Below are 72,089 nucleotides of genomic sequence, written 5' to 3'. Positions count from 1 at the left end.
AGGCCCAAAAATGATGACCTACTACACATTTCATTCTGAAAAAAGCATTCTGATAAATGCAGTTTATCTGATGTAATGCTGAATATTGTTTTAGCAGGTTGTGACTTGGGTTGCCTTTATTTTATTTTATTTTATTTTCATTGTCCATTTCAAAGTTGAAATATCCCTACAGTCTGAAGAAATGTGCAGCTATTTGGGAACAGGAAGGACAAATCCCAAACAGGAAGCAGTTTGATTCATTATTATTTATCTAAAAGTCAATAAGGCTTCTCTTTTTTATTTCTGAGATTTGAAATAAACTAATTTAATGCCTATAGCAAGAAGCAAGCATCCATCTGCCATATATTATCAAAAATGTACAGTTATTAAGGAATGAGCAAAGAATGGTTAAAATAGAAATCCGAGTGATCTGGACCACATGGCTATTCAGAGGAGGAGGAGGACTGATATATGTGATTCTTGGCAGTACGCAGGATTATTCATATATTTCAATGTTTATATTTTTCTCAGTGAAGTCATACTGGAGAGACAAGATCGAACATATGTTCACATTTGGCCATAAAAAAGGGATAGCTTCTATGAAACTGACCACTGAAGTTTACTTCATGAGATGCCTCCTAACATTTCACTTCCTTGGGCTATTTCATGCCTCAGAATTGTTTCCTGAACAAAATTCATTCCATAGTTAAAGGTGGTTCCCTTGCTGTGCTGTACATTTACTATTTTTGCAACAGTCTGCCTTGCATTGTCTTCCATTTTCACCACCCCGTTGTGCCGACTTTTAACATACGTTCCTCGTAGTCAATCTTTCCAGAAAGCAATCCATGCCAGAAAGATGAGCTTCTGGCAATAAGGACATCTTCTAAACTCTTCTTTAGCAGATATTAATAGTTGGACAGATTCATTATAAGTTCTAATTTGTATCTACAGGTAGTCCTCAACTTACAATAGTTCATTTAGTGACTGTCAACCTTATGATGGTACTGAAAAAAGTGACTTTATTTTAATTTTATTTATTTAGTTTGGCGAACATGTACAAAATAACAGGTATAAGTATAAACATGGACATGAACAAGGAAATGAGTACAAATAAATGGGACAGTAGGACAGGGACGGTAGGCACGCTGGTGCACTTATGCATGCCCCCTTTACGGATCTCTTAGGAATGGGGTAAGGTCCATGATAGACAATTTAAGGTTGGATCTGTGGGGTGTTAGAGGATGTAATAATGGAGTCAGGTAGAGCATTCCAGGCATTGATCACTCTGTTTCTGAAGTTGTGTTTTCCACAATCAAGTTTGGAGCGGTTTACCTTGAGTTTTCATCTATTGTTTGCTGTTGCATTATTGAGGTTGAAGTTGAAGTAGTCATTGACAGGTAGGACGTTATAGCAGACAATTTTATGTACTATGTTTAGGTCAGACTGTAGGCAGCATAGTTCCAGGTTTTTCCAAGCCCAAAATTTCAAGCCTATTGGCATAAGGAATTCTATTGTGAGCAGAGAAGTGGAGTACTCTTCTCGTGATACTCGTGAAGTACTTCTGGACCCTGTTCAATTGTATTAATGTATTAATGTCCAATATATAGACCGATATATAATGTCCAACTTACGAATGTTTTTCACATTTACCACCATTGCACCATCCTCATGGTCATGTGATCAAAATTCAGACACCTGGCAACAGACTCTGATTCATGACGGTTGCAGTGTCCTGGGGTCATGTGATCACCTTTTACGACCTTCTGACAAGCAAAGTATAAGTATAATCTATAAGTATAATCTTTATTGTCGTACTTAAATACAACAAAATTGGTTTTAACCTCACTGGTGCAAAATTATAACAGAAACAAAAAAAGAAAGAAAAATAAAAAAAAACTAGTGTGTGCATTGAGTGATTGTGGTTGTATTTAAAAGTCTCACAGCCCAAGGATAGAAACTATCTTTAAACCTGTTTGTTCGGCTGGCTATACTTTGATGTCTTCTGCCTGACAAAGAGACACTGACCAGGGTGTGAATCATCTCTGAGTATCTTCCTTACTCTGCTAAAGCAGCGAGATCTGGCAATGTCATCCAGTGGTGTCAAAGGGCAACCAATGGTTTCTTGTGCCGAATTGATCACGCTCTGTAGTGCCTTCACACGGCTTCACTCTGCCATTCAGAGGATCTCTTTGTGTTCTTTTGCCGAGCCTCTTTGGGTAGCAAGGCTTCACCGTCGAGTCTGGGACGGTGGATCAGGGCCTCTATTAAACTGTCTTATGAACTTCAGTCCTTGCAGGTACCTCTGAACATTACAGCCCACTCTACATGGAGTGCTGCGACCACTTGGTCTACTCAAGCTACATCAGAAGAAGTTTGCCGGGCAGCCACAGGGATGTCTCCCACGGTCTTCATACATCATTACAAGTTAGATAGGTATGCGTCAGCTGACACAACCTTTGGGCGCAGAGTGCTGCAACAAGTACTTGTGCCTTGATGGACTTTCTTTATCATTCCCACCCTAGTGGACAGCCGGTTCTTTGGTACGTCCCATTCAGTGGGGAAGTCAGTGGGGAAGCCAGATTCACTCAATACCCGTTAGCATAACAGCAGCAATGATTCACTGTAATCACTGTGGCAAGAAAGGTGGTAAAATGAGATGAAACTCACTTAACAAATGTCTCACTTAGCAACAGAAATTTTGGGCTCTATTGTGGTCGTAAGTCGAGGACTACCTGTATTGTTCTCTTCTGTTCAGATGCCTAAAAACTTTATGTAAAATCTTAAATGAAGGATTTTTTTCCCCCATTAGTGTTCATTCTATTCTGAGACAGTTCAGTTATACATTTGGCCCTGGTGCGTATTATGATTTCAACCAGTTGGTCATCCACTGCCCATTTCTTAGTTTACACTATACTTTAAAATAGGCACACATGCACAGCCAGGCATTCTTAAGAAAAGACAGAGTGTCTTATAGAAAACAGTAGAAGGCTTTGTGAGGGTCTGACATACTAGTGAATTTCAAATTTTATAGCTTTTGCTTGTTTGTTTTTACAGCATTCTACTGTTTCAGAAATACCCATAAATTGCCCTATATTATTGTGCCAGCAATGAGCTTCTCTCACACACATTTCATAGACATTGCTTGCCGTTTTCCCTCTGGCCTGTGGCTTATTCTGACCACAAAACAGAAAAAGACACATCTCCAAACATGCAAGCATAATCTATACTGGATGTTTTAGAAATGTTTGTTTTTATGAGATTATAGAGTGGTGGAGATATTTCAGACAGAAACGGGAGACTAGTTATCATATAGAAGTGGACTGGAAAAACTGGATCTGCTGCTATAATGACGAAGCCATACTGATTTTCTCATTGATTATTTTTCTTCTGATCTTATTATCCTTTTTTATTTTCAACGCAAACTTTGTCATTCTTAACAACTGAAGTCCAAAAATTAGGCAAACAAGGCCTACTCCTAAAATCACATTTTTGTGCTCATGAACACAAACTCATTACAAATATTGCAAACTTAAACAATTTTCTCAGATACAATCCACATAAATCCTACTATATAAGAGTTGCTCATTGAATTCAAATGAAGATAGTTTTCTTCCTATTTAAATTACATTTTAATTAATCATATTCTCTCTCTCTCTCTCTCTCTCTCTCTCTCTCTCTCACTCACTCAATCACACACACACACACTCACTCACTCACTCACTCACTCACTCACTCTCACTCAAATAGAAATCCAGCTTTATTTTAGTTTTGTGAAATCTATAGTTCCGTATTTTGGAATATCTGTTCTTTGAAGTCATTCAGGATTTTTTTTAAAGTGTAGTTTTAAATTCATGCAATTAACATAACCGATGTAATTAACTAGTGAATTCTAGTTCCACTTTAGCCATAAAAGTCAGCTAAGTGACTTAGAGTCAGTCATTCTCTTTCAGCCCAACCTACCTCACAGGGTTGTTGTTCTGGGGAAAATAGGATGTGTTGGATATGTTCACCACCTTGAATTATTTGTAAAAATAAAGTTGGACTACAAATAAAGTTAAAATAAAAAAATAAAAAAAGTTTTCCCCTCAGAATGAAGAAAGCAAGTTATCCATTCCATTGTTACTCAGCTTCTCTTCTGACCGTTTATTCTTTCTGTTCTGATCTGATCTGTATTTTTATGAGAACCTTAAAAAGGAAAAGGTAAAGGTTCCCCTTGCACATATGTGCTAGTTGTTCCCAACTCTAGGAGTTGGTGCTCATCTCTGTTACAAAGCCGAAGAGCCAGTGCTGTCCGAAGACATATCCGTGGTCATGTGGCTGGCATGACTAAACACCGAAGACACACGGAATACTGTTACTTTCCCACCAAAGGTGGTCCCTATTTTTCCTACTTGCATTTTTACATGCTTTTGAACTGCTAGGCTAGGAGAAGCTGGGACAAGTAATGGGAGCTCACTGCGTTACACGGTAGTAGGGATTTGAACTGCTGAACTTCTGACCTTTCTGATTGATAAGCTCATTGTGTTAGCCACTGAGCCACCACATCCCTTTTATAAGAACCTTGGGCATTTGGAAAAGCCTATAAAAGTTTGAAAAGAGCAGATTTTAATAAAAATATTCATCATCTGGAAATTCATACATCAATCTAGGCTTTCTGTTGGACTGAATTTTCCATACATCAGTTGCAAAAGCACAGCATAACGGGGAAAAAGACACAACAAGGAGAGCTAAGTAGTGTTTCATAAAGGGAGAATAAATTCTCTCAATTTTCTCCACGCCATGCATAATTTTATTCACATTGATTCAATCCTATTTTCCAAGTGTAAGAATGCAAGACATCCTAGTCCCAGGGTAAGTAGTATATTATACAGTATACTACATAAAACCTTTTTAATAATAATTGCATCTGAAGGTTATTTGCAATCAAATGTTAGAATTTGAAATATGTAAGTTATTTATTTAAGCCATGCCCTGATACAGTTGCAACCGTACACTTATTTTCATAAGAATATGCCCCACTGAACATAATGTATTTTGCTTTTAAATACACAAAAGTCAGTATGAAAGATGTAACCCCATTTAAATGAAGGTAGGCCAGACAAAGAAATTCAAATTCAAACTGCATGAAATAAGAAATGTATAATTTGCTCTTTGAACTGCTTTAATAGCATAAATTACAATTTTTCCCCAAAATATAATCATATGCCTGGTGTGGAAAAAAAAACCATGAGTGTCCAAAGGAATATACCGGTATTCCTGGAAAAATGACCAAACTCAGTAAATGATGAGGAAAAAAAAATCAGCTGAACACAAACTGAAGCAATGGTTAAAATTTTACTTTCAATAATATTAAGAGGTCTTATTAAACTATTTAAGACAAGGGCTATGGAAATGAGTGAGGTCATTGGATGAGGTCATTATTCTTTCACGTTTCAGTCAGAGGCTCCTTTTAGTAGTAGATTCTGAAGATGATCACATATTGTAATTCTGGATTGATTTAACCTGACTAACCTAACCACTTTGCTAGTTGAACTATAATGCTAGCATGGTCCCGTTCTGTAGAGGTCAGCAGTCCAATTCTGTATGTGCTGTTTGGTGTGTGTGTGTGGGGGGGGGGGAATATAATAAATTAGAACATGTAAAAGGGCCCTATCTTTGTCAGAGCACAAAATTCCATCTAGGTCAGTGGTCTGAGGGCTGAATGCATCACATACAGGCCACGCCCCCTGGCTCCTCAAAGGCAAAAAAAACCCCACATCACGATACATCATGATATGTCATGTGACACGATCGAGTTTGACACCTGTGATCCAGGTCAAAGCATTTGCAACTTTAAGATTTGCAAACTTCAACTCCCAGAATTCCCCAGCAGCTTAAAGTTGCCAAGATTGAACACCCCTGATCTAGGTAGAGAAAATCCTTCAGGTTTCCAAAGCCTTGGGATTCTAAAAATTAAAACAAAAGATCAAAATAGAATCATAATCCAACTGGGAGTAACATGAAGAACTTGTCTGTGGATTTTTTCATGGAAACCTGAAAGGATAGAAATTCACGTTCTCTCAAAGCTTTCTTCATTCGTCCACATTAAACGTTTGGTGGCTTTAATATCAAATAATGACTTCCAGTTGAAATACACATGATTCCACCATCAAATATATAGTCGTTAAATAAAGCAAAGAATAAAGGGGCAACAACATCAAGAGCACAAGATTAAATGAAATTCAAAAATTAGAATCGCAGACATTCTCCCTTTCAATGCCTCAGCAGTACTCATCCACTGTCTGCTGAATGCTCAGTTTGTTTGCCTCTTGATGACCTTGGTTATTTAAATCAATTCAATGTGCCTAAAATTATAAAACATGAGAGCTGTGACATCCAGTTCAGTGGGAGCCACATGTCTGCAGTTCAAGGGTACTTTCTTTGTTGTTAAACCTTTTAGCACATGAATTTTCCAAATTAGAGAGAGCAGGAACCAATGAAACCACAAGAACCTACATAAACCTATTCTGAGTTTTCCAGAACTGTCTTTAATTCAATATTATATAAAGAAATGGTAGGCTTACAGAGTTTCAGGGCTGCAGTACAAACAAATAAACAAAAAAGAAACCTACTCAACTGTCCTACTTTTTCATGCTCAAACCATTAAGCGGCTTAGTGAAAATATTTCACTAAGCATCTACATGGAAGGGGTGGAAAATAATACAAGGCACACAAATGCTAATATACAGCTATATTGAGCCTTGCTGCTAATGTGCTGCCTTTTGGAACCAAATCAAAATAAACTTTGCAGCAGTTTTGCCTGCTGTGCTTGATTTTCTCCAGGGCTGAAAATATCGGCTTTTTTAAAGTTATGGTTTGATCCTTCTTTGCCTGATTTAAATCAAACATTCCGATATTTAAGGATCCTAAAAGACATTGAAGCTTAACTTGAGGGAGCTTCGATTACATGGGTTTAATTATCTGCACTGTCTTTGTCTAGCATGAAACTAAAGTCTTCAGTGGCTTTGTCTAGTCTGAACCAAACACTTCTTTACTGAGAAGTGCAGTAAAAATGAAACAAATCTTTACAGGGAGATCAGAGACAGATCTAAACCAGTAAAGTAATTTTTTTACATATATATATATATATCTACCTTAGTTAAAGGTAAAATAAATAAGCCTCCTGAAGATTTATACTCCTAGCAATAGCAGTTAGCAATAGCAGTTAGACTTATATACCACTTCATAGGGTTTTCAGCCCTCTCTAAGCGGTTTACAGAGTCAGCATATCGCCCCCACAGTCTGGGTCCTCATTTTACCCACCTCAGAAGGATGGAAGGCTGAGTCAACCTTGAGCCGGTGAGATTTGAACTACCGAACTGCAGCTAGCAGTCAGCTGAAGTGGCCTGCAGTACTGCACTCTAACCACTGCGCCACCCCGGCTCTTTCAATTTACTCCTAATTTAGTAAAGTAGTCAACAATGGGGGAAAGAGTGAGGAAGTGAGTGACAGTTCAGTCTAATGGTTAAGGAACCAAGTTAGAAAGCCGGAGATTGTGAGTTCAAATCCTGCTGTAGTCATGAATCTCAGCCGGGTGACTTTGGGCCAGTCACTGTCTCTCAGCCCAACCCACTCCACAGGGTTGCTGTTGTGGGGATAATAGGAGGCAAAAGTTATCTTGGATATGTTCAAGAAATTGAGTTGTTTGTAAAAAGAGCAAAGACAGAATACAATTAAATAAATAAACAAATCCACTTAGTGGTGCCACTGCATCATCAACCTGCCCTTGTAACTTCCAGGCTTAGAAAACACATGCAGAAATATTTAGGGTGAAAGAAAGAGGTCATCCCCTGATTGTAAAAAAATTGATTTCCCTTTGCATTCTGAGAAGTTTTAGGAACTTCTTTTGGATTCTTGTCCACTCAACACTGAACGTTGGCTAAGCTACTTGAAATGTCTGATCACCGATGAAATCCATCCATCCATCCACCCATTTTATAATTTTCCTTTGGAGCAAGAGATCACAGAAGATATTTTACTACCAAGACGTTCTTGTTTAAGCAGTCCAAGATCTTCCTAGCTTGATAAAGGGCTAGCTCAGTTCCTATGCAGTACATCTGCAGTAATGGTTCAAGCCAAACAATGACATCAAGCAGAACTAGATGATGTTTTATGGAGATGAACTCTTGACTTTGTAGCCACAAGTGGATGCAGCACTCCAGCTGTAGTATTAATTATATCAAGGCACATTTACAGCAGAGTAGCCCAGTTTAGCAGCTCTTTATCTAAGTGATAAGGAGTCCCCCAGAGCTTCAGCTGGAGCCATTCCTCACTGCTATTACTTGATAGCACAATTTATTCCAGATCCTCATCTACACCCATTATATTCTCCCCACCTTTGCAGACAGAAATTAGGAAAGGTCCTTTTTGTTACTTAGCTACGGCTTATCTGACTGTTATCTAGTCCATAGCTCTTCTTCCTGTTTCTAAAGGTCATTCCCTCATACCATTACAGAAGTACAAGGAAGGAAGGAAGGAAGGAAGGAAGGAAGGAAGGAAGGAAGGAAGGAAGGAAGGAAGGAAGGAAGGAAGGAAGGAAGGAAGCTCCCCCGGCCTCCTTCAAGACAGAATCCATTAAAATTGTTCTGTAGGCACAAAACAAATTCATAATATATTGGAAGGCAAGACATGCATTGTTACAGGAAAGGATCAGTTTTATTCATGAAAAGGAACCAACCCAGAGAATAAGGAATATTCTATGATTGTATGTCTTCAAGGAGCAATAAGTCAAGACTGTAATCAATATTGGTGTCTCCAATACAAATGTAACTTATGTGAGCTGTCATCTCTCTCCTAATGGAATTAATACATTTGTAAGTGCTCATATTCAGCTAAATTGCACCACTACTGTGGTAGCTTTGTCATGCAAAAATGTGTTGTAAACTGAAAATAGAAATCCTATCTTATTGTTAGTATTTCTTACTAAGGATAATTGCTGAATAGATGAATAAGATCCTGTATTGCTAAATTAAAAGTTTGTTTACATATATTTGTTTACAATGATTTGCATCCCTTTTTGGCTATTAATAAAGTCACTGGTAGAAGCTACAACAATAAAATAAAACATTAAACCAACATTGAAGTGGCAGGCAGTATGAGGTTTATGAGATTTATTGGACTTATATGGAAAATATTTAATATTTTAAAATGTTTCTTTCTTAAAATTCAAAAAATGTCCTTTAAACGAAACCTTTTAAAGGCAAAGCAAAATTTATACACAATGCATTTAGTGGTCAGAATCAGTTCAAAGGCAAAACTTTGGTCTGAATTTATTTGGATGCATGAATAAAATAGATTTTCTGAACTGATGTGTATATCAGAATCAAACTGGACCTGACATATATACTTATATCCCCCATGATAGTGGAAGTGGACAATCCTATTTTAATCACAAATCACTTTGATGGTCATAACTTTTGGGTAATTGGTAAAGTTCTGGAATTTATTTTTCATCAACCTCTTGGACGATGGATTCTTCATGATGCTTAGATGTTTCTTGCTCTGAAATTCAAGCTAAAAGACCACTGTTTGCAATCTTCAGAATTTTAAGGCTACTGATTTCTTTAAAGCAAAACAATGTGATCACAATAGCTCTATGGGAATGCTTTCTCTCTAAGATTAAATCTGTTTTCTCCATTTACTGAGGTGGTAAGTTGGGTATATGATTATCCATTTATCTTTTGTACGTACAATCTCATAATTTTGATCCAATTCTTTTTCTTCTCTTGAAAACATGTAATAACTTTTTCTTTACTTGAATGGGCTAGCCCTAACTTAAGTTTTTAATTTTTTAAAAGCAGAGTTGCTAGTTTCCCATTAAATATATTACCTCTGTCAAAAATATTTTCAAAGAAAAAAATTCACTAAACTAATTCGCTAGACATATCTATTTTTCAGTAAAAAGGCATAGGAGTACTCAGTTTATTTATTTATTTATTTTCAATGAAAAGCATGTTTTGCTTAAATATTATTTGTAAATATGAATGAAGGGAATAGTGTGCCTTCAGAAGTTGTGGGTGATCCATTATTGGAACCTTTCAAAAAGAAACTATATAACCATTTGTCTGAAATGATACAGGCAGTGACGTGCGGTGAGGTTGATACCTGGTGAGGCTCAGCAGGGCAGCGGTCGGCCTCAGCGGGGGGGGGATTTGCATCGCGAGAGCAACCAAGCGCCCGGGTCTGCAGCAAAGGCGCTTGGTGGCTCCTGCGATGCAAAGTGCCCCGCTGCCCCCCCGCTGTCCCGGCCTGCGTCCGCTGCTTCTCCAAGCTCTGCCGCTCGAAGTCCCGGATCGCCTCTGGGGGAAGGCTGAGTGAAAAACGGAGCGAAGCTTCTCTGCGGCCTCCCGGCGCTGCCCAGAGGCTCTTGCAGGAGCACGTGTCAGCGGCCGGCGGCCTGGAGCAGCCCCGGTTGTGAGACAAGGGAGCACTTAAAGCAGCCGCTGCCGCTGCCGCCACCACCACCACGCCGGGCGAAGGAGGGACGGTGGCGGCGGTGGCAGCGGCTGCTTTAAGTGCTCCCTTGCCTCACAGCCGGGACCGCTCCAGGCCACCGGCCGCTGACACGTGCTCCTGCAAGAGCCTCTGGGCAGCGTCGGGAGGCCGCAGAGAAGCTTCGCTCCGCTTCTCACCCAGCCTTCCCCCAGAGGCGATCCGGGACTTCCAGCGGCGGAGCCTGGAGAAGCAGGCCGGGGCAGCGGGCGGCAGCATCAGGGATGGTGGGGCACTTACTTTGCATCGTGGGAGCCACCAAGCGCCCAGTTCTGCAGCAAAGAGGCAGCCTCCTCCTTCTTGCCCACTCCTCTCTCCTCTGAAGCAGGCCCCGCCCAACGTAAGTGTGCTCAAGAAGACACGATTGGCTGCTTCCAAATCAGGAGGCGGGAAATTAGTGCCTCTTTTCCATCTGAACTTCTTTGCCTTTTAACTCTTTATTAACTTTTAGAAGGCGAAAAATTCCTTATGGAAAAGAGGCCCCGAGTTCTCTCGCCTCCTGCTTTGGTTAACACTAAGCAGTCACCAAGCCACTGTGACCTGGAATCTGGTAGCAACTATCTTGGCTTTAATTATTTTAAAAAAATATTTAAATTTCTTTCTTTTTCCTGAGGAGACTGGTGAGGCTCCGCCTCCCTTGCCTCTAGTGACTGCACGTTCCTGGATACAGGGTCTCCTGCTTGAGCAGGGGGTTGGACTAGAAGACCTCCAAAGTCTCTTCCAACTCTAATTCTATGTTCTAAATGCAAACCATGACTCTTTGGATTTAAGGTGTGGGAAACAAATCCAAACAAGGCAATTCAACATCTGCTTATATCCTGACTTGTTTAGAAATGATTAGTCATAGTTTTCCATTTCTAACAGGACACTAGAAAACACATGTGTGAAATATGCTATCCTATACTGCATAATGGCACATTATTTTCCAGAATAATTTGCAATGCAAATTATTTACAACTGAAGGAGGATTAATACGTTGGGATAGTTTGCAAATGAGCACAACTTTACTGAATAATTTTATTTAAAGGGATTCAAATGAACCATTGAATGGTTTAGTTTGGTGAAACTTAATTAATTCTGTTAAAAAAAACTGCGCATGTATTTATGGAAGTAGAGATTTCATATGGTCTTCTAAGTGAAATCTTTTAAGTGCCCAAGAGAATACACATTTATTAAAAAGCAGCTGGTCCTAATTTAGACTGGATTGTTCCTGTGGCTATTTTTATCATGGCATATTGTTTGAAAAGGGACTTGGGAAAAACATTGCAACTCATCATGTATCTTTAACTATTCAAATGGTATCTTGGCTACAAAATGCATTAACCAGGTCAAACAGTTAAGTTAATCCTGTACTTACAATCAAAATTGAGCCCAAAATATCTGTTCTTAAGCGAGACAGTTGTTAAGTGAATTTTTCCCCAATTTATGACCTGTCTTGTCACAGTTGTTAAGTGAATCCCTGCAGTTATTAAATTAGGAACACAGTTGTTAAGTGAAACTGGCTTCCCCATTGACTTTATTTGTCAAAAGGTCACATGTCTCTGCGACACCACAAGCATCATAATTATGAGTCAGTTGCCAAACTTCTGAATATTGATTGCGTGACTCTGGGGAGGCTGCAATGGTCATGTGAAAAACAGTCATAAGTCACTTTTTTCAGTGCCGGTCAAACAGTGCCACTAAACGAACTGTTGTAAGTCGAGGACTATCTGTACTTCTTCATTCAATTCTCTTTAGGGATCAAAAGGTACAGAGAAGGGGGAAGATGGCTCACGATAAAGAAGCACTTGATTTAATAGCTGCCAATTGGGAGAAAGGGGGAGGAAAAGGAAAGAAAGAAAGAAAGAAAGAAAGAAAGAAAGAAAGAAAGAAAGAAAGAAAGAAAGAAAGAAAGACAAATATGTACAGTCCCTTATTTACAAGGGTAAAAAAAAATCACATGCTAGTACATAAAAATCTTCCACAGCATGTGAATAAGGTGAGGTCAGAATCAATATTGACATAAAAGGAGCCAAATTAACAATCCACACCAATATATTTCAAACAACTTCAGCATTGATAAAAGGCTTTAGAGATTATAGAAAATGTAGATATTTTATTATTTTCTTCCTACCTGAACGCAAAGTTCTTTTTTCTTGAAGATGACAAATCACACGAAAGGAAGTTGGGTGGCATTATCTTATTCTTGCCCACATTGGGATTGTTTGTTGTTCTTTTATAAAGGCTTAGCAAGTGCCCTTCGCTGCTATCATTTTAGATAAATGAATTTAAATGCAAAGAAATGCATGACTATCTACAATTTCATGTCCTGGGCCAAATAACAAACTTAAGGAAATTTCATTAACTTCCACTAATCAAAATTCATGTCCATGTGGATGATAAAATGCGAAACAATTATAATGTATCACAACAATGGGGTTTCTCAATGCTACACAATGTATAGAGTGCACTCTGTATCATTTGAAGCACAAAACCTTCTGTTTTTACTCTTTCTAACGCAATAGAATTATTGGACACAAATTATGTAAAGTGATTTGAAACCACAAATCATCCTTGATTTGCAACCATTCATTTAATGACCTTTTGAAATTACAATGACACTGAAAAAAGTGAATTATGTCCAGACCTCACACTTATGACTATTGCAGCATCCCCACAATAAGAAATTGGAGACTTCTCAACCAACATCTATTTATGATGATTGCAGTGTTCCAGGGTCATGTGATCACCACTTACCACCTTCCTAGCCAGCTTCCAACAAGCAAAGCCAATGACCGGAAAGTCATATTTTCTTAACAATTATGTGATTCATTTAACAATTGCCATGCTTTGCTTAACAAGAGTGGCCAAAAAGGTCATAAAATTGGATGCAACACACTTAACAGCCAGCTTACTTAGCAATGGAAATTCTGGTCTCAATTCTAGTCATAAGTCAAGGACTATCAGTATGTCCATCACAGTTTTTATTTAGTGTGTGAAAAAACCTGATAAACATCATGTTTAAAAAATGGATCAGAGAAAAGAATTCCACCCATCCATCTATTGATCAATCAATCACCTAATACAGCCCTATAAGAGTGGCAGCTGGATATCAAAATGCTGTCAGCTGCTTTATCTTCAGTCTTCTTCCTTCCTGCTCACAGAAACCACAGTGGACCAGAGGTGGTATTCAGCCAGTTCTGACCAGTTCTGGAGAAATTTTGAGTAGTTAGGAGAACCGGCAAATAGGCTGGCCCTGCCCCCGCTACCTCCCAGATGTCAGGTATAAAAGGTGGTAGGAGCACTGGATGTCAGCTCTGACTAGCTGATTTTCTTTTGTTGCCCTGAACAGGAGAATGGAGGGTTAGTGGGGTGGGGAGGGAATGGGGATTTTGCAGTATCCTTCCCCTGACACGCCTACAAAGCAATGCCCACAAACAACGCCCACAGAACCAGTAGTAAAAAAAATTGAATCTCATCACTGCAGTGGACCATATGCATTCTTCCCTATGTTTGTTCAGTGCATTCACAAACATAACAGGAACAGAAAGGAGAAATACACACGTAAAGGCAGCATGCATGCATCTTCCCACACTCCCACATATACACCCACACAAGCAACAGGTATGGACACATCATGATTAAGTATCTGAGGAGAAAGTGCACACACAGGAATATAGACACAAGTTACTTCATTAGAGTGAAGAAAATATCTGTGCCTTTTATGAATGCTGTGAACAAAAGGATTGAAAAGAATTCAAAAAACCGTGATCTCAACGCTTTCTCTATTTTGTTTTTGATAAGAAAAGTAGGCGGAGCCGGAGCCATAAGGAAGATGGGGCCACAGATCTGAGTAGGCGGAGCCATCTGAGAAGAACAGTTTCAGGATTCAACTGCAGAAATGATATAGCACCCAAAGACTTTCTTCTTATAATTCTTATTAAATTCATTTCCTGTCTATCTTGCCACGAGGCTACTCTAGGTGGCTTACAACTATTTATATATATATATATATATATATATATATATGTATGTATGTATGTATGTATGTATGTATGTATGTATGTATGTATATGTATATGTATGTATGTATGTATGTATGTATGTATGTATATGTATATGTATATGTATATGTATATGTATATGTATATGTATGTATGTATGTATGTATGTATGTATGTATTTGTGCTGATATCTATCTATCTATCTATCTATCTATCTATCTATCTATCTATATATATATATATATATATATATATATATATATATATATGAAAAGATCAAAATGAAGTTTAAACAAAGCAAAAGTAAAATAGTAGAACAATAAAATAAAGTAGAACAATAAAAGAAAAAGCAAACAAAGAAAAGACATCAATGTGACTGGCATTAATAAATATTGTTAAATTAGTAAATAATTAATATTAGTAAAGTGCTATCACTTTATTAGTCTAAAAGAAAATCATGTTTGCTAATCATGCTTTTAGCTAATATACAATATGTCATTTAGAAGTCACATAACATATAAAAATATCAATTGTGTACACAAATACAGGATGCAAATAAAAACTATTTTTATAGAAAATAAAATATATTGTATTTTAACTATAATATAATATATTTTATTTTATTAACTTTGTATTTAATAAATGTATTTAATAAATACATAATTATAGCACAATATATATGTTTCAATAGTAATTACTATTACAGCGCTATTTAAATTTACATTGCTTTGCAAACACTGTCATTCCTTTCTACTATGTTAAGATATCAGGGCTTTTTTTTTTTCAGAAATGCAAATCAAACACCAGTCCTTCTAGGTGTTTCAATGTAGAGACTCCTTCCTTCTGTCAACAGAGGTGTGAATTCAGGTGGTGTATAGTAGAAATATTTTTGCTGGAAGTTTTTCATGCTCTAACATAACAAGACAGACAGATCTACAAGGAAAGCTTCATTGGTGTATGATTCATTCATAAAATAAGTGGTGTGGGATTCCATGTTACAAACCAATCTAGGGTATGTTTATGGATAACTGTGAAAGGGAAAATTGAAGAACAGAACTGACGGTTAAAATGATAAGGCTTGGCAACCGTTATTTTCTGTTGCTTTCAAAGTTGTTCTAATCAATGTTACAGAAATGGTCAGAGACACTGGTTACAATCAGCAGGAAGAGAATTTTAAAAAATCAGACTTAAGCATAGAAATTATTAATTAATTTTATTGGAAGTCCAGACTCTAAATTCTCCCAATTAAAATACAGAAAAAGAGGTTAAAATTAAAGATAACCCACATAAGTCTTGTTTTAAAATCCTCCAGGATCACACACACATTGTAAGCTGCTGAACTGGGGATGGGGATAACAAAAGAATTAATTTCCATATTTTTGCACAATTAAAATTGTGTCTGTGAGCATGTGGACAGAAAACAGTAAATTGTCTTGACGTTTTGAAGCACTGTCCTTGAAATTTCCACTTTCCCTCTTCTAATATACTTTTAAATCCTCTGTTAACATTGATTCTTTCACATGAATATTTTATCTGCAATAATAACCCTTTTCTGAGTCTCGCAAAAAAAAAAATGCCATCCATTATTTTTGAACTTGTGTGACCTATTTTTGAACTTGTGTGACCATTTCACATTTCTTTACGTTTGCTTGATAGCCCAAATTCTTATAACTTTCAGAAGCATCTAGACTCCCCTTCTGCTCACTGAACTTCATATATTGTTCCTGTTTAAACTTTGAATACAGATACAGGTGGCCATAGTCTGTTACCCTCTGTTGTTTCATTTCATCACGGAAGCTAGAAATGACCCAGTTGTTCAAACAAATATACATGCCGAACGTCACAGGTCTTGGGGGAGGGGGGAGATCTTATCATATATGCCACAAATATTTAAACAGTAAGGCAACATAAAAACATTCCTTATTTTCTCAAACTTGCTTTCTACAGCATTGGGCCCCTTCTTTAGAAAAATGCAAACAGAAGACTGTTTGCTCGCTGTAGCTTATCATAATATCTCTATTCATGGGTAAAACCATTTATAACAACTGTTGAAAGTATATGAAATAGCTTTGCATTATTCAATACATATATAGAGCCACTTGCATTCAGCTGCCAAAATAAGCCACTGGGTAGAAAGTATGAGTCAATGGCAATTTTGCAGAAATCCTTTCAATTCCAAATTCTTGAAACAGACTCTTGTCTTGAATATAAGATAGGATAGTCATCATTAAGAGGAAACCCATACAGTACTTCCTGAGATTTCTTTGACAGGGTGAATTAGAAGAAAAAGTAGAAGTTATAGGTATTGTATACAAAATTCACCTTTTTTTTTTACATCTTCAGATAGGGCTGAAAAATACTCTTCTGGAACCATTGGAGAGTTTCAGCTGATCAAGCTAGCAATGCTATAGGTCATGAGTCCTCAAACTATGGACCACATGCAGCCTGCCGAAGCCATTAATCCAGCTCGCACAAGACCACGAGACTGCCCCCCCACATCGCCTCACCCACCCTTTGGCCAAGACTGGACTTACCTTCGTGAGCACCGCAGACTGGAACTGAAAGGCAAGGCCAATAATTTTGGCCTGCTTAGAAACTCTAGAGGCAAGGGAGGTGAAAAATGTGGTGCACAGATTCCCCAGGAGACAAAAAAAGAGGCAAAAATGGTCCAGTTTTGCCCAAAACACAAATTGTTTTGCCCATTTTTTGCCTGCAGAATGCTTCTGGAGGTGGAGAAGGTAAAAACGGGGTGCACAGGGCCCTAGAAGGCCCAAAATGGCCTGTTTTTCACCTTCCCCACCTGCAGAAGATAGAGGAAGAGTCAGAAAGAGAGGGGGGGCAGAGGGAGACAGACAGAAAGAGAGAGACAGAGAGAGACTTGTTGATTGTAAACTCCTTGGGGCTGAGAAGAATTGCTGCAAAATTAAGGTGACCAGATTTTCAGATTGGTAAAGAGGGTCACCATTGACGGGGGGGAGGAGGAAGCTAGGCCGCGGCGGTTAGTGCCAGCCCGCGGCCTCGCTAGGGACGTCTGGTCACCTTAATTATACATATCCTCTCTCTCTCTATCCATCCATCAGTCTGTCTGTCTATCTGCCTGCCTATCTGTCTATCTAGTTATGGTATCTCTCCGTCTCTCTATCTCCTTCTGTCTGTCTATCTGCCTGCCTATCTGTCTATCTAGTTATGGTATCCCTCTCCCTCTCTCCCTCTCTCCCTCTCTCTCTCTCTGTCCGTCTATCTGCCTGCCTATCTATCTCTCTCCCTTTCTATCCATCCATCTATCTGCCTGCTTGTCTATCTAGTTATGGTCTCTCTCTCTCTCTCTCGCTCTCTCTCTCTCTCTCTCCCTCTCTCCCTCTCTCCCTCTCTCCCTCTCTCCCTCTCCCTCCCTCATCTCATTATCATCTATCTCAGTGTTTCTCCACCTTGAAGACTTGAAAGTATGTGGACTTCAACTCCCAGAATTCTGGGAGTTGAAGTCCACACACTTTCAAGTCTCCAAGGTGGAGAAACACTGATCTATCTAATTAATATAATTATTTCTCCCTCTCTTTTTCACTCTCTCTCTCCCACGCACACACGCAAATGCATAGGGCAGCCCACCTCACACACAGGTAACGCCGGGCGGCTTACAACATTATGATGCACACCCAAAGCGAATAGAGTCAGGTGCCTGTGATCCCAACCCTCCTTTCCCGAGGGGGGAGGACCGTGGAACAGTGCAAAACTCTTCTTGGTGGCGTCACTCTATGGGGCTTTCACTTTCGCTTGCCCCCCCAACCTTTCCAAAGCCAAGCTTCATCCGATTCTAACCAATCCCAGTGCCTCTCGCATCTCTCCTTTGCAAGCGTCACCCTGTGCAGAGGGCTGGGATGGGAGCTGGAGTCCAATGCCACTGGAGATCTGGGGCTGCTGTAAGCAGGCGTGGGGCTTCGGGGGAGGGGGGATGCGCAAAGCCCCCTCCCCTAATGCTTCCAGCTCTTCTAAAGAAGAGGGGGGGCTTGTGCAGAAAGGAATCTCTCCTCTCCTCCCTGCACGCACCCCACTGATGCCCGCATCAGAGCTCGGGCGGGATTCAGGTGAAGGAAAGGACTTTTCTTTCACCGGCATCAGAGCTCGGGCGAGCGAAAGCAAGTATTTTAATCAGTGGGCTGCGCGCAGGGACGAATATCTCCTCTCCTCCCTGCACGCATCCCACTGAAAGCGCTTTAATCAGTGGGGTGCGTGCTGGGAGGAATCTCTCCTCCCTGCACGCAGCCCACTGATGCCCGCATCAGAGCTCGGGCAGGATTCAGGTGAAGGAAAGGACTTTTCTTTCGCCGGCATCAGAGCTCGGGTGAGCGAAAGCAAGTATTTTAATCTGTGGGCTACGTGCAGGGACAAATATCTCCTCTCCTCCCTGCACGCATCCCATTGATTAAAGTGCTTCCTCTGGCCTGCCCGATCTCTGCTGTGGGCGAAAGGGAGCTGGGAGGAGAGGAGAGATTCCTCCCAGCATGCACCCCACTGAAAGCACTTTAATCAGTGGGGTGCGTGCTGGGAGGAATCTCTCCTCTCCTCCTGGCACGCACCTCCCTGCCTAAAGCGCTTCCTCTCGCCCGCCCGATCTCTGCTGTGGGTGAAAAAGAGCAGTTTAATCAGTGGTGTGCGTGCTGGGAGGACAGGAGAGATTCCTCCCAGCATGCACCCCACTGAAAGCATGTGGATGGGCGGGGGAGCGAGCGACAGCTGATGGGCTGGGGAGCGGGACTTTTTGAAAACTGCGTGGGGCGCGGGACAAATTGTATAAAAGCCTGTCACGCTGAAAGCGGAACGTCTGGTCACCTTATGCAAAATTGAGTTTCCTGAAGTAGACCACTAGACTGCTAAACAATTGAAAAAACAATCTAGTAAAAAGAAAAATCAACCAAAAGAGCAACATGCAAACAAAAGCAAATAAAACACTCCCAGGAGCAAAACAAATTAAAGTTTAATTTGTGTGCATTGTTTAATGGACTGTTAAATTGGTCACACCCACCTAGTCACATGATCTAGCCACACCCACCCAGTCACATGACCACCTAGTCAAGCCCACCAAGCTGGTCCAGCCCCCCCAACAGTGTGAGGGACCGTGAATTGGCCCCTTGTTTAAAAAGTTTGAGGACCCCTGCTATAGATAGGCCAAGGCAGAGTCAGTATAAAACATCTTCTGATGTACTTATGGAAACATACACAGTATATCCCTTTTGGAATTTCTCAGTCAAAGAAGTATAAATTGTTTCTAGATATGTTACTACCCTTTACAATTAAAATGGCACTAATTTCAGAAAAACCAGATTGCCATTTGTACATGCATAATGCATAACTATTGAAAATTATTTCCCATTTTCATTCAAAATGAATGAATCCTTCACTCAGATCTTCAATTCTGTATGTAATATATTAGGTACAGTATTTGTACGATGAAGATTGGCTGATGTTAAAGTTTGAAAAGAACGATAAATGACCCAACTTGGAGTTTGGCTCAATAAAATACTTTGTGTTCAGTTCTTTTGTCTTTTTTTCTTTCACTCTGTTCAAGAATAATTAAAGAATGAATCAACCATGTTGGGATTGAGATTGTGGTTCCACAAAATCATAGTATTTTCTCAGTGACCACTAAGCTAGTCTTTCTTCTTAATGGCTTCTTAAATTTCACTTTGTTAAAAAAAATGTGGTTTATATATGGCTGTAAATAATTCTTTGCTGGAAGGAAAGTGTTATAACACAGTTGTATACAATATTGTGCCATGTTTCTCCACTTTATGCATTGATGACACTATATAATTAGCAGAGAACTAGATAGCTCAAAAGCCATAGGGGAAAAAAACACACACAAACTGTCCATGTTTAAGCAACACTATATATTAGCATGTAAGCCCTTCCAAAGAGGGATTTATAACACAGATGTTCTGCTAGGCCTTTGAAACTCACAATTCCAAAATTGGATATCATTTTACTAATGGATTATCCTCATTGTGAACAGCAAAAAAATTACAACAGGGTTAATAAGTAGAGGTGATTGGTTGATAAGTGGTATTTCCTTGTTATGAAAAACAGTGAATCATTTGCAGACAAATAACCCTTCAGGAATGTCATTTTGTTATTATCAACCATATAAACCACAACTAATGGGCTCCAAGACTCTCAGCAAATTTAAAAGTACAGTAACTATCATAATATAACTCTCCAATAAGACCTTTCCTACCTCAGATTTCCCCAGAGGGATTTTTCTTGGACTATTTCTCATGACAAAACACCACACAAGTATGAAAAGCATACTTGCAAAATGAAAAGATCCATGGAAATGCAGGAAAATCTTTTATTTAAACCAAAAAAGGGCAATTTATGTGATCTCTATGGCTGCCAATAAAGCAGGTTCTAGAGAGGAAGTTTTAATTCACATTGTTTAATTTACTTTAATTTACATAAAATAGGTAAAGCTCCTTCAAAGTGCTGGTAGCCCTTGAATTACGACCACAATTCAGCTCAACATTTATGTTTCTATGTGAAACATTTGTTAGGTGAGTTGGCCCTGTTTTATGACATTTCTCACTGCAATTGTTAAGTGAATCACTGCATTTGTTAAGTTACTAGAGATGTGGTGGTGCAGTGGTTAGAATGCAGTATTGCAGGCTAACTCTGCCCACAGCCAAGAGTTTGATTCTGACTGGCTCAAGTTGACTCAGCCTTCCATCCTTCTGAGGTGGGTAAAATGAGGACCGATATTGTTAGGGGCCATATGCTGACACTGTAAACCGATTAGAGAGGGATGTAAAGCACTGTGAAGTAATATATAAGTCTAAGTGCTATTGTTACTAATATGGTTGTTAAGTGAATATGGCTTCCCCATTGACTTTGCTTGTCAGAAGGTCAAAAAGCTGATCACAAGACCCCGAGACACTGCAACCATCATAAATATGAACCAGTTGCCAAACATCTGAATTTTGATCGTGTAACCATGGGGATGCTGCAATGATCGTAAGTGTGAAGAACAGTCATTAGTTACTTTTTTCATGCCCTTGTAACTTGGAATGCTCACTAAATAAACTATTGTAAGTTGAAGACTACCTGTACAATACATATAGAAGAGAATATACTGTACGTAGCTCAGTGTTGAACAATGGAGTCCTTAGTGCTTTCTGAACTTGCTTCAAGCTCAGAGAGCACCAATGACTCTACAATAGATATAATACAAAAATAGAATAAAACACTAAGGCCTCCCAGATACAATCCAACAAACAAAGGAAAATTGAGGATTTCCTTGGGGATGGCAGCAGTGACATCAATGATTTATGGTATTGCCATGTCTGAGGCCTTTTTGTAAGTCACGCAAAGCAGAAGGGACTCTCTCCAATAGATCCTTTTGTTGTAATATGACTTATTACATTTAGGATTTCCAAGAGAAACACCAAGGACTTTGAATGGTGACCAGAAGCAAGATAACTGATGATTCAGTTCATTCTGAGAGCAGTATGGAATCCGAATTTTATTATTACCAAATAGAAGTTGCCAGTGAGCATTTGGAAACAAAATAGCCATTTCAAAAAGGTGTTCCCTAAGCATCTATATTGAAATTGGTAGTATTTTGTTTATTAATGAAATGATGGAGTCAAGCAAGAATGATAAACAAGTCATGCTTGAAAACAATCTAAATTATTCAAGATATTGGACCACGAAATGCCCTGGAAGCAGGTAAAGTGTTAGTCTCACTATAAAAGCTAATGCATTTATTGTAGCATGGATTATAGTTTATGTCATGTGTACTTGCCATTGACCAAACACATATTTATACAGAGTACAAAGCAGCCTTCCACAATTAAGATTATAATTCTCATCATTAACAGTGACCCTGGCTGGTTTCGCCTGACTATTTCATCCTGCAAGTCTGAGAGGGCATTTAACTGGATAGCTCTGCCACAGAATGAAAAAAAAAAGTTTTCTCAATGAAACTGATTGCCAATATGAAAATAAGTGGATTTTAGTAGAACCTGCTGCCTTATATATAGTGATGGCCTCTGGTTTATATCACTTTAAGTGAGAATTAAATCAAATTTCTGTAAAGCAAGAGATTGAAAAGTGTTAGCTCTCATTTTCTGACTGTCTTTGGTTATCTCTATTGATTAATCTAAAAAAATGGTGTTTAGGTAGAAAGACCATTGAGGCTGTTCCTAAAGCTTTGGAGATGCTTCATCATCACACAAATTGTGCATGCTGCATCCTTTCTATACTAGAGAGATTGGAAAATGCAGCCATAGACTACCTAATGGAAACAAGTCATATACTGAGAAAGTCCACCGTAGTGCTCTCCCTCTCCCTCCCTCCCTTCCTCCCCCACTCTTCCGAATCTCTAATCTCTCATTTTCTCATCTTTGCAAATCTGTCAATTTTGTGGTGGTGCAGTGGTTAGAATGCAGCATTGCAGGTAAACTCTGCCCACAGTCTACAGTTTGATCCTAATGGGGCTCAAGGTTGACTCAGCTTTCCATCCTTCCAAGGTTGGTAAACTGAGAACTCAGATTGTTGCGGGCAATATGCTGACACTGTAAACTGCTCAGAGTATGCTGTAAAGCACTGTGGAGAGGTATATAAGTCTAAGTGCTATTGCAATACGATCCAGTTCATCAAAACTGTTATGCAGCATGTACCAAAAATCAAGTCTCAAAAACAATTTATTACATTATATTAAATGTTCAGACTGATTGTCATCCTCTAAAGACTTACTTACTTGTTCCATGTAGGATCTTTGAACATTCCTGCTTACAGTAACATTTTTTCTGATGTTTTCCAATTTTACTGCATCTATAGCCTAATAGGGCCTGATGTTTGGTACACACTGTATGCATGTATTTTAAACTTTGGACTATAATTTGTAAGTGTTATAGAGAGCACATGTCTAACCTAAACATGCATTTGTATTTGTAACTTTACAAAATAGTATTTACAACCTGTTTTGTCTATCCTAATGGATCTTTGTACATTATTTAAATGAATAAATGCAGTCACAAGCAGACTTTACCTCATAAACTTAAAACAAAACAAAGTGAACAAAACTATCCAGTTTTACGAACAGAATTTGGAAAAGTGCAAACTATGAGTGATAACTAAGCTTCTATTCATGTATCGAATGTGAATTGAATCCCTGCACAGAGGAAGAAATGGTTCAGCACCCAAACCACATCCTCCCTGTTAGTTAAAGGGCCTTGAAGAGGGTCTGCAGCCACCATCTTGGTGGGTTGCCTTACCTGCCTGGAATCTTATTTGTTTTGGATGAGGAATGAGGAATCTTATTTGTTTTGGATGAGGAATGAGGACTATGGGCTAGTAGCTCCTGGCATTTCAAATGCCTTTGACAAATTTGTAATTGGAAAGGATTCAAACTCATACATTACCCACCCCCTTTAGGGAAAAGCAAATAAAGGGATACTCATATATCCCTGTATAGGAACAGATATTTAGCTTGATATAACCATCTTCTCCTTCCTAAAGGCAAGTATAACTTTCCCTAAACCAGGAGCACATGGTGCCTTTTTAACACAGTTAAGGGAAACCCTTTGCTATCATCAAGTCAATCTTTTCCATGATCAGTAAACATTATCTACCCTGACACACATCACATTCGTCTCATGTTGCAGATTCGCTTCCTGTACGCATATCCATCTCCAAACCAAACATGCAATTATAGTTGGAGAACTTTAAATATTGTTCCTTTCATCTCCTCACAGGAGCAATGGAGGGGGAGCACTCTGAGTACAAGCGCGGCCTGTTCCAAGAGGCTCTTTTTTATCTCTTTTCAGTGAAGACAAAATAAAGGGGACTTAGAGAAACTCAAGGAAATCATTAGATTCCGAAGAGTTAACTTGCTGGATTTAGAGATGCAGTTAAGCAATTTTCCTCAGAAAAGATTGGGCAACAATTAGGTTGGGCAACTTGCTGTACCTGAGACTCAGGATCAGGGAGCTGTGAGAGAGAAAATTCATTAAAAAAAACATATTGATGTTCGCAAGAGGTAAGCTTGCACTGCCACAACTTCATGCAGGACCATGAATATATGAATTAAAACTGGAGGGAGAGAAAGAGGGAGACACTTTTTCAGTTGTATGCCCATTTTAACATTTGATCCTTTGATTTTTTTTAAGGTTTTTTTTCTTAAATTTGGTTTGAGATTTCAGAAAGATGGGAATGTTATTTCCCAAACTGTTTATTTAACTTAGGGTTAATTTAATTTAACTTGGGGGTTCTTTCTTTTTCCAAGCTTATCTTTCGATCCATAGATACTGTTGTTATTATCTCTTTTACTGACAATTACCATTGTTTTAGGTTTGGAACATTTTTGTTTCTCATTGGGTGACAAAGCCAATCAGAACTAGCTACAAACAGTATATAGCGAATCAGAATTGGCTATCTCTCAATGGTGTTGATGGTAGACTGAGCCAATTAAGAGCTAGAAACAACATTCTAGAACAATCACATATGTGATTCTACCAACTGATAATTAGCCCACATGCTTTAAGGGTAAATTCATTTGTATTCCATTTTGGAGCAGTCCATCAAACATGAAATAAGGTAAACATTTTTCAGTGCTATAGAAATGTTAACAATATATAGCTCAGCCCAAATTAAATAGGTTCCATTTGGAATAAACGTCCCCCAGATGAGCCCATTTATGTTTGACACAGATTAAGCAAAAGGATGCTCATTTCTAGTTTTGGCACAAACTCATTTTCAGTCCAAAAGCACTCCAGGCACCAACTCTCATCCTATTATGAATGATGTCACTTGATACAAAATGAGACCTAGAAGCAACCCTAATTCAGAGTGCGAGAGAGACAGACAGACAGACAGACTGCCATTCTTCCTCTTCTTCTTCCAAGCTTATTTGCTGCTCTAATCTTCTTTAGAAAACAGTGCTCAAATATTGTGACCAACCAAGATTGTTTCAGCTCCAATTGTCAGCAGCATTACTAGCTGCTAAATACAGTCCTATTGTAGTAAAGCAGTGCTGTCAAACTTGCGGCCCGTGGGCCAGATGTGTCACATGCTGGCCATGCCCAAGTCCAGTTTAGGAAAGGAGAAAAAAGTCCCAATATGTCATGTGATGATGTTTACTGTTTGTTTTACTGTTTATTAGGATTTGTATGCCACCCACTCTCGAGAGACTCAGGGCGGCTTATAGATAAACAGGGAGGGGGAACATACAAAAATTAAAAAGAACAGATATTAAAATTGCACAACATTCATGAAGCTCAGCATGGGGCTGGATGAAATCAACAGCCCCAGGCCTGCTGGAACAGCCAGGTCTTAATCGCTTTGCGGAAGGCCAGAAGAGTAGTAAGGGTCCGGATCTCCACGGGGAGATCGTTCCATAGGGCCGGAGCTGCTAGAGAGAAGGCCCTCCCCCGGGGAGTCGCCAGCCGACATTGACCGGCAGATGGAATCCGGAGGAGGCCTAGTCTGTGGGATCTTATAGGTCTCTGGGAGGTAAATGGCCTGTGAGTTTGACACCCCTATAGTATAGGATTATATCTAGGCTAGATTTCTTCTTCCTGTGAGGTTAATTGTATAGGGCAAAAAAAGCTTTTTATACTAACATTGCATACAGTACTTATCTATTATCATGCAACTTGCCTTAGAGTAATTGACTATGATACCTAAGGATGCTGAGGACCATTTGCCTACTTTTTCCTTCAAGTCATTCACCTGACCTTCATATATTTTTCTATAATTCAATCCTCATTCAGTTTGGATTAGAATGATCTATCTATCTATCTATCTATCTATCTATCTATCTATCTATCTATCTATCTATCTATCTATCATCTATCATCTATCATCTATCATCTATCATCTATCATCTATCATCTATCTATCATCTATCTATCTATCTATCTATCTATCTATCTATCTATCTATCTATCTATCTATCTATCTATCTATCATCTATCATCTATCATCTATCATCTATCATCTATCATCTATCATCTATCATCTATCATCTATCATCTATCTATCATCTATCTATCTATCTATCTCTATCTATCTATCTATCTATCTATCTATCTATCTATCTATCTATCTATCTATCTATCTATCTATCTATCTATCTATCTAATATATCTCCCTTGTTTTGTACAGCACAAGGCAACAGACATGATGTTCTTGCCTCTTATAATTCAGTTGTATAACAGGTACATGGAAACTCACTTCTCAATCAAACACACCTCTAATGCCACCACAAGTGTGTTTATACCTTTATCCAAACCCACATTGGACAATCAAAGAGATGGGATATATTCTTTCCTTGCTTCCTGCCCAGCATTGAATCATTCACTAAGTATTTTATTAATTCTCGTGCAAGCTTTAGTTCCCTCATACTTAATTGTATGCAGCAACCAGCTTTCAATACTATGTTCAGGCTAAACATGTGAAAATTCAACACTATTCACTTCATCATATGTTTTCTCCAAGCCAACCGACAGTAAACTTTCTTTCCCGTATCCATATTTTTTTCAAGAGCAAAGTTCCACACAGCCCTTAACTGTTATAAAGTCACAAAGACTTTCCCAAATTTTGCTCATTGTTACCTCTTGTGGCCTTTCAATCAGAAATTTTCCAAACCTTTTTCCAGATATATTTAACAATAACAACTTAATCCCCCTGCAGTTTTTGCATTATGTTACTTTATCCTTTGTAGAGAAGAACAAAAATGGCATTTTCCCAACTTTCAGTATTCAAGTTGTGGAACCACTTTAAAACAAAACTATATTCCTATTAAATTGTACCAACTATAGCAGAAGACTTTCAACAATCCTCATAATATTCATAACTTACCTTTCTTCCATTTTTCACTGGACATTAATGTTTATATCACTATTCTAACTCCCCTCTTTGATGTATCACTATCGTTCTCACACAACTTTGTTTCAGCTTTTCCACACTTCAGTTTTACTCCAAATCATTTCATCATTTTTTTAAAAAAAAAAATTAGTTCCATTGATGCTGCTGGAGGTGCCTTTAAGTCTCTCTACCACTTATCAAATTTCAATTAATTAATTTTTAAATCCTTCATTATGGCTCTTTAATCACTTAACTTTTTTAAAAAATCCAACACACACACACACACACACACACATATGTGTATGTGTATGTGTGTGTGTGTGTGTGTGTGTTGTATTTGTGCTGATAAATAAATAAAGGGAGACTAGTATAGATCTATTTCAAGCTATTTAGCTCTCATCAACTAGCCATACCCTTACTGGGATTCGAACCTGGGCTGTATTACATATTAGGCAGATGTGTTAACCACTAAGCCACATATATATACATGCACTCTGCAGCTGTCATAATAGATATAAGCTGACATTTAAGCATTCACTTTAAACAATTGTGTTGACCTAATAAATCCTTTTTATTTTGGGGCTGAATCTAAATTCCTGTATAACAATTATTCTATAATAGTTATTAAGTTTGTTGAGAGCTGCTGCAACTAGCTTTTCATAATACAGGTAGTCCTCAATGTATGACCACAATTGAGCCCAAAATAACATGGGACTAGAACTCACAGCTGCCCAGTTTCTAGCAAGATGCCTTAACCACTACACCAAATTGGCTCTCAGGCAACCTTTTATACCTACAGAAAAGCTTGTTCTTGCTTTTAAAAATAGTGTTTACCTTTTCTACATTTGAACAACAGTTCTTTTTGTTTTTATAACCCCATCACTGCAATGTTGAACAGGACCCATTCTGTACAAAGCAATAATTTGTAAACAGTTCATTAATCATTACTATTTTAACCCCTATTCCATAATTACCTTCAAAACTTTTCATACACACACATACAAAAACAGAAAAAATAAATAAAGGGGTTTTAATTCTAGCAAAGTGAATGACTAAAATAATAATAATAATCCTATGCAATATACTTTTCTAACATGATAGCTAGATAATAACGTGCATATGGAATTTTTAACATACAATTAAAGGATAGGTTAAAATAAGCCTATTGATAGAATGCTGTCATCACAAAAGGCAAGGTAAGTAACTTTTGTAACTTTGTAACTTTAATAAAATTTGTATGCCGCCCACTCCCTAGGGATTCTGGGCGGCTCACAACAAAAGCAAAGACATAGAATAATGAAAGTACAATTATTTAAAATAAAATCACCATTCAAAAACATGGGGCTGGATTATTTCTCAACAGCCCCAGGCCTGCCGGAACAGCCAGGTCTTGGTCGCTTTACGGAAGGCCGGGAAAGTGGTAAGGGTCTGGATCTCCGCGGTAGCTCGTTCCATAAGGCAGGCGCAGCTACAGAGAAGGCCCTCCCTCGGGGGGCTGCCAGCCAGCATTGTCTGGTCGACGGCACCCGGAGGAGGCCCAACCTGTGTGATCTTATTGGTCGTTAGTAGGTAAATGGCAGGAGGCGGTCTCTCAGGTAGCCAGGTCCAGTACCATGTAGGGTTTTAAATGTAACGACTAGCACCTTGAAGCGGGTCCGGAGACCAATGGGGAGCCAGTGCAGCTCGCGGAGGATAGGTGTAACATGGGTGTATCTGGGTACACCCATTATCGCTCACGCGGCTGCATTCTGGACCAACTGCAGTCTTCGAACACTCTTCAGGGGCAGCCCCATGTAGAGCGTGTTACAGTAATCCAGTCTTGAGGTGACGAGGGCGTGAGTGACTATTCGAAGTGCCTCCCGGTCCAGATAGAGCCGCAACTGGTGCACCAGGTGAACCTGGGCAAAGGCCCCCCTGGTCACAGCCGACAAGTGGTGTTCTAACATCAGCTGTGGATCCAGGAGGACCCCCAAATTGCAGGCCCTCTCCAAGGGGTGTATAATTTCACCCCCCAGGCTAAAAGGTGGAATGTCTGGACCATCTTTGGGAGGCAACATCAATAGCCACTCGGTCTTGTCTGGATTGAGTGCAAGCTTGTTCGCTCCCATCCAGACCCTGACAGCCTTCTGGCACTGGCACATCACTTCAACTGCTTCCCTGAGTTGGCACGGGGCGGACAGATACAATTGGGTATCATCCCCATATTGATGATATTTGATCCCGTGCTGGCGTATGATCTCACCCAGCAGCTTCATGTAGATGGGGGGACAGGCCCAAGCCCTGCAGCACCCTGTATTTGAGGGGCCTAGGGGTCAATCTCTGTCCCCCAACCAACACCAACTGTGACCTGTCCGAGAGATAGGAGGAGAACCACTTTAGGACAGTGCCTCCCACTCCCACCTCGCGTAACCATCGCAGAAGGATACCATGGTACCATGGTCGATGGTATTGAAGGCCACTGAGAGGTCAAGAAGCACTAGGATAGAGGAATGTCCTCTATCCCTGGCCCGCCAGATATCATCGATCAGCGCAACCAAAGCAGTTTCGGTGCTGTAACCAGGCCTGAAACCCGACTGAAAGGGATCCAGATAATCTGTTTCATCCAAGGTCCGTCGGAGTTGAGAGGCCACCACCTTCGCAACAACCTTCCCCACGAAGGGGAGATTGGAGACTGGGTGATAGTTGTTCAAAATGGCTGGATCCAGGGAAGGTTTCTTAAGGAGGGGTCTCACCACCGCATCTTTTAGAGGATGCGGGAAGGATCCCTCCAGAAGAGAGGTGTCAACAATCCTCTGGAGCCAGCCACATGTCACCTCTCTGCTGGTCAAGACCAGCCAGGAGGAACACGGGTCCAGCAAACAGGTGGAGGCACTCACAGCTCCTATGGCCCTGTCCACTTCCTCAGGAGCGACAAGTTGAAACTTGCTCCATAAAATCTGATCAGGACCTTCCCCCAGCGCCTCGGCTGGTACCGTCCAAGTGGAGTCCAGGTCTGTCCGGATCCAAGCAATTTTATCCAACAGAAACTGAACGAATTCCTCAGCTCTACCCTGTAAGGGCTCATCCGCATCCCTCCCTTTCAAGAGGGAGCAGGCTATCCTAAACAGGGCGGCTTGGCGAGATTCTGCGGATGCAATAAGAGCAGAAAAATGCGCACATTTTGCCGCCCGTATCGCCACTAGATAAGTCCTAATAAAGGCTCTTAATTGTGTTTGGTCGGATTCGGAGTTACTAGCCCTCCAACGTCACTCTAGGCGTCTCTTTTGGTGCTTCATCTCCCAGAGTTCCTCGATGAACCAAGGAGCCCTCCTGGATCCACTGCCGTGGAGAGGCCATAAAGGCACAATCCGGTTTAGAGCCTCCACCGCCACTATATTCCAAGCAGTGACCAAGGACTCTGCCGGACTGTGGGCCAGAGAGTCAGGTATCTCACCAAGTGCCATCTGAAATCCCATAGGATCCATCAGGCACCTGGGGCAGAACCACCTAATCGGTTCCCCCTCCCTACAGTGGGGGATTGGTTTCCAAAAGTCGAGCCTCAGTAGGAAGTGATCTGACCATGACAAGGGCAAGATCTTGATGCCCTTCAAATCAAGATCACGTCTCCACTGCTCCGAGAGAAATATGAGGTCGAGCGTGTGCCCGCTGAATGAGTCGGACCCTGAATTACCTGGGTGAAGTCCATGGCTGTCATGGAAGCCATAAATTCCTGCGCTCCGTCAGAGCGATCACCGAGCGATGGCAGGTTGAAATCCCCCTCGGCTACTGACTTGAGGAGCACAGGCAGGGCTGTTGCAATGCTGTTGGGAGGTAGGTACATTAGCAACAAACCCATTTGACCCCCAAGGTCCAACTTCACCAGGAGGGACTCACACCCGACAATCTCCGTAGCAGGGATCCTACGACGAACTAGGATGATGATGATTGCCACTCCCCCACCCCTTCTTTGGTGTCGCGGCTGATGTAGCACCTGAAACCCTTCTGGGCACATTTCAGTGAGGGGGACTCCTCCCTCATGGCCCAGCCAGGTCTCAGTAATACATGCCAGGTCTGCCCCCTTGTCTAATATTAGGTCCCGGATGAGGGGAGCTTTGTGAACCACAGACCTGGCATTTAGCAACAACAGCTTGAGACCAGGGCCCTGACAAGTCTCGCCATCTGGTCCTGAAGTGGAGCTAACAGGGCCGGAAGGAGGGATCACTGTGACGTAGCGAACCCTCCTTCCCCGGTAATGGCTAGCCCTATAGCTCCCATCAAACCTGCCTCTCCCAACCATGACCAGAATGCACCGGCCCATCCCCACGCCCATAGACCCCACTTCCCCCCCCCTTAGCCTCCGTTCTCTCCGGCAGGCCATTTATATCATTCATTCTAGGACGAGAGGTAGGCCTGGGCCCACTACCACTTCTGCTTCAGTACTCAGTGGAGGAGGCACCAGGCTGTACTCCCAGTCCTCTCATACATACCACAGTCGCTCACTCATACAGTCCCCACAAGAGTCAATTAAAAGTACAAAATACAATGGAATACAGTAGATAATATAAATTAAATAAAAGTGGGTACAAGCATCAGCAATCATACCATACACACCTACATCCATAAAAATTGCGGAGAACTTAGGCTCAGTCAGTAAGCTTGCGCAATTATAAGATGGGAAACAATGATGGAAAAGGAGGGAGAGCTCCTCCACTCCTCTCCCTCCTATAAGTCCCGAAAAGAACCACAGAGGGCCAAGGCTCCAGAGTCCGTGATGAGTGGAATAGCTGCAGATGGAGGGGGGGCATAAGCACCAGATTGAGACAGGAGGCAAGTTCAAAGCCTCCCCCCCTCCAATTCTCGTTGTAGTCCAGAAGGAGAAAAACAGGGCCAGGACTGCAGATGACATAGCGGTCATGGGGGGCAGAGTAAGTGGAAGACAGCAAGGTCGATGGCTCCCCAGAAACAGTAGGGTAGATCGTAACAGCTGGGCAGATGAAATGGCGGTCGCGGTGGCCGGGTTAGGTGGAAAAGCGACTGGCTCTTTCGGACAACAAGACGAGTCGCGGCGGCCAAAGCAGATAGAAAGCGGTGACTCGTTCCTCCGCAAACAGCAGAACTTGGTCGCAGCTCGTCCGTAGCGGCCAAACTGGTAGAATGGCGGGCGGGTTGTCCAGTGCGGATGAAGTAGCGGTAGAGTCCGCAAGCCCCTCAAAACTCCCCAAAGCTCCTCCAAGCAGCTGAGTCAGGTACAGAGGCGGACGTAGCAATTGGAGTCGGAGCAGGAAGAATGGTGGCAGGGTCGAGGCTCCTCCGAATGGCAGAGCAGCTGAGCCGTGGGGGTTGGGACAGATAGAGCAGATGAAGCAGTCCCACGGTGGTTGAGACACACAGACCCATTCTTTCTCAACAGCAAAAGTCGGCCGCGGCAGCCGGAGTGGAGGAAATAGTGGGCGCGGTAACCAAGCAAACAAAGCAGCAGCAGCCAGCAAGCCCCCCCCCCCCAAGGGTCCTCCAAACTCTTCCAAAGTGGCCAAGCCGGCAAGCGGCGAAGCGGCGGTCACGGCATTCAGGGCGGTGGTCGCAGCAAGGTCTGGGCTCCACAGAACAGCTGGGCCATGGTGTCTTCCAAACATCTGAGCCGTGGCGTCCTCCAAACGGCGTTGACGTCTTCCACAAACGGCAGCCTTGAAGAGCGATATCGCTCCCATTCACTGCCGCCACCAGTTCCCCTATAAATCACTCATGCCTTGCCCTCTCTCCAGCTCAATTCCCGAGCTCGGTTTCACCTCTTCTCTAGTCGTTCTCTTGTATGGGGTCTGAGCAGTGAGCTCGGCAGACATGTTCCTCACACATGCGCATCTCAGCATTACTTGGAACTGCATCCCCCAGAATGCCACGCAACGCTCCTCTTCGTGCACGCTCCTCCGCTTGCCTTGCACTGAGGCTCTGCCTTTGCCGTGGTGCATTCAGGGAGCCGTGGTTCATTCCCCCCCCTGATTAAAATAGGTACATAGCAGAGTTACATAACAGGTGAATCAGACTGTGCTTCTTAATGTTTTTAGGGATAGAATTAAGATCATGTGAAGTTCTAGTACTGTTTTACAAAGCCTTAGTAAGACCATACCTGGAATACAGCATCCAGTTTGGGTCACGACACCAAAACGTTTCCAAAACATTTTTTGGAAAAAGTGCAGAGAAGAATAAAAATATGATCAAGGGCCTGGAGACTAAAACATATGATGAACGGTTTGATGAATTGGATATGGCTAGTTTAGTGAAAAGAAGAACCAGGGAAGACATGATAGTAGCGTTTCAATATCTAAGGGGTTGCCAAAAAGAATGGGAGGGGTCAACCTATTTTCCAAAGCATACAAAGGCAGGACGAGAAACCAATCAAAGAGAGATCCACCTAGAACTAAGGAAAAATATCCTAACAGTGAGAACAATCAATCACTGGAACAGCTTGCCTTTAGAAGTTGTGGGTTCTCCATCACTGGAGGCTTTTAAGAAGAGACTTGACAGCCAACTGTCTGAAATGGTATTGAGTCTCCGTTTGAGCAGGGTATTGGACTAGAAGACCTTCAAGGTCCCTTCCAGTCTGATATTATATTCTGTTATTCGAAAGACAATGGTACCTAAAAATCAGTGTCATGCCCTTCCATTTTGGTTCTTAATGAAATGGGGTCCAGTTCATTCTATGTTCTATAGGGTGGGATTTTCAGCAATTTTACTTCGTGAGAAAGTAGAACATTTGGATGATAATATCATAAAAATGCTACCTAGAAATGAGTGAACAAAAGATGGCCCTGGATGGAACCAAAAGCCAATGCAGAAGCAGCCCAATTCAACTAAAGTTAAGGGTTCCGCTCGCACATATGTGCTACTTATTCCTGACTCTAGGGGCTGTTTCAAAGCCAAAGAGCCAGCGCTGTCCAAAGACATCTCCGTGGTCATGTGGCTGACATGACTAAATACTGAATGTGCACAGAACACTATTACCTTCCCACCAAAGGTGGTTCCTATTTTTCTACTTGCATTTGTTTGCATGCTTTCAAACTTCTAGGTTGGCAGAAGACAAATAATGGGAGCTCACTCCGCTACACGGTGCTAGGGATTTGAACCGCTGAACTGTCAACCTTTCTGATTGACAAGGTCAGTGTCTTAGCCACTGAGCCACTGCGTCCCTCCAATTCAATTGCATCCATATTTATAACACCCTGGATTCTTTAACTATTTGGACAAATTTAACTTGGACTAAATTATTTTTTTCCCTCTTGAAAATTCATCTGCCCTCCTGGATAATGGAATTGTATGCCAACCGTTGCTGTGATTTTATCATATACTATCATATTTACCCCTCACTTTCCCAAAGGGAAAAAGAAAAAGAAAAGCTTCCTTACAGAATCCTGTTTTATTTTAATTTGATGCCTTAAATTTCTTTTCTTATCTTTCTGTAATGCTATGAATCCAGGGAGCTTGAGAATAGATATCTTGGAATGCATTTGTACTAGATGCCACAGGATATTCTTCTTCGCTCCAAGGAGCAATCCCTCCCAACTGTAACTATGTGTTATTTTATTTGGCACTTGGTTTTACCCACATAAACCAATCCACAGCAGAGTTTTAACTTGTATATGATACTGCTCAGAAGGAAGATGATAAAATCTCCACTGTGAAAATCTTTGCCAGATAGAAGATAAATAGATTGATAGATGATAGATAGAAATTCAGCCTTTTGTTACTCCCAAGCACCGTTTTTTTTTTAAATCAGCATTGTAAAATTGGAGTTGTAATTGAAGATTATAATGGGAGGGGAGGGAAAGGGAAGGGAAAAAAATTGGTTTGGAAGATAAAAGGGGAAAAGATTGTGGCCTACATGTTTGATACTATTTCTTAGCATATATTTTAGCCATAACATATAGAATAGAATAACAGAGTTGGAAGAGACCTTGGAGGTCTTCTAGTCCACCCCCTGCTTAGGCAGGAAACCATACATCACTTCAGACCAATGGTTATACAACATCTTCATAAAAACTTCCAGTGTTGGAACATTCACAACTTCTGGAGGCAAATTGTTCCACTGTTTAATTGCTCACTGTCAGGAAATTTCTCCTCAGTTCTAAGTTGCTTCTTTCCTTGATTTGTTTCCACCCATTGCTTCTCAGTTCTTGTTGATATAAGGTTTATGATTCATGCTCCAAGCCTAGAATATACAGTGATAATTCCAAACAAGCAGATGTTTTTGGCCAGAAAATGACTAAACTGAGAAATTATGTCAAGATGACTGGATACTGTCAAAAAAGAACAGCTCCAATTAAAATGTACTTACAAATTAGCAGATTTAGCCAAATATGTCTCTTGCATATGGAGGCAGCATTTCGCATCTTGCTCGAGCTTAATTTAAAGTATTAGAACACTACATCCAATATGTTCTTCAACTTGAAAAGGGAAATTTTAAAAATAAATTACAGCATTGCACAAAACCTGGGGTAACTCTATAAGAGCATAAATAGCCAGGTTCTTCTTCTTATTGTTCTTTAGATTATATTTACAACTTCGTCTTTTTTTTTTAACATTCATAGGCTTCACTTCTATCCCTTAACACTATCATTCCAATCTATATATCTAAAATCCTCCTTCCAGGATTCCTTCTTTTCTGTTTGGAGCCAAATCATTTCATCTCTGTTATTTTTAATTCCATTCACTCTGCTGGAGGCTCCTTTGCGTAACCCATTTCATCTCATTCCAAGACAATGTTTTATTTCCATCAAAATTTGCCTGCATTTTCTCTCCCCTGTTAATCTTAACCAGTCCTTGCTCTCTTCATCTACATTGTTTGCAACTATTCTGCATCTTCTATCTGTTGTATGTCTTTCTGCAGTATTTTTGCAGTAAAACTTCTCTTATATCCATTTTTTTCCCTCATTCGGAACCTCTTCCACCTCATCATTCTACCAAGCATCCTTTTTCATACATCTCATTAGTATAATTACACACATTTTTACAAATTCTGTAACAAAATTCTTTTCATTGTTCTTTTCAAGTAAGCTGTTGCCTTATCATATTTCCCTACAACCTTGTTCAGTTCATTTGGTTGAGAGATAAATCTGTCCGTCCTTCCTTCCTTCCTTCCTTCCTTCCTTCCTTCCTTCCTTCCTTCCTTCTTTCCTTACTTTCTTCCTCTCCCTCCCTCCCCCCCTCTCTCTTTCTTTCTGACTCATACATTCTCTTCTTATTGACATTCTATTTTTGTTCTTATTACTTTCACTTCTTCCTTTTTCTCCCATATCCATTTTCCCACGATCCATATTAGCAGAAAATCTTCCGTCCTAGATTCTGAATGGATCATTGTTCTTGTTATCATTCACTAATTTTTCAATCTCTCCTAAAGCCAAAGAACAATGAAATTAATCATTGCTTTACTGTATGTGTATATATATGAATAGACTTGGGCTTAAACTATGCTTTCAAAACATGCCAATCTTTTTCTAAGTAGATATTTTCCACAGAGTCATCATTCTCATTCATTTCCGCATCTCCAGATGGTCCAATTACTTTTCTGGAACACAACATGAGCTTTTACTTTCTTATGCACTCACCTCAATGTACCGGATAACAATTCATTCACACACACACACACACACACACACACCATGGATAATAATGTACCAGATAATAATTCATGTTTGTGTGTCCTATATATTAATTCTTCATTTTACAGTTAAACTTACATGTTCATTTCCTCATCTATCATCAATCAAATGCATTCCACAAGATTTTTATTCTGTTTTATTTTAATATATCTGTTCCTAATTATTTTTTAGATCTTATGATATTGTTTTTCTAATATATACATAGATGGAGAAATATATAATGGTTATACTATGAGATATTTTATTGTATCTGGTCTTAGGGTGGTAATAAATTGATTGATACTCCACAAGATTAAACTACCTTCATTCAAATTTATTATACCTCTCCATTTTTTCTTAGTGTAACAGAAACAACATATATATATAATCCTCGACATGACCACAATTGAGACCAAAAGTAAGACACTTGTTAAATGTGTTTTGCCCCATTTTATGACCTTTCTTGTCATAGTTGTTAAGTGAATCACTACAGTTGTTAAGTTAATAACATGGCTTCCCCATTGACTTTGCTTGTCAGAAGGTCGCAAAAGGTAACCGCAGGCCATTGCAACCGTCAGACATATGAGGCAGTTGCCAAGCATCTGAATTTTGATCATGTGACCATGAAGATGCTGCAATGGTTGTACATGTTGTACATGTCAAAAATGGTCATAAGACACTTTTTTCAGTGACATTATAATTTTGAACAGTCACTAAATGAACTTTTGTAAATTGAAGTCTACCAGTTCATCAAGACTTGTAGGGCCATATGCTTCCCCATCCTTGCCATAGAATGTATATGGCCAGGTAAAAACATAAATAAAATAAAATAATATTTTTTAAAAATATCAGAGGTATATAATCATACTTGAAATTTAAAGATATAATTTATTCTTCTGGTCATTATCCAATTGAGGGTATATAAAAGTAAATAGTCATAAAACAAGCAATATTTCTTACTCCTAAAAAGGTTCACAAATATATTTAATATATTAAATTCAATATATTCCTGCACATGGTTTTTTTTTTATAGTACAGGCATTGTCATGAATTGTGGAACAGATTAATTAAAAATATATCAACAAGTGAGTGCATTCTGGTTTATAGTTAGACATGGTATGAATACCTTTATATAAAATTCAGCCCAAGTGAACTTACACTATCCCTTTGAACACTTATGAGGAACGGGGAAAGGGTGTCAAGAAGAGAGAGAAGTAGTAACTATCTAGAGTACATAAAGATAATTGGGAAAATACAGGAAAGCAAGGCTCAATAACTAACCTAAAGTCATCTACAGGGATCCAGGAACAATAGCAGCCTTCCAAGTAGAATTTATGTAAAATATTTATTGCATCCATATGCATTTTTATCGCTATAAGATTCATAATTAAATTATCTATTATATAAATGTAATTGCAGATTGGAGTTGAAACCTGCCTGATCTTACTGCAAAATGAAAGATAGTTTGGTGTAGTGGTTAAGGCACCAGGCTAGAAACCACAAGACTGTGAGTTCTAGTTATGAACTAGAACTAAAACTAGAACTTAGTTATGAAAGCCAACGGGATGATTGTGAGCCAGCCAGTCTCTCAACCCAACCCACTTCACTGTTGTTGTTGTTGTTGTTGTTGTTGTTGTTGTTGTTATAGAGAAAATGGGAAAAGGAAGGAACATTTAGACTGTTGGTTTGAGCTCCCAGCTTGACAATTTGGTTGCAAACGTTTTGAATTGTATTCGTCTGTTAGGAATGTTCACACCTTGAGTTATTTACAAAAATAATAAAAGTGGCATAAAATATTTAAAATTAATAAATATTAATTTGAAAGCATGCTGGAGAGAGAGGGAGGGAGGGAGGGAGGGAGAGAGAGCGAGCAACCCTGCTGTGTATTCACAAATTAAATGTAGCTCAGATGCTATGTTCACAGCCTCTAAATTCAGCAAACGTTGACTTCAAAAACACACGTGCAATTTTGTGTGCAGTATGAATCTATTGAGAGTACTTTATCACACATTCTTGATACAAATTCTTGGTTCAGGGAATTCAGTAAAGAGCAGGACCCTTTTTAGCATTTTTATGTTCCTTATTCCACATCATCAAAATATTTTTTTAAAAAGTATAGGTCATGTATGGGTCACTGCAACAAGAGGAGAATTCTGCAGTTATGCTGAATATTTGTCCTGAGATCATTATTATAGTAAACAGAGTGTAAAAACTTGAGCTGCCAAAGGGCGTCATTCCTTTCCTACTCGATAGACAATTAATTCTTGCTGGTTAATGTGATTTGTCTTTCAAAGCCATTTCTCTGGAAATCTGTTTGCATCTGTTTTATTTTTTTAAAAAACACATTTGCAGTTATTGACAAAAGTGGTCAGTGGGCAAAAGCAGCTGGTCTCTACAATAACCAAACTGAATATGTCCTTTGAAATCTGGCTTCTAATATTTATCACTCAAAGCTTGGCTCTTCTGTACAAACATGAGATTGTGTAGTAGAATGGTCCCCGCTAGGTCAGAATGTTGGAGGAACTGGGTGTTTGAGTGACTAAATCGCCTTCCTCCCATCTGTCTCAGCCAAAACAAAACAATAAAATTAATAAAAATTGCAGTGAACTTCTCAAATATTTTATGTTTCTGTGTCAAGTAATGACTTTTATGCAGAAGTAAATTGATTCATGCCACCACCACCACCACCCTCCTGAAAGGTGAAATTGCACACTGCAGTGGAATCTAATATTTGAGGGGTGGTTGGTGCTTTCTGAGCTTGGTTGTTTTTTGCAGACATTTCATTGCCCAAACTAGGTAACATCATCAGTGCTAGTAAAGAGTGGGGTTTGCTCTCCATATTAACACTGATGATTTATAGGTATATTCGCTGTTTTTTTACAGCAGTGACACAATGCGTAAAATACATCACCATATTTTACCCATCTTTTCCAGCTCTAGCCCAAAACAAGGCATAGTTAGCAACACTATTTCCTATAGCTTTCAAAATATATGCATCTTAAACATAAAAATCCTTCTTTCTGATGAAATAGAAAAAAGACTTATAAAAAAGGAGAATATGAAACAACAGGGGCAGTACAAAATTTCAGAAGGAATTTGCAATGATGAAGCTCAAAATGTTCAAAATATTCAAAACATTTCTGCATATTGAGCTGCTGATGGTCTACCCCCTGGGTGTCAAATTTGCAACATCACATTGTCATCATGTGATGTATCTCCTTCACTAAACTGGGGGTGGGCATGGCCAGCACGATGCATCTGGCCTGTGGGCCACGGGTTTGATACCCCTATGAGTCTACCTCTTCTATGCAGCAATGTATCTGCAGTTTTACTTCACCTGAGCCAAAGGGAGTCTCTGTCTGTACTGAAATCACTTTTAGAGAAATAAGATAGACCATATTTCCTCTATAACATGAAGTGCATCCCGTAAAAAGAAAAAGCATATATTGTTCTCAGGAAATCAGAGAAGCCTTCCTCATTAATGAAATCTAGGAAATCTCCATGACGTTTTCCAGATATGTTGGCATTCAACTTCTTCAACAGCTAAACTTTTATGCACTTTTTGTACAGATTTTAGGGCTGACTGATGATGTTAGGAAAAATTTATGGGTTTCTTTTTGTAAGGATTTAGTCAAGAGCAGAACAGAAATTGGAGATCTGGCTTTTAGAAGTCATTTGCAATCAATTTGAAGATGACCCCCTTGCAAATTCTAAAGTTTGTCAGAAGTTTTATGTCTTGAAGTTCTCAATGTAATATTTGAATAAAAGAAGGTTAATAACTTCATTTTAATCCATGGCTTCTAAAAGTTATTAGAGGTCATTTTAAGTTACCTCCAATAATTAAAGAAATTTCTTTCCAGAATAACAGAGTTGGAAGGGACCATGGAGATCTTCTAGTCCTGAGGTGTCAAATTGGCAGCCCGGGGGCCAGATGTGTCATACACAGGTTACATCCACCCCAGCTCTGTGAAGGGGAAAAATGTCATGATACGTCATGTGACAGCAAAGTGAGGCCATGAGTTTGACACCCGTGTTCTAGTCCAACCCCCTGCTCAGGCAGGGAACCCTAAACATGGTTGTCCAGTATCTTCTTAAAAACCTCCAGTGTTGGAGTATCCACAACTTCTGAAGGCAAGTTGTTTCATCTAGCCCAGCCTAGTAACAATCAGAGAAACTGAAGAAGTATAAGCAGAAAGGGAATGTTGGAATAGCTCATTGCTGTAGGTGAAATTTTAACCTTTGCGAGAAACCTGGACTTAAAGATAAAGATGAATTTGGTGCTTCCTGTACATACAGAGGCCACAGCTAAGCTAGTCTTGGTTTTTGACACCAATCCTAAACAGAAGACAATACTAATAGCCAATTAGAAAATCTCCTTTGTGGCCTCCATTTAAATCATTTAGTCCTAAAATCATATATTCAGGAAACTGATATTTTATTATTATTTGATCTATAGGTGCTCCATCTGCAATTTGTTGTTTAAAAATGGCAGCAAATTTACAAATATGCAGCTTTCCCTTGATATTCTGCTAAGGAAATTTCTGACAATGTTATTTATTTATTTATTTATTTATTTATTTATTTATTTATTTATTTATTTATTTATTTATTTTTGAATAAAGGTTCCCTATGCGGCAACAGCAATAGTGAAACAGCCTTCAAATTGTTTTATTTTGTTTTGTTTTTAATAATTGAGAGGTTACTTGGAAGACAAATTCCATACTTACACTGGGATCATTTCAGAATCTTTTGAATCATATGGAATACATAGCAGCAAAGTCCCAGAAAAGTAAAAATGCTAATGCAACAATCCCCTGAACTCTTTCTCCTGACAGAAAGAATGAAGAAAAAAATTGAAGCAAAAACTCTAGTGACAAAGCTAGTAGGGCTATTCCAAGTGTTACATGCACAGTCAGATCAGATTAATATTGCACAAGCTGACACACTGTTTTATATGTCAGCAACATTAAAAAAAGAGGAAAAAGAGACTTTCATTATAAGTAATAATTCCCTTGGCAGAGAAAAGGTTACCCCACACACCACTTCCTTCTCTTTTGAAAGTTCAATTGGAGAAATAAATTAAGGTTAGAGAAACCACATTTGACTAGTCTCTAGAATTCTGACTCACAAATTATTACCTTTGCTCTCTTGTCATTATGCTTGGCCAAAATTCAGACAAGAGGCCAGATGAGTTTAATGCAGTTTTAGTTCAATTTAGGGGAGGGGGAGGGCAGTGAAGCCATTTAAAAAAAAATCTGCAGATGCAGAATGGGAAATCCAGCTCTTAATGCTATAAGCCTTAAGGTGGCAAAACGCCTAACAACATGAGAGTTTTTCAGTCCATCTCCTTGAAGGTTTTGTTTATGTAGCAATAGCAATATCACTTAGATTTATATGTTGCTCCATAGTGCTTTACAACACTTCACTGGCAGTTTACAATGTCAGCATTATTTGTATATTGGCCCCAACAATTTGGATCCTCATTTGAGTTTAGAATGATGGAGGGCTGAGACAACTTTGAGCCAGTCAGGATCAAACTCCAGGAATTGGGCAGAGTTAGCCTGCAATACTGCATTCTAACCACTGCGACACCATGGCCCAAGTTAGAGCTTTTCCTTGCACTTTTTTTCCCAAGTGGTAATTCTACAGAATATCTGGGTGACCATTGTAATATCTGAACAATCTACCTTTATTGATGAAAATTGCAGGCTGCCCGAATACAGTTTTATCCTCAAGCTAACTCGTGCCAGCTGAATATTTCAGCTTCCCCAAAGTTACTGAATATATGTCATAGATGAACAATTATTCTGTTATCAGAGGATTAAGCTGGTAATATTCTGCTCAAAGAATCACAGAGTGTTGACTTCCATTGCTGAAGAAATCCTGGTAGTCCATGGTCTTTGTCCTGAAATTAAAAATAAATAAAGAATCTGTTGCCATCAAATATTGTAGAACTATAATTATGATATTCTTTACCTTTTACTATCCTGGTACAGACTGTTAGGAGTTCTATTTCAACATGATCTGAACATTGTCAACATTTGAGATGTGAGGAATGTGATCACTTTTTTTTGATGAAAGACATCAGTGGACAGAGTTATAATGTGTAAAGTAGACAAAACATTTTCACACACAATGGATCTTGCATTTTTGTTGGGGGATTTTTCCCCTGCCTATATTGCAAAAAGGAAATAACAAATGTATTAAGCTTGTTTTAGGTCTTATCCAGAGGTGGTATTCAGCAGGTTCTGACCAGTTCTGGAGAACCGCCTAAATACCACCTATGACTGGCTATTGACTCCCCCATCTATTCTCTGCCTCCTGAGTTCCAGCTGATTGGGAGGGAATGGAGATTTTACAGTAACCTTCCCGTGGAGTGGGAATGGAGATTTTACTGAATCCTTCCCCTGCTACACCCACCAAGCTACTCCCACCAAGCCACACCCACAGAACCGATAGTAAAAAAAAATTGAATCCCACCACTGGTCTTACCTTCTAGTTGTACTTCATGGTACTGATTTTTGATCATTGTGATTGAAAAACGGTTATAGAAAAGGAGTTGGCGATCAGAAAGTATACTGAGACCTCAAGTCCTTCTTTGTTCTTCTAAAGATTATTATTATCAAAGATTGTGTACAGGTATTTCATCAAATCTGCCCTTTGAGTTTCTTCATACTTATTCATAGTACTTTTATAGGTAGTCCTAATTTATGACCACAACTGAGCCCAACATTTATTTGTCAGTTTTCATTTACTTGATTAGTTTTTGGAGAGTTGGCTTGTTTTCAGGGTTCCGACCGATGCCCTAGTTAAATCATGATCCTCAAGTCAGGCTTCAAAAAAAATCTAGTTATTTATTAGAAGCTTCATGTTGGCACGATCCAAGTGAAGCCAACTCTGATGTCACGTCTTGGCTTTGACTCTGTTTCCCTCTCCCCCCCCCCAAGGTGTGTCATTAGTCACATTTCCCAACGAAGCAATTCTGCGGGTTGTAGAAGTCGCTCCCTCCAGCCACTGTGGGGCCCCCTGGAGATGACCTTGATGTTTCCGCTATAATGTGCTTTATTTTGACTGAAATGCAATTTCCTTGATGCAGCTGCAAGGCTCAGTTTTCCCATCTAGCCTATGGCAACTTGAGAGCAGGTCAGGAATACTTCATGAGTTGACATTATGTTGCTAAGTGAGAAACATATTGAGTGAGTTTTGCCTCATTTTATGACTGTTCTTGCCATATTTGTTAAGTCAATCACTGCAGTTGTTAAACTAGTAACATACTTGTGAAGTGAATCTGGTTTCCCTATTGACTTTGCTTGTCAGAAAGTCAAAAAAGGGGATCACACGACCCAGGGACACTGCAACCGTCATAAATACATGCCAGTTGCCCAGCGCCCAAATGTAAATCATGTGACCACGGGGATGCTGCAATGGTCATAAGTGTGAAAAATGGTCATAAGTCCCTTTTTCAATGCTGTTGTAATTTTGAATGGTCACTAAGTGAACTGTTGTAAGTCGAGGACTATCTGTATATCCTTCTTTCTTCGTTTTCATACGACCGCAATCCCCAAGCCTTATTTTCTATGTTATTATGTCCAAGAAGGTTATTTTTTTTCCTCTTTCTTGGGCTTTCACCCTATTGCTAAAAAAATAATGGAATGGTACGACCCTTTCTACAGGAGGAAGTAACAGGAGAGCTACAAGTATTGACCTAGTTGTAACTTTCTGAGGGAAAAAAAATCCTGTAGCCTTTCTCTGTCTTATCACATAGGCAAACTAAAGTTCATTATCACCTCTTATTCAAAGCATAGTTGACTCAGAACAGTTAAATAAGAACCTCAGCTGCCTAAGCACTGTTATCCCAAATCAGATCAGAGCACATGGCACTTGGTCACGTAGAAGTACGCCAACCCTTTGCTCATCAGAACTTGTGGTTTCAGAAAATGTTATTTCCATTTGCTTTGAACTGACCTCCCCCATCTCTCTCTCTCTCTCTCTCTCTCTCTCTCTCTCTCTCTTTCTCTCTCTCTCTCTCTCTCTCTCTCTTTTAATTAAACCCAACCTACAATCTCAAGATAAGGCTTCTTCTTCCCAGCTTATTGCATTTCATTACAATGGAATATTAAATATTTTGTAAACAAAAAAATATGGAGGTGAGGATAACATGTCTGAATGCTTGTCAGCCTGGAGAAATGAGTTATGGTTAAAGTTAGGTTGATAATAATTCTGTCTTTCAGAAGAATGGATAGATAGATGTTTATAAATGTTCTCCAATGTACTAGTAAGAGGGGAATGGTTTGTTTTACATATTGCATGAGGCTAGAGCTAATTTGAACTCTAGTTTTTGAACTAGCAATAGTGACTTAAGGCAGTGGTAGCGGCTTCGTAACAAGACCAATTGTTACATTCTCTGGAATTCAGTAAGCTGGTTGAGAGCAGAGCTGAGCTACAATGCTTATAGGCCTAATCAGCAGTTCAGCAATTGGTAATAAAGCAAGGCAGTATCAGTGGAATTGGCATAACCAAGTATTAAACATTTAACAATATATTACTGGACTAATGTCACACACAACATTAAGCCATAGCCATAATTTACAAGTCACAGTGATTGAATTCATTCATTACATTAAGCGACACCCAATCAAGCTAGAATAGAATAGAATTGAATAGAATTCTTTATTTGCCAAGTTTGATTGGACAGGAATTTGTCTTTGATGCATATGCTCTCAGTATACATAAAAAGACAAGATACATTCATCAAGAATCATAATGTAGAACACTTAATGATAGTCATAGGGTACAAATAAGCAATGAAGAAAAAGCTACAAGCTGATGCTTTGCATAATATGTGAATCCAAAGAGAGAGATAATTTTTATAGCATCAAAAACATTTCATAACAGTCTGGTATAGATTTCAGAAAGATGTGAAGACTGTTGTCTTGATGTGTGTGTGTTTGTGTGTGTGTGTGTATACATACATACATACATACATACATATATACCAGTGGTGGGTTGCAGGTGGTACACACCGGTATAGGCATACTGGAGGCATCCCGGAGCACCAGATCCCGTTCGGTTACGGTGCTCTGAGGGCCCACCCACCTGCCCAAGCTCCTTACTGGTCTTTTAAGTCTTCTGTGCTTCTGTGCACAGCGTGTACAGTGTTTGTGCGACGGTCCACTGAGCAGCTAGAGCGTCGTGGAGGCGCTAAGACACATGCACATGCTGCATACGTGTGCATGCGGACTGCACGCATCCATTTGGACGCCATCAGGCCCATTCCAACTGGTACGATCCAGAACCCACCACTGATACATACATACATACATACATACATACATACATACATACATACAAACAAAACACTTTAGCACAATAGTGACATTTCTGTTGTATTTCTGTTTGAATTACGGCATAAATTACATTTTTGATGAATGACTAAAGTGTTTTAAAAATAAGTTGAATGTCTTAAATATTAAAGAAACAAACCCACATATGCATTTTTTCTCTTGAAGGAGTTGGCATTGCAATAGGCTGCAGTTTCATCTTTGAATTGGCTCATTTGAAAATCCAGAATAACTGGGTAACATCGTATTGCTTAAAATTCAGCAAAGGAGCATTGAGCAAAAATTTTCATTAAATCCTCCTCTCACTTAACCAATTCCCATTGGCCTGTGGCTTAGAGCTTTTCCACTGTCTGATCATGTCTAATGCCAAGTATCTTTATTTATTAGGCATTTATCATTGAGACAAGTCTTGGAAAGCGCTAGTGACATAAACATTTTTCATATTTTGTAATAATAAACTGAAAAGTATCAATCTGGACATAAGATAAATATTTTAGAAGGATCTCAGCTGAGCTTCTAACAAGACCTTTGTGTTTAACAAAAATGTTATTGAATGACACCATGTGTTCACTTTCAACTATTGACATGAGTTGATTTTCTTTTCTATAAATCAAAATCTAGAACTTTCTGTGTAAAAGTATGCACACTGTTTTGCCAATGATAATTCAGTGAAAATGTAGAGATGATGCTACTGAGAAGTGTGGCTGAACAATAACTTTATTTTTGAAAATAGTACAATTGAAAAACAAAACAAAACCACAATACAATGCAATGCAATACAAAAGGAAAAATGTTAGAAATAATTTTTTGTTGAACTCCTAGTGAAGGAGAACTTGACACTTCATATGGCTGCCTACTTTATTGGGTGACAGCCCGCATAGTGAAAAAGTTTTTCCTAATATCTAGCCTCAATCTGCTTCCTTATAGTTTTAATATCTTGATTGACCCTGCCATCTGGGGCAATAGAGAAGACCCTGACTCTGTCCTTTATGTGACAATATTTCAGAATAAGCAAACTTTTAGGATAGCACTGTCACAAAATTATTCCACTCAATGAGCTGTCTATTCACACTCTTTCCACCACAGTAGTAATCATCAATCCCAAACACCTATTTTCAAACGTAAATAAAAACTTGCATAATATATAGACAAAAGAGTCAAATACTGGAGCATAAGCATACAAAAGATATTGTGATTGTTTGCTTTCAGCTCCAGATGAATTTAGCCTTTTCTCAATGAAATCCCTTGGTTATCTTCGGCACATTGCTGTGCTGAAGGAATATGTTAATAAACAATTTCAAACTGTTGTCAAGAGGACTTAATAGCTCTGGGTAAGAATAATATGGATGAATTACATTTTAAGTGTCCCCATGAACCACGAGGATCTTGAATGAATGATAATACAAGCTATTTATTTCCTCAAGGAGACAAAACTTTGTCCATTTTGTTTTAATGTGGGGTCACACTGCTCAAATATAACTCCAATTCTACAAGCCAGTTGTACAATTATATAAAAGATAATACAGTACCTGAACAATGTAACAGGAGCAGCCAAGAGGTATTCATTAGCCTGAAGCCTGCCTCTTAATGTGTGTGTTAATTGTAGATGTGGATGCTTATTCTGGAAGCAACCTTATTCTTCCTCCTTTTGGGCTAAGACCAACAACCTTATTTAAAGTTATTGCCATCAGGGGACATAGCTGCAATCTTCCCCATCTGCGTTTTATAAGCCAATCAGTGGAGGAAGTGCCCTAAAATATGCAGGGAGCTGATGAAACAATCACATTAGGTATCACTTAATTGTGTCTTGAATGAGTACTTGCCATAGATTCTTTGAGAAAAGAGCAAATGAGACTCTTTTCACAATGTTCGCTTTCCTCCCCATCCCCTACTTCTCTGAGCATAGGTAAAACTAAAGTACTCTTGTATTATATTATAATAAATTAGAAAGAGAACAGAAAGTCTGTAACTAGGCAAATTCTAGCATACATGCACAGCCCAAAGCTTGACTGATCCAGTTACATGTTTAGAAATTTCTGGCACATCTCACTGATATACTAATCTCCATCAATAGTCTGGCAGGTTCTATGCTTGCACAAGTGTGCATCTACTCAGTACAGTGTGTACTGCACATATCTCATTGAAATACATATTGTTGTGGTCAGAACCTGGCTCATCTAGAATAACTGAATCACTTGGAAGATACATCATGATGTTATTAGTATACAAACATTAAAATGCTGTACACTGAGCTCTCAGAAAAACATTGGTAGCCTTTCTGAGCAGCCCTGAGCAAAACCAAAAACAGTGGCATGCCATATTGCAAAGGCAAGACAAAGGCAGACACAGTGTAAAATTGTGGGATCCTTGGTGCTCTCTGAGCTTGGTTGTTTTCTTGTAGCTGTTTATCAAACTAGGTTACATCATCACTGCTCTTGGTTTTTAAAATGGATGTCCTTTCTTCCCAGTCAAAATGCTCCAAAAAAGTCCCCAGTAGGACAGAATGTCACAACACCCAAAGTTGCAAAAGGCTGGACCAAATCTGTCACTAGGTCACAAGAGTTACATAGGTAAATACTATTGGAGATATTGTGAATGAATTTATCCCCGCCAGAAAACACATCTAATTTAAAAACGTATCTTGTTCCTGTTGGACTATTAGCAATGCATTCTGGATGGGGCTGCCCCTGAAGACTCTTGTTGTTTAGTCCTAAGTAATGTCTGCCTCTTCATGACCCCATGGACCATAGCACATCAAGTTCCTCTGTCCTCCGCTGTCTCTGTGGCTCTTCCCAAACTCATGCCCACTGCATCAATGACACTATCTAATCATCTCATCCTCTGTCATCTCCTTCTCCTTTTGCCTTCATCGTCTTTCCCAACATCAGGGGCTTTTTCAATAAGTCCTCTCTTCTCATTAGATGACCAAAATATTTGAGTTTCAGCATCGGTATCTGCCCTTCCAAAAAATAGTCAGGTTGATTTCCTTTAGGATGGACTAATTTGATCTCCTTGCAGTCCAAGGGACTCCCAAGAGTCTTCTCCAACACCATAATTCTAAAAGACACTGAAGACCATTGAGAAGTTCATCTGGAATGCAACAGCTCACACAAGGCTGGACACCCCTCAATTTGCCTATGTTATATCATTGCTGGCTCCCAGTTTCTTTCTGGGTGCAATTCAAGGAGCTGGTTATCATTTTTAAAGCTGTATATGATTCAGGGACAGGTTATTTGTGGGATTGCCTCTCCATGGTAGATTTCTTCCTTCAGCAAGCCATTCTTGCTGTGTCTCTAGTTTATGTCTTTTGTTCAGATGTCTCAGGCTGCCATGTGTAATCAGAGCTTTCTTATTATAACCATCTTTTAAATTGAAAGTGTTTGAAAGGTGAAATTGTTAGACTTATCCTGGCTTTGAGGAAGTTCAAAAATTATTTTTTTAAGAAGCTTTATCTAAATGAAATTGGAATCATTCCAAGTTACTCTCCCAAACAATGCACATTTTCTTCCAAAGTGACCAGAACTAAGTGTAGATCTTTGCCGACGTATCAAAATTTATTCAATATGTGACTAAAATCAAAAATAAAATTCAGCTTCATTCATAAGGAAAACAAATGTTTTTCTCACACATACATATATACATACTTAAAGTCACAACCCCTGGTATGCCCAAGTATGGGAGGAAGGTCACACTTCCACTCTCTGTCATTAGGCTCGTCACAAGAGACCATCCAGACAGAAACCCAATATTTTTTACTGTTGCCTTTTTGTTAATATATATATATTCCAACCACCGATTAGATGTGTGTGTGTGTGTTTGTGTGTGTGTGTGTGTGTGTGTGTGTGTACATATACATACAGTATATAATTAGAGAAAGAGGTGGCTAGGTAGCTTTCAAACAAGCTACTTATTTGGAAGAAGAAATGTTTCTAGCAAATAAACAGTGCTGTGGAAGACTTCAGTAAGTTGCTCTTAGTGCTGGATCATAAACTTGTTATATAAAATGTGATCAAATACTAGACATCCACCCAATTGTATAGCCAAGCTTTCCAAGAAGATTTGCAGGAAGCCTTTCTAAATTTGTAATGTTCAAGTTTAGAATTAATTACACCACAGACACTCCAGCCCACATTTAATTATATCAATCCTGAGACTAACTACACCTAATTCATCCACAACTGATATTTACGGAGCATTCTTTACTTAATAATGCATCCATAGTGTACTATGTAGAAGTTTTACTAATGGAAAAGACAAATTTAGACTTTCCTGTAAACTAAGTATATGCCAGGCCGTATACTAAAATATGTAATATATTTATGGCTTCAATTTTCCAAAATGATAAAGTGTATATTTTCATGACTTCAAATTATTTTAGGGACCTTATCTTCCCAATTATTTCCACTCAAACCATCAAGTCTGGAAGAAAAGATCTGCTCCAGGTCAAGTCTGCAAAGAAATTATGTTTGGTGGGACCAATAAGATGGAACCTCTTGTGGCATGGCACCCACACTGTGGAACATCATCCCTGGTGAGACTGCATCAGTGGTGGGATTCACATTGTTTTACTACAGGTTCTGTGGGCGTGGCTTGGTGGCTGTGGCTCGGTGGGTGTGCCAGAGGACGGATACTGTAAAATCTCCATTCTCTCCCCACTCCAGGGGAAGGTTACTGCAAAATCTCAATTTCCTCCCCATCAGCTTGGACTCGGGAGGCAGAGAATAGATGGGGGCGGGGCAAGTCAGAGGTGGTATTTACCAGTTCTCCGAACTCCTCAAAATTTCTGCTACCAGTTCTCCAGATCTGCTGAATACCACCTCTGGACTGCATCCATTCCTGACATCCTTCTGGAATTCTCTTAAAGCCTAGTTCTGTCAACAGGCTTGGAGATCTCACATAAATCAAATTTAATGTGATGTCTACATTGTATGTAACATCTATGCACTCCCTACTCTTTTTCATTTTTTAAAATAATAACACTATTTATGTTTTAATTTTAGAATATTTTTATAACTATTGAGTTTTTTTAATGATTTTATTGTACCTCACTCAAAGTCAAGTTTCTATGAAGTGGACAAAATATAAATATGATCAATCAATTGTTTCTTTCTCCAAAGAAGCGAGTAGTGCAGCTAGTGAAATTTTGGCATGTACATTCATGGTCTTACATGGCATAACCCAGAAGTCATTTCATCAATATTTCCTAACTGTATTTCACTCAGCATGCTGCATAGTAGTGAAGCAGACTTTAGAGAGAAGAAGTGAGATTGTGCTTTCATTTCTGTGTTTCTTAAGGCTGGTTAAATGAAAGACAAGGAATGGAGGATGACTCTGGTAAAACTACAGGCAAGTACAAAGAGTTTGGGGGTCAGAAGAAGGGCTGAATAAAAAGCACCATAGCATTCCTATATCAAGATGATAGATTGCAAATAAATTTGGTTTGAATTAAACCAAAATTGTTTCTCACACTTTCTCATCATTCTCCTGGCTAAGTGAAGTTTCCTCCAAATTTTAACTCAATAAAAAATAAGCCCAGGTTTTTATTTCTCCAAAGGAGAATGAATCAGAGGTGGCATTCTATTGGTTCGGACCAGTTCACCCAAACCGGTAGCGGAAACTGTGGGTGGCTCCGCCCACTCACCCCATCTCTAAGGCATCCCATTTAGGACTTTTTTTTTCCAAAAGCGCATGCACAGAAGGGTGTGCACACACGCTCACATTTGTGAAACAGTAGGGAAGGTAAGTCAATACCATCCCTGGAATGCATACATGCTCATATATAGCTGTTAAAAACGAGGAGATCTCAAATGTACATGAACATCAATCAAGAGTATGCACATGGTCAGAGAAACCAAGTGGCTTAACTGACCCATCATTTTAATGTTTCCAGTTTCAACCTAGATTTTGTATAGGTTTTTTTCCTCGCCCCCATAAAAAAGCTCATTTGGGTGATGGTTTTAGCTAAATTAATATTTTGAAGTAATGCAAGCCATATGGATTTGTAACTTCCATCGGTAAAAATAGCCAGGATGGGGCATGTGGTCAAAAAAGGGAGCGTGGAGCGGGGGGAAGAATCACAGTTGGCTTTTGGTTTTGTTTTTTTTAAGAAAGGGGCTTTAAGAAATTTGGAGCTTGGAAAAAATAAAATTAGATAGAAGTTACATCTTGCTATTACAAAGAGGCATTCTGGAGACAGTCAAACATGAGGCAGGAAATGCAGTACCTAACTGCATTTTCCCCATCATAAAATTGAGTGATGAGATAGCATCATGCAAGTTCTAAAGAGTGCTCCAACAAGCTTTATTCAGACCACTGATCAACCTTCACAAATTGTGTGAATTGAATAAGTGCCCAAGTGCTTTAAAGAATTCACTGTTTTTACTTCTTTCTACTTACGGACAATGAATTCTGGTTAGATGTGATTTACACCAGTGACGTGCGGTGAGGTTGATACCTGGTGAGGCTCAGCAGGGCAGCGGTCGGCCTCGGTGGGGGGGAGGGGAATTTGCATCGCGGGAGCAACCAAGTGCCCGGGTCTGCAGCAAAGGCGCTTGGTGGCTCCCGCGATGCAAAGTGCCCCGCTGCCCCCCCCCCGCTGTCCCAGCCTGCATCCGTTGCTTCTCCAAGCTCTGCCGCTCGAAGTCCCGGATCACCTCTGGGGGAAGGCTGAGTGAAAAACGGAGCGAAGCTTCTCTGCGGCCTCCCGGCGCTGCCCAGAGGCTCTTGCAGGAGCACGTGTCAGCGGCCGGCAGCCTGGAGCGGCCCCAGTTGTGAGACAAGGGAGCACTTAAAGCAGCCGCTGCCGCTGCCGCCACCACCACCACGCCGGGCGAAGGAGGGGCGGTGGCAGCGGCGGCAGCGGCTGCTTTAAGTGCTCCCTTGTCTCACAGCCGGGGCTGCTCCAGGCCGCCGGCCGCTGACACGTGCTCCTGCAAGAGCCTCTGGGCAGCGTCGGGAGGCCGCAGAGAAGCTTCGCTCCGCTTCTCACCCAGCCTTCCCCCAGAGGCGATCCGGGACTTCCAGCGGCGGAGCCTGGAGAAGCAGGCCGGGGCAGCGGGCGGCAGCAGCGGGGATGGTGGGGCACTTACTTTGCATCGCGGGAGCCGCCAAGCGCCCAGGTCTGCAGCAAAGAGGCAGCCTCCTCCTTCTCGCCCACTCCTCTCTCCTCTGAAGCACGCCCCGCCCAACGTAAGCGTGCTCAAGAAGACACGATTGGCTGCTTCCAAATCAGGAGGCGGGAGAATTAGTGCCTCTTTTCCATCTGAACTTCTTTGCCTTTTAACTCTTTATTAACTTTTAGAAGGCGAAAAATTCCTTATGGAAAAGAGGCCCCAAGTTCTCTCGCCTCCTGCTTTGGTTAACACTAAGCAGACACCAAGCCACTGTGACCTGGAATCTGGTAGCAACTATCTTGGCTTTAATTATTTAAAAAAAATATTTAAATTTCTTTCTTTTTCCTGAGGAGACTGGTGAGGCTCCGCCTCCCTTGCCTCTAGTGACTGCACATCCCTGATTTACACTTACATGCTATTCACACTTTCAGATTCGAAGCTCTGCTGTTCATTAAAGCAGCCTTTTTTTCAGACTTCTGAGCAAACCTGAAAAAAAATTGCTATATTAACTTTAAGTATTGAGTTACAGTATATCATGTTCCTATTGGAGCCTGGGTCTGAATAGGAGGTCCCTATGGCCCATGAGGAACGATCTGGGGATGAGGATGAGGCTGTCATGGGTCCCTCGTGCTTCAGAAGAGTAGGCAGGGAGGAAGAGAGGGTCAGGCTGGTCAAGGAAAGAGGGAAGAGATGGAAAGGGCAGGCAGAGGAGCAGAGAAGGGGCGGAGCTCTGCAGATGAACAAATGCTTCCCCCACCTGATCCTTGGGTGCAAAGAATAGAATGGCAGCAGAATCAGTGCAGGGCAACCAGACTACTTGGGAGGAGGGTGCACCGCCCCTGCTCCTGAGGATCATCTGGAGAGTAGCATTTAAGAAGATGCCATTGGGAGGGACTTTTGTCAGGAATTAGTGGTGTATTTCATGGCAACATGCTCCATGGCTCCGGAAAGAACTTTGCTCCAGAATCTTTGCTGGTGTGGGCTGAGGTTTCATCCTTTGCTTTGACATTCATTGTGAACTTTGGCAAATTCGAGAGCCTGTCTTGCCCCCAGGGTGGTGCTGCTCCTGTGGACTTTCACTGCCAGGAAGTTGCACGAAGCACGGGCAGGTGTGTCTGTTCAAGGCTTGCTCTTGGACTGTAAAGGTAACAAGGGGACAGAGACCTTGGAGAACGGACCAAGAATTGCTGGATTGTCGGGATTATGGGGATGGTGGTTGAATAAAAATTGTCAAGCTTCTGCCTAGGACGTATTGCTTGTGTGCCAACCCTGGTTCATAACAAATTACAAAGCTGGAGGCTGGACTTGAAAACTTATCCTGCTCTGCACATCTTACAATTGCTGGCAATTACACCTATGCAATCACTGGACCTGTTGTGTTATTTTTTTTTCAAATCACATGCAGCAAGAGAATGCCCATAGCAGGCCCCTATACCTGTGCGCTCTTAGTTGGTTATCTCTCTTGCCTTGGCTACTTGCACAGTGCTTTATCCTGGATGTGAGGGTGATCTGGCTGCGACATCTGTCACCCCATTGATCTCCAGGGATGATTCGGCTGATCTGGCTGGTTAGGCGGGTGTCCCCTTCCTCCCTCACCGCTCCATGTGCGTCCCTCCCGAAGCTACGTGCTCGGTGGAAGAGGATGACCATCCCAGATAGAAGGAGTGTACCGATCTTCGGTCAAGGGTATACGATAGCTGCGCTCCCCTGCTAGAACCTCCGAACAAGCTCAAGTGCTTTATCCTTACTACTTCCAAAAGAAAGTCAAGGTAAAGGATATTTCAAAAATGTATAGTGGTAATATCCTTCATGTGGTATTGAAAAGAAGCATTGGAGTAACTTCATCAAACTATCAGCTTTTAGTCTACATTGCCAAATTTCCAAAACAATGGTAGTAAAAGAAAACAGAATGTAGCTGTGCAAGACTTGAATTGGATTCAGTTCCACTCTCTGAATTGGATTAAAAAATATGGAATGAACCAGATGGCCCCCAAATTGATTCCATGATTGCAAGGGCTTTTTTTAAAATATAAAACTGCCATCCCACCTCACTGATTTTGTTTTTTTGTCGGCATTGAAAAATGAATTCCAATTATCAAGCTGAATTGTCTTGATTTCCTAAATACAATCAGATCCTCAAAGCAGACTGAATTAACATTCCAGAGCAGCAAAATACATACCCCTAGACAAGGGTGGGATCCTACCGGTTTAACAACCGGTTCACTGAGACCGTGCTTCGTTGAAATCTAATATGTTGGATTTCAGTTTGCAGAATTCCCACGTATCAATTCTGCCATGTTTGAATTCTGAAAGTTGTAACCTAAACTGCTGGTATCAAAGAGACTAGACTGGGGATGGCTACTTTCAGGCAAACCAGATTCATGAGCAACTCAATCCAAGTACCAGAAGAGAAAGAGATGAGATTAAGAAGGAACTGTTCCGAGAAAAGAACTCAGACATTTCAGCCTTGATTTATAGTAACTGGAAATGTGACTGAAGTAATGAAAGAGTCACATTAAAGTGTTGTTACGGACACAAAGAGCATCATTAACATTTTTTAAATGCCACAGATCAAAGCAATGAGGTGATTTATTAGGTGGCAATGTTATTTTAAACACCTTACCCCACCTGAAAGCTAGTGAAACTACAATCCTGTCAAGGGAGGAGAAGGGACTAGTTACCGATTAGCTGAGGTTCCATATTTCCTGCTGCAAACAGTGTCAAACTTGTTTGCGGGACTACCTTTGTGAGGCAGGTTGCAAAGTACACAAAAAGCTGGGAATTTATTTTTATTTTATTTATATTTTTTACTTTTTACTTTTTACTTTTTACTTTTTACTTTTTACTTTTTACTTTTTACTTTTTACTTTTTACTTTTTACTTTTTACTTTTTACTTTTTACTTTTTACTTTTTACTTTTTACTTTTTACTTTTTACTTTTTACTTTTTACTTTTTACTTTTTACTTTTTACTTTTTACTTTTTACTTTTTACTTTTTAATTTATTGGCCACCCATCCTTCGTAGGATAACTCTGGGTAACTTCTAAGTTAAAATCGAAAAACTTAAAATCAAACATTAAAATCAAAGACACATGAGGAGGGGGATCTGTTATTACTCAATCAACCACCTCCATTGTGCTGCTCCACCACTGGAGCTCCAAGCTGACCAGTAAAGCCACATCTTTAGGCCCTTGGTTGGGAGCAAAATCTAAGTAGTAGCTGTATTAGAAAGGAGAACTTCAAAACTGAGATCTGAAAGCCAAAGAACCAATGGTGGGTTGGCAATTTTTTTACTACCAGTTCAGGTGTGTTCACGTGTGATGCTTCTGCGCATGCCCAGAAGTGTTCAGGCGGGTGGGCGGAGCCTCCCACCGCCGTTACTACCGGTTCGCCCGACCCAGGCCGAACTGGGAGCAACCCACCTCTGCAAAGAACAGATATTGTAGATGCAGACATTGGGCTGATCCGCACCTCAAGAAAAGAGCTTTCTTGTCAACTTTGAAACAGGATGTCAGCCTTGTGAGGTAGGCCAGCAGGAAGCAAACCCAGATGAGCCAATTCTACTTTATTGCAAGATTACATTAATAGAATTTTCCATTGGGCTGTTATGTCTACAGCCAGTGACATTAGGAAAGTCTTCTGAGATGTTTGCCATCCTCGCATTCCTTCTGCAGGCTAAGCTGCTTCTTATTCAATCATTCCCATGCCTTTGGTTCATCCTTCTGTCTCCCAAGGTCATTCCCACATATCATTACTGGGGGGAGAAAAAGATGCCCTGGTAGTGGTCTTTTGGTGGTACCTTGAGCATAAGGCCAGCAAGGTTGTCACTTTCCACAAAGGCAAGGTTTCTGTAGATGCTGTCAGATGAACAAGGAACAAGAAATTCCAGCTAGTCATCTAGGAACCCAAATGTTTTCCTTTTTTCTTCTTTTGAATACTTCCCAGCCTCCATTACAGAGGACCTAACTCAATTCTTACTTAATGAGGGCCTTATGCTTTTACTTATGTGAGGTCCTGGCAATCTACTGTAATAGAGAACAGGGAGAGCATTCCATAGCATGAAAAGTCAATGAGAAGGTCTCTTCAAGGACTGAAATCTCCTGATCTTTGTGATTTTAAGAGTAGACTTGATTGTCAGGACGTTTTAAATCCTCTGAATGGATGTTGACTGGAATAATACCATTCGTGTCACACTTCACATTCTCTCCTTTTTACTGCTAATGTTTCAGATTGGAAAGAGATTTCTAAATAGCCAAGTCCCCCACAGATATTTGGGGGCTTTGGCCTTACAAATAAACAGAACTGTAGCAATAAAATCTTTGCCACCGCAAAGGATATTCCAACGTAACAACCATATCTGACCATCTTACGCTGTTCTGTGCTTTTAACGTGCCAAATGCTTGGTAGACATTTCTATGCCTAAACAAGACTCAGCCTTGGTATTAAATCTCGTTACCCAAATACTGGAGCATGCAACCCCAGAAATATAAGTAACACTAAGGAGGAGAAGAGTTCATAGAATACAGTACAAGTTGCCAAAATCCCTGGCATGCATTTAACTGGGGGGGGGCAGGGGGTGTTCCTAAGAGCAAACTGATTTAACTGGAAGTTGAACCACATGGAACTTTGAGAACCTCAGAACCACTGCTTCCTTTTCTCCCACTGGCATCAATGAATTGAATTGCAATGTTCCAGACAGTTCAGAGGTTCGAATCCCTAGTACTGCATAATGGAGTGAGCTCCCGCTACTTGTCCCAGCTTCTGCCAACCTAGCAGTTCAAAAGCATGTAAAAATGCAAGTAGAAAAATAGGGACCACATTTGGTGGGAAGGTAACAGCGTTCAGTGTGCCTTCGGTGTTTAGTCATGCCGGCTAAATGACCACGGACAGCGCTGGCTCTTCAGCTTTGAAACAGAGATGAGCACTGCCACCTAGAGTTGGGAACGACTAGCACATATGTGCGAGGAGAACCTTTACCTTTAATGTTCCAGAATGGGGCAAAAAAGACAATTATAGAGAAGACTCCTTTAAGATTCCTTTGTAGTTCAAATGGCTTTGAAAACACAATTGCATTTTTATCACCACCTCAGAAAGAGCCATGGTAGCACAGTGGTTAGAATGCAGTATTGAAGTTTAATTCAGCTCATTGCCAGGAGTTCGATCCTGACTGGCTGAAGTTTGACTCAGAGCCTTCCATTCTTTCGAGGTCGGGAAAATGAGGACCTGATTGTTTGGGGGCAACATGCTGACTCTGTAAACCATTTAGAGAGAGCTGTGAAGCACTATGAAGCAGTACATAATTCAAAGTGCTATTGCTCTCACAATAATTAAACAAAGCAAGACATTGCATTTTGCTGTTCAAGGAATCATGCCCATAATTACTGTAATACTTGAGAAGCAATATTATAATTAGTTTATAATTGTACACATGCTGGATTTATTTCAGATTTAATCCATGGTTTTCCTATATATTTTTTTACCTGTTTTTAAAGTTTTAAAAAAGGCAAAGCAGAGTAAAAAACTCACAGAGGGTCAGCCTGGGTTAGGTCAGAAGTAGCATATCTAGTCAAGTAACAAAAAGACCTAGGCCTGGCTGTAACACTGAATTAGATCTATACAGCTCCTTCTCCCTGGTTAGAGGAAAACCACACAAGAATAAAATTTCTTAATTTGAACTGCCTATGTGACTGACCAAATATTGTGCATATTTGGCAAACTAGCACTTTATGAAGACTACTGTCAAATTCATGTTGTACCTAAGTCTGTTTTCCAACTTTCCAAAGGGTTCTCTTTCCCTGGAAAAAGGGAATTTGGGGTTCTACTTCATTCCCAGAGGACTTTAGAATTTATTTTAATAGATGCTAATTTCCCCTTCCCATCTGTCCACCATGATTATTGTGCAATTTGCAAAACAATCCTTTGTAATATAAAGGGGAGGGGGGAATCATGCAGAAGCTGGAGAGTTAACATGGAATTAATTGAATCACAGAGGCCTGGGAGGCAGAGGTGGTATTCAGCAGGTTCTGACCAGTTATGGAGAACCAGTAGCAGAAATTTTCCATAGTTCAGAGAACTGGTAAATACCACCTCTGACGGGCCCCACCCCATCTATTCTCTGTCTCCCGAGTCCCAGCTGATTGAGAGGGAATGGGGATTTTGCAGTTATCTTCCCCTGCCATGCCCACCAAGCCACGCCCTCAGAACCAGTAATAATTTTTTTTGAATCCCATCACTGCTGGGAGACTATAGATCCGAAAGAAGCACTGTACAACAAAAGACAGAACTACAATATAACCAGCCCTCATAACATACAACCACCACCTAACTAGGATAAGGGCAAGGACCCCATTCCTAACTATGAGGATTACAGAGACATCCCATCCATTGTGAAAATTTATTTTTCTCCTCTGAAATAAAACTAACACAGAAAGGAATTTTAGCAAAGCACTAGCTAAAATCCTTGATCCTAAAATCTAGCTTTCAAATTACAGTCATATGGCTGAAGGTTTTCATAGGCCTCCCAAAGAAATAACACAGTTTTCTTCCAGCCATACATGGAAGCGGAACAGTTTAAAATCAGGATAATCATATCCAGGGTCAACAAAACAGAAGGACTTGTGTTTGTACGTCTCTACGCCCTAGATAGATAGATAGATAGATAGATAGATAGATAGATAGATAGATAGATAGATAGATAGATAGATAGATATGGATAGACGTGCGTATGAAACTATCACTGCTTAACCAATAAAATATGCTTTACAAAACACTCAGTTGCAATCTAGTACCAATGGGACTGTAAATGCTTAGCCTTGAAGTGAAGCACTCTGGCATGAAATGAAATTGCTATTATGGAAGAGTTATTTCATTGCATGACAACTGAAACGCATGTTGTGGAAGTATTTACATATGTTCTTTTGGATGCTACAATTCATTTCACTTTGATAGAACACAGATAACATTTTTTTAATAATCTTAACAATTGCCTTTCACTTATTTTTAATACTCCCCTTGCAAATTGAAAGGACAGTCTCCACCCTAGAATACTTTCCTATCGATGCACTCCCCCATCAACAGAATCTTGCTGTTTCAGGCCCACTGATCATCCTTAGTTACCCAAACACAAGATGAAATGGGGAATCTGTTCCTGCTGAGCAAGCCAGCTTCACCACTGAATAGCCCTCCATAAACCTACAAGCTATTTTAATGTTTGCTCACTTTGCTGATTTTAAAGGAATAGAAGACAGCAGGTGCTGCCCATGACCACTGGTGAAATGTCATATTCTGACACTGCATGTTTGTTACTAAGCAAGACAGTTGTTAAGTGAGCTTTGCCCCATTTTACGACCTTTCTTGCCACAGGTATTAAGTGAATTGCTGCCATTGTTAAGTTAGTAAAATGGCCGTTAAATGAATCTGGCTTCCTCACTGACTTTGCTTGCCGCAAAGGGGATCACATGACACTGGGACACTGTAGCCATAAATATGAATCAATTGTCAAGTGTGGTTGTGTGACCATGTATGTATGAAAAAAAGGTCATAAGTCACTTTTTCCAGTGGCATTGTAACTTTGAATGATTACTAAACAAACTAATGTAAGTCAAGGACAACCTGTACTTAGTTATTGGCCTAATCCAGTCATTTCCCCCTTCTTTTTATACATTCTACAGCAATGTTTCTTCACCTTGGCAACGTTATGATATGTGGACTTCAACTCCAGGAGTGCACCCCTTATTCTTCCTATTGTTTTTTTATTCCTCCTGTACCACGTTTTAGTTCCTAAAACTTGAGATGATAAATAAGCCACAAAAGATCCAGCCTAGGACTGGACCATGCAAGATAACTCCAAAAGATCTGAATCAGAGGTGGTATTCAGCCAGTTCTGACAGGTTCTGGAGAACCGGTAGTGGAGATTTTGAGTAGTTCAGAGAACCGGAAAATAGGCTGGCCCCACCCCCGCTGCCTCCCAGCCTTCCAGCTGATCTTCTTTTGTTGCCCTCAACAAGAGAACAGAGCTGGAAAGCAAGTTAGTGGGGTGGGTAGGGAATGGGGATTATGCAGTGTCCTTTCTCTGCCATGCCCACAAAGCCACACGCACAGAACTGGTAGTAAAAAAAATTGACACCCCCCCCCCACACACACACATCTGAAGGTGCATTGATGTGAATCCCGGTCCTTCCACCCAAGGCTGCTATAAAGCCTTGATGCTATTATTCAAGCCTGCCTCTGACTAGCATCCAGTTATTATATTGGAATATTAAGCTGTGATGGCACAATAGTTAGAATGCAGTGTTGCAGGCTAACTGCCCACAGCCTGGAGTTCGATACTGACAGGCTCAAGGTTGACTCAGTCTTTTGTCCTTCTGAGGTTGGTAAAATGAAGACCCAGATCATTTCGGGATGATATGTTGACATAGTAAACCTCCCAGGGAGTGCTGTGAATTATTCAGAATGCTTGCAGAAAAACACAAAAGTTTATATTCTCTTAAACATCAAACTTTTCTCCTTAAACTACTGTGATGGTGTTATTTTACTAGGTAGTTGTTCTGTTTGTTTTATCATTAATCTGGGTGCAAACCAGGGGTGGGTTCCTGCCAGTTCTAACCTTCTAAACTAGAAGAGGTTCCACAAATCTACAGTGCCATTTAGAACCGGTTCCAGCTCCCTCCCCTGCCCGTCTGCACATCATGAAGATGAAGAGCCAGAGGAGGAATTCTGGGAGTTGAAGTCCACAACAGTCCATGACAGTCTTAAAGCTGTCAAATGTGAACACCCCTGGGGATTTTTTTCTAAAGGGTTAGGGCTGCAAGGGTCTTGTAACTTGACAGCTTTAAGATTTGCACACTTCAATGCCAGAGTTCCTGAGCCAACATGACTGGAGGAGAAATTCTGGGAGTTGAGGTCCACAAGTCTTAAAGCTGTCAAGTTTTAACAACCCTTGGGGGGGCGTTCTAAAGGGTTAGGGGTGCAAGGGTCTTGTAACTTGACAGCTTTAAGACTTGCGTGCTTCAAATGCCAGAGTTTCTGAGCCAACATTTTGGTTGCTAAGCAAGAACTTTGTTAAGTGAGTTTCATGACATTTTACAAGTTGGCCACACCCACCCAGTCACATGGCCAGCAAGCCACTCCCACAAAGCAGGCCACACGTACAGAAGAGGTTTTTAAAAATGTTGAAGCCCACCACTGGTGCAAACCCTTTCTCTTTCAAATGCACGGGTCAGTTTAAGTCAATGGGGGAAGAGACCTCCACTGACTTCACTTGAATGTCAGAATGTAAGGCATCTGGATGGGGAATAAGCCCTCCTTTCTTGCTTGTCAGGTCTGACAAAACCAATTTGAGTAAAGCACTTGTCATCCAAATGCATAGCACATATCTAATGAAGGAGAAGGAGGAGTCCGCATGTTTCCATTTACACTGCATTGCTCTGATTGCCTCTCTTGATTTACATTGCAGAATGCTATGCCAAATTGGCATTCTCCTGAACTGGAATAGAGAAAGCATCCCATTGCAAGTTCCAAAATAATTAGAAACAGACTACACTTGGGGGAAAAGGGGGGGGTGAAAAACCCAAAGACGTCACTGACCAAATATTTTATTCCTTTTCTTGCTTATTTAATGATGGTCATCGTAGCATACCATTGATGCCAATAACCCTGGAATTTTGTCTTGCTTGAACATGAGACTGGCTCACAAGAAGAAACAGACCGACTATCAAACTTATGTTTCATGCAATTAATGTCATTTGCCTCCTGCTCTTGGCTGGGTGAACATAGCAGTATTTTCTGCCTGCTTAATTTAAGCAATCAGCTTCAGGGATTCTAAGTTTACCCCACATAGCTTTCATAATTAGATCTGAGCGTGCCCACCCACTACTCTACGGGTTGATTTATTATAACAGAATGGATAGATTCTGTAAAAATAATACTTTATCATCACCACCACCCAATTGAAAAGCTCTTACTACTATTTCTCTCTCTCTCTCAAAAAGACGACATTCAGGGAATATAGAGCTTTCCTTCAAAACACTTCTTTGCCAATCCAACCTATCCTTTCCTTCTTAGATTTCAAAAGTTAAATTGGAAAGAACAAACATGGAATAACTTCCTCTCTTGAGAATGCAAATTCTTCCTGCTTTAACTTCAGCCAAAGATAGTTTGAGGACAGAGTTGCTCACAATATTTTTTTTTTGCCTCTGGGAACCAAAATATTTAATAGTTTTTGAAAATATTTGGTTCAGATTTTGGATAATGAGATATTGCAGAACCCAGAGACGGAAGAACAGAAGAGAAAGAAATGGACAGAATCACAACTTTTAAAGACTTGCAAATAGAAGTAGAACAACTGTGGAGAAAGCAAGCAAAGTAGTAATAAGTTCCTTGGGTGCAATCCCAAAACATCTGAAGCACTCAAATGCCAATGCTTAATGATTAATAATCATAGGATCATATGTTCTCCATCGGCATTGACAAAATCGCCACCAGTCAATTGCAAAGACAGCTTTACTTGGAACACATACGTATATCATGTGACAATTCCATTAACTCTCTCAAAACTAGTCTAAACATTTGGCTGACTGTGGGACCAACCCTAATATTTGAAACTTGTATGCCACCTGACTCTTAACAACTCTGGCTGACACACAATAATCAAACAAAGAAATTACAATAAAATCAATAAAATATAAAAGTGGGTGTGCAATGAAGTGATTGGTCTTACTCTCCCTGGCCAAAACCCTGGGTCAAGAAGCAGATCCCTTGCATCCTGACATAAATTGTTTCAACTCCTACCCTCAAAACAACACTATAGAGCACTGCACATCAAGCAACTAGACATAAGAACAGTTTTTCCCCGAATGCCACCACTCTGCTAAACAAATAATTCTCTCACCACTGTCAAACTATTCACTAAGGCTGCATTACTAATACTATTAATCTTCTCATCGTTCCTATCACCCATGTCCTACCATTTATGACTGCAGGACTGTAACTTTGTTGCTTGTATCCTTACAATTTATATTGATATTGTTTGTTTCCTGATTGCTTATTTGTACCCTATGACTATCATTAAGTCATACCTATGATTCTTGATGAATGTATCTTATCTTTTTATGTACACTGAGAGCATATGCACCAAAGACAAATTCCTTGTGTGTCCAATCGCACTTGGCCAATAAAAATTCTATTCTATTCATAGCTTTCAAACAACACAACAGTGAGGGCACATCAGGATCATGGGTTTTTATACATTGTTTAGGACAATCAGGACTGGTTGGCAGCTTGACCACATAGAATAATATTTTTTTTAAAAAAAGTAAGAAACACCATACTAAATCCTATCTAATCTAGAATACCCTTCATACAACGGACAACCAGCTGTATACATGGAGCATAGTAGCATCAGAATATCAGCACCATTGCTAATCATAGCTGATTTATTTAATGCCTTTGAATAAAAAGTCTATGAACAGGCAAATTTTAATCACCGAAATTGAGAGGCACAATTTCACATCCTGGCTTCAAAGTACATAAACTACACAGTGTGTAAATATTTCTTCTTTTCCTTTGCACCAGCTTCCAGGTATCTTGGACTTTTTGCCAATTCTTCTCCTAAATGAAGCTATGTCTGTTCAATTCTGGAAATCTTTGCAGTTCTCTCCTTAAAATATCCAAAATCTTTAGATATCCAAATGTTGATGCTTTATATCAATTTTGGCTGGCAATTTCCACAGATGAGGAATTGGTGCAGCATTGTTTCAGAGGCTCCCTGCCAAGTTAAGTTAAATTGTACATTACATATATATTACACTAGAATCCATAACTAATCATTAAACGTTGGCATTAGAGTGACAACCAAGCTGCTACAAGCATTCATCATGAAAATAGTTTTAATCATAAACATACATATGCTTCACTGCCAGAAGAAATAAAGAGCAAGCAGAGTCTATCACAGATGCTAAATCTGGCCGAATTTCCTACCACAGAGTAGAGTTCATAATTTCATTATTAGAACTCTGTACAGAATAGCAACATGACTAGTTTCATGAGGTTATGTTGTAGCCACTTCCCATTTCAAAACTCCTCTGGAAAAGAGTTTGTTTGAAGTGTATTTAGAAAATACTATGAGTCTAATTAGTATGTAACCATTAGCCATTGTGAGCAAGATAAAACAGTGTGCTCCCACAACACTTTCAAGATAATGAGCTGCATGCAAAAATGCAGCTAATATACTACATTTCTTGCAACCCTCAATTTCGGCAACTATTTAGGCTATTTGAATCAATCAATCAATCAAGAAAAGTATTACATGTTGGACTATTCATTGAAACAACAACTGTTTTAATGCTACAAACCAGGATAAGCTGGAGCAACTCTGCCAGTTTGATTAAGATGAAGCTGTGTTCACTCATAAATGTTAAAACAGTATCTTTGAGCACATATTTTCCAGAATGGAACTTCTTGGCCACTGCAACTTAAGCTCCTCTTCATTTGATGTTAGAACTTTTTCTGTGCAATATTGACAATTCACAATATTTTTGTGAAACGAGGTCCACCAAGCTTGATCCATTTTTTTTTAGTTTTTAGAAGATTAGAAAGAATTAAATGTTGTACTACTACTACTACTACTACTACTACTACTACTACTACTACTACTACAACTACAACTACTACTATAATTTATTCATTAAACATGAAACTCAGCCAACTGAACATTCAAAAATGCATCAAAAATATCCTTGACTGGTGCTAATGGTTGATATGGTTTGCTATCAGTGTCCTAGGTATCAACCAAGTACCTTCTTAAAATATAAGATGTTCCAAGTAGTGCAGTTTTTTACAGTTCTGCTGGTGTTATTGAAGGAAGCTGCAATTTGTTGCTCTATCTTGTAAAATTCTTGGACATGGTGCCAAATGCCCTGATGACAGTGGGTATCACTGTTACATGCTTCATCCATAACCGTGTAGTTTCGATGGCCAGGTCGTAATATTTCATTATTTTTTCTAGTTCTTTTTCTTCGACTCTGGCATATCCAGGAACAGCGATATCAATAAACTGTACACTTCGGCCCTCTACACCTGTGAGGATGCTTTTTGAAGACGGAAGTCGCGGTTGATTGGAAAATGTCAAGGAGGCGATGGGTCCTTCCTTCCTTCCTTCCTTTAAAGTAGCGAAGGAAGGAGCCCGTTTGGCCTGTTCTCTGGCACAGGAGGGAAGATTTCTCCGTTCCCGGCACCTGCGCTCCGTACGGTATCGTAGCGTGAGTAGTGAAGAAAGGCACATCCGAAGAAAGACGAAAGAAGAGAAATAACAGCTCCCCAAAGAAACCAGCACTGCCGCGTAAAAAACTCTCCGAAAGACAAAAAGGGGCGTGTAACCAAGGCAGAATATCAGCCAACAGCAGCCCGAGAAAGAAAGAAAGAAAGAAAGAAAGAAAGAAAGAAAGAAAGAAAGAAAGAAAGAAAGAAAGAAAGGCTTCTTCCGAGGTGATAAAAAAAAACAAGGAAAAAGTCAAGGAAAGGATTGGTCCGTTGCCGGGAGACGGTGGCGAGAAGGTGACGAGCAACCAGGAGAAAGCACATATGTGTATATAAGCACATACATACATGTACATATAGATATAAATAAATAAATAAATAAATAAATAAATAAATAAATATGTATAAGTAGAAATGAATATATATATATATATATATTATATATATATATATATATATGTATATATATATGTATATATATTATATGTGTGTGTATGTATATATATATATATATATATATATATATATATATATATATATATATATATATATATATACATACATACATATATATATACATATATATATATACATACATATTTGTGCTCCAAATGACAATCTGTTTGTATTTGAAAGTCCTACAAGATAATATTATTATTATTATTATTATTATTATTATTATTATTATTATTATTATTATTATACAATTGTATCACAGTGGCCAGTTGTTTCGCCGGATTTGGCATTGGTTACTAGTCGGGCCCCACCCAGGGGCCTAGGACGTCGTAACGTATTTTCGTAATATGCGTGCAGATCCAAGCAGTGCAGCTTTTTGCATTTGACTGATGGTGATTTTGTATTATTATTATTATTATTATTATTATTATTATTATTATTATTATTATTATACAATTGTATCACAGCGGCCAGTTGTTTCGCCGGATTTGGCATTGGTTACTAGTCGGGCCCCACCCAGGGGCCTAGGACGTTGTAACGTATTTTCGTAATATGCGTGCAGATCCAAGCAGTGCGGCTTTTTGCATTTGACTGATGGTGATTTTGTCAATTTTTAACTGTTTTAAATGTAATTCCAGTTCTTTTGGAATAGCATCCAGTGTGCCGATTACCACTGGAATTACCACTGTTGGTTTGTGCCATAATCGTTGAATTTCAATTTTTAAGTCCTGGTATTTCACGATTTTTTCATATTCCTTCTCGTCGACCCTGCTGTCACCTGGTATTGCGATGTCTATGATTGTGACCTTATTTTTCTCAACCAATGTGATATCTGGTGTATTATGCGCCAGTATTTTGTCTGTTTGTATGCGAAAATCCCACAAGATCTTGACCATCTGATTTTCGGTGACTTTTTCAGGCTGATGTTCCCACCAGTTTGTTGCTGTTTTAATATTATAATTTTTGCACAAATTCCAATGGATCATTTGTGCTACTGAATTGTGCCGCAATTTATAATCAGTCTGCGCGATTTTTTTACAGCAGCTGAGTATGTGATCAACAGTTTCATCAGCTTCTTTGCAAAGTCTGCATTTGGCATCATCAGAGGATTTTTCGATTTTGGCCTTAATGGCATTTGTGCGGATAGCTTGTTCTTGCGCAGCCAGGATTAGTGACTCTGTTTCTTTCTTTAATGTACCTGTTGTTAACCATAACCAAGTTTGTTCACTGTCCACATTATCTTTTATTTTTTCCAGAAATTGGCCATGCAGTGCTTTGTTCTGCCAACTCTCCATTCTTGATTTTATCACATCTTTTCTGTATTCTTGTTTCGTCTGTTGGGCCTTCAGTAGTTTTTTGTTCTTTACTTCGATTAATAGATGTTCTTGACTTTCTTTTAAATAATCAGCAAGTGCATGTTTTTCTTCTTCAACTATTTGCTTCACTTGTAATAATCCTCTGCCACCTGATTTTCGGGGCAGGTACAGTCTATCAGTATCACCACGTGATACTGTAACTATACCAACTGTGTATCTTATAACTGGTATTGCCCAGGTATTTATGGCCTTGATTGTATTTCCACCATTCAATTTAGATTTCAAAATTTTCCTAACTCTGTTGGTGTACTCTCGCCTGACAATAGCTTTTACTTCTCCATGCTTGATGTTATCCAACTGCAGAATGCCTAAGTATTTGTAGGCTTCATTTTCATTGCATTTAATTAGCTGGCCATTGGGCATTTCAATTCCCTCACATGCAGTGATTTTGCCTCTTTTTATGGATACAGTGGCACATTTTTCCATGCCAAACTGCATTGAAATATATGTACTGAATACTCGGACTGTGTTTGTCAATGATTGGATTTCTATTTCTGACTTTCCATAGAGTTTCAAATCATCCATATATAGTAAATGCAAAAAATTTTCAGCTTCTTTGGCTGTTTGGTAGCCTAATTTCATTTTTTTTAAGATTACTGATAGTGGGATCATTGCGATGATGAAGAGAAGAGGTGAAAGTGACTCACCCTGGAAAATTCCTCGCTTGATATTAACCATTCCGTAGATCTCATTCCCTACTGCCAACTCAGTTCTCCATTGTTTCATCGCCTTTTCAGTAAAGGATGTAATATTTTTGCTAATGCCAGTTGTTTGTAAGCATTTTATGATCCAACTATGTGGCAGTGAGTCAAATGCCTTTTTGTAATCAATCCAGACCATATTCAAGTTTGTTTTTCTGTTCTTACAATTTTCTAATATCACTTTATCAATTAGGAGCTGATCTTTTGTGCCCTTGCCTTTTTGCTCTGCTGGCAAGATGTTGTTTGTTTCCAAATAATCCATCATGTTATCTGCAATAATGCCTGTGAGTAATTTGAAGGTTGTTGGCAAGCATGTTATTGGTCTGTAGTTTTCAGGTGTTGTTCCTTTAGTTGCATCTCTCTGAATCAAGTATGTTTTTCCAGTTGTCAACCATTCATCAATTTGGCCCTTTTGTAAAATTTCATTCAGTTGTCTGGCCAATATTGCATGTAAACTGGTCAGATATTTGAGCCAGAAACCATGTAATTGGTCCTTTCCAGGTGATGTCCAATTCTTTACCTTTTTTACTCGATTTTTGACCATCTCAGTTGTTATTTCTAATACTTGCATTTGTTTGTTGCCAATGCTTTTCTCAAAGTCATGTATCCACTTTGCTTCCTTATTGTAGTCCTTTGCATTTCCCCACAATTCTTTCCAGAATTCAACTGTGGCCTGCTTTTCTGGTTTTTCACTTTTGGTGTCATCATTCACATTAAGACTTTGATAAAAACGCTGTTGGTCTGATCGAAATTGCTGATTTTGTTTATATTGGATGATTCGTGCCTCATATCTTTCAATTTTTCTAGCTGTTGCTGTTATCTGCTGTTTTACAATCTCTACAGCTTCATTGATGTTTCTTGTATCCAATCTATATCTTCTGATTAGCCGATCTATGATTTTTTGTTTTTAAGCCATTGCTCATGCATGTTCTTTAAGTTACTAGCATCTGCCCTTAATATTACTATTATTGTTGTTGTTGTACAATTGTATCACAGCGGCCAGTTGTTTCGCCGGATTTGGCATTGGTTACTAGTCGGGCCCCACCCAGGGGCCTAGGACGTCGTAACGTATTTTCGTAATATGCGTGCAGATCCAAGCAGTGCGGCTTTTTGCATTTGACTGATGGTGATTTTGTCAATTTTTAACTGTTTTAAATGTAATTCCAGTGCTTTTGGAATAGCACCCAGTGTGCCAATTACCACTGGAATTACCACTGCTGGTTTGTGCCCTAGTCGTTGAATTTCGATTTTTAAGTCCTGGTATCTTGCGATTTTTTCATGTTCCTTCTCGGCGACCCTGCTATCACCTGGTATTGCGATGTCTATGATTGTGACCTTATTTTTCTCAACCAGTGTGATGTCTGGTGTATTATGCGCCAGTATTTTGTCTGTTTGTATACGGAAATCCCACAAGATCTTGACCATCTGATTTTCGGTGACTTTTTCAGGCTGATGTTCCCACCAGTTTGTTGCTGTTTTAATATTATAATTTTTGCACAAATTCCAATGGATCATTTGTGCTACTGAATTGTGCCGCAATTTATAATCAGTCTGCGCGATTTTTTTACAGCAGCTGAGTATGTGATCAACAGTTTCATCAGCTTCTTTGCAAAGTCTGCATTTGGCATCATCAGAGGATTTTTCGATTTTGGCCTTAATGGCATTTGTGCGGATAGCTTGTTCTTGCGCAGCCAGGATTAGTGACTCTGTTTCTTTCTTTAATGTACCTGTTTTTAACCATAACCAAGTTTGTTCACTGTCCACTTTATCTTTTATTTTTTCCAGAAATTGACCATGCAGTGCTTTGTTCTGCCAACTCTCCATTCTTGATTTTATCACATCTTTTCTGTATTCTTGTTTTGTCTGTTGGGCCTTCAGTAGATTTTTGTTCTTTACTTCGATTAATAGATGTTCTTGAGTGTCTTTTAAATAATCAGCCAGTGCATGTTTTTCTTCTTCAACTGTTTGCTTCACTTGTAATAATCCTCTGCCACCTGATTTTCGGGGCAGATATAGTCTATCAGTATCACCACGTGGATGTAAACTGTAGTGCATTGTCATTAGTTTCCTGGTTTTTCGGTCCAAAAGGTCCAAATCAGCTTGTGTCCAGTTAACTATGCCAGCTGTGTATCTTATAACTGGTATTGCCCAGGTATTTATGGCCTTGATTGTATTTCCACCATTCAATTTAGATTTCAAAATTTTCCTAACTCTGTTGGTGTACTCTCGCCTGACAATAGTTTTTACTTCTCCATGCTTGATGTTATCCAACTGCAGAATGCCTAAGTATTTGTAGGCTTCATTTTCTTTGCATTTAATTAGTTGGCCATTGGGCATTTCAATTCCCTCAGATGCAGTGATTTTGCCCCCTTTTATGGATACAGTGGCGCATTTTTCCATGCCAAACTGCATTGAAATATCGGTGCTGAATACTCGGACTGTATTTGTCAATGATTGGATTTCTATTTCTGACTTTCCATAGAGTTTCAAATCATCCATATATAGTAAATGCGAAATTTTTTCAGCTTTTTTGGCTGTTTGGTAGCCTAATTTCATTTTTTTTAAGATTACTGATAGTGGGATCATTGCGATGATGAAGAGAAGAGGTGAAAGTGAATCACCCTGGAAAATTCCTCGCTTGATATTAACCATTCCGTAGCTCTCATTCCCTACTGCCAACTCAGTTCTCCATTGTTTCATTGCCTTTTCAGTAAAGGATGTAATATTTTTGCTAATGCCAGTTGTTTCTAAGCATTTTATGATCCAACTATGTGGCAGTGAGTCAAATGCCTTTTTGTAATCAATCCAGACCATATTCAAGTTCGTTTTTCTGTTCTTACAATTTTCTAATATCATTTTATCAATTAGAAGCTGATCTTTTGTGCCCC

Source organism: Thamnophis elegans, chromosome 3, assembly GCF_009769535.1.
Source record: "Thamnophis elegans isolate rThaEle1 chromosome 3, rThaEle1.pri, whole genome shotgun sequence".
Classification (NCBI taxonomy): domain Eukaryota; kingdom Metazoa; phylum Chordata; class Lepidosauria; order Squamata; family Colubridae; genus Thamnophis; species Thamnophis elegans.
The sequence above is the reverse complement of the archived record's forward strand: the minus strand, read 5'-3'. Positions refer to the sequence as shown.